Source organism: Peromyscus leucopus, chromosome 10 (genome assembly GCF_004664715.2).
Source record: "Peromyscus leucopus breed LL Stock chromosome 10, UCI_PerLeu_2.1, whole genome shotgun sequence".
Lineage (NCBI taxonomy): Eukaryota > Metazoa > Chordata > Mammalia > Rodentia > Cricetidae > Peromyscus > Peromyscus leucopus.
This window is the reverse complement of record NC_051071.1, coordinates 29,127,029-29,199,117: the sequence shown is the minus strand read 5'-3', so window position 1 is coordinate 29,199,117 and position 72,089 is coordinate 29,127,029.

Below are 72,089 nucleotides of genomic sequence, written 5' to 3'. Positions count from 1 at the left end.
GCTTATTAAATATTCTCAGGTTTAAGGTGGAAACTCGAGCTGTTGGGTGCCATTTGTAGCTAGAGTTTTCCTGCCTGGCCCACAGTCAGGACAAATCTCTGTCACCCGCCAGTCCCACAGCCACTCAGACCCAACCAAGTAAACACAGAGACTTATATTGCTTACAAGCTGTATGGCCATAGCAGGCATCTTGCTAATTGTTCTTATATCTTAAATTAATCCATTTCTATAAATCTATACCTTGCCACTTGGCTCATGGCTTACCGGCATCTTCACATGCTGCTTGTCATGGCAGTGGCTGGCAGTGTCTCTGCCCCTCCCCCACCTTCCTGTTCTCTCAATTCTCCTCTTTGTTAGTCTCGCCTATACTTCCTGCCTGGCTGCTGGCCAATCAGTGTTTTATTTATTGACTAATCAGAGCAACACATTTGACATATAGACCGTCCCACAGCAGGGTTCTTCCCCAGGGATGATTATTGTCTCTCACTCTCAGGATCCCTTACTCAAATATAGTTCTTTGTCTACCCCTGAGAATTTCTTCTTCCATGTTAGCATATCTATTGGTGTGATTCTTGATCAGGTCCTGTTTAGGCAGTCATGTTGTCGATACTTAAATTACAGTAGCTTTCCTGACATTTCTAGAAGAAATAGTCTTAAAGCTAGCATCATTTGCCTCTAGCTCTTACATTGTTTTGCTCCCTCACCCCTTCTATGATATTTTAAGTCTGAGCCCTTCACCCAGAGTAAATTCCATTCCTTTCTGGATCTGCAAAGAAGAGCCATGTCTTTGACTTTCTTAGGCAGTCACTGAGGTACACCTTACCTCATCTCCAGGACTGGGTCCAGAGAATGACATCTGTTTTAACTCAATTAATGGTTCACTATCTGTATAGAAATGAGTGGTGTCTGAGACTGGTTTGGGCTTACAATAAGATATTTTTAATTAGAAGTTACTTTTTAAAAAACTGGGTAATTTAACACACATTTAATTAAATATTTATAATATATTTGCTGTTTGTTTTTCATCACCTGTTTTAAAAAATAATGTATTGTTTTACCCATTATTCTTGTTTGCTCATTTGCTGCTGTGATTTGCCTTATAAGTTATAGTACATTATCAAGGGAAGACAAATTAGGAGCTCCTGGCAGGAACCTGGAGGCAAGAATCAAGGCAGAGATGAGGAAGGAATGCTGTTTACTGACTGTTTCCATATCTTGCTCAGCTCCACTCTTTGATACAACTCAAGACTACAGACCTAGGGGCCAACACTGCCACAGACATATCCACAGTCCAATCTAATGGAGACATTTCCTCAGTTGAGGTTCTGTCTTTCCAAGCGACTCTAGTTTCTCTCAAGTTTACAAAAATGAACCAGCATACCCATATTTTAAATGCCAGGATAACCCTACACAAAGATCTATACAAAACTAAGGAATGATGAAAGCAGAAGTAATAGTCTCCCCAGGAAGGAGAACACCACTTGATTATCCAGTCTCAAATGGTTAGTCCTAAAAAGCATGCTTGTAAGTAATATTATAGTGAGTGAGAAGGTTGTATGTATGTATTTAAGAACATACACACACACACACACACACACACACACACACACACACACACACACACACATATATATATATATATATATATATATATATATATATATATATATACACATATACATATGTAACAACCAACAATTAATTTTAAAAAAAGAGGGTATGAAATTGAAATAGAGCAAAGAGGAGTATGTAGGAGAGTTTAGAAAAAGAAAGTAAAGTAGGAAATTATGTAATTATTATCTCAAAAATTAAAAGGAAGAATTTAAAAATCAGTATATATTTTTCCTATATTATATAATCCTTATGAAGTTACACCTGTGCTATCTCTTGAAAATAATTGGAGCAGGCCAATAGTAATTGTACATTAGCAGTAGAATCTTTTTCTCTACACAATCTTCTTGTAATTCATATAGTATTAGTTCCTCCTTCTGGGAGAGATCTTCTTCTATGATTGTTGAAGTCATTATGAATTACTGGTTATCCCCTGAATGTTGAGAATAAATGCTTACTGAAACTGACCAATAAGAGTGTGCCTCCTCTTGATCAGTGCAATATATGTACAGGAATACACACACACACACACACACACACACACACACACACACACACACACGCATGCATGCACACACAAGCAGGCTCACATATACATGCACATGCACAGGCACACACAAGTATGTGTATGTTAAGTAGAAGATACATGTAAATATAACGACATGAAATAGGGTCTCACACAATCATTTTCCTGTCTAAGATTCAATCTGTACAAAGTGTGAGGGGGATTTACCCACCAACCCCACAGCTCCCCAGAGTTTTCTTGAGTGCAGTCAGCAGGATATATTAGATATAAGGATTTATTGCGGAGATAAACAGATAGAAAATAAAGGATAGCCTCGAGAGGGCCTGGAACCTATTCCAACAGGCCCCAACTGTCTCTGCCCCAGGGTTTTTATAGAGACACCAAGGGGTGGAGCAAAAGACACCCCCCCCCCAGCACAGCCAAGTGCAGACCATCTCAGACACCTGCACTCAGGCCCGTGGTCGTGATCATCCTCTATTCGGACCTGCTGGGTAAAGCCATGAGGAACCCAAGAACGGGCTCCCACAACAAAGGGAAATGGAAAGTGATCATAAATTCTTAAGAAAGACAGAGAACCCTGGTGATGTTAGCTGAGCTATCACACACCTCTCACTCACTCACTCCTCATTCAATACTAAAAAAAAATATTCCCAGGATCCTTTCAATTAATTTAATTAATTACCTATTTTTATACTGGTAGTTTTAATTGGGTTCAGTGTGCAATAAACAAAAGAAACCCCATGTTTCTTATAGCTAAGTACTGTAATATAGTACAAGAAGAAAGCTACTTTGAAGTAGCTCCCCCTTTTCAATATTTCTCTTAGTGATTGTCAGGTTTGGAAAAGAAGTTGAACTGAGGAAAGACAGGAGAAAGTGCAACAAATTGGAGCACAGACCTTCAGCTCTCCCCCACCCCCGATATTTACTGCTTATTGACTGTAGGAGTAGATGAGGATTTTCTCGTACCCACATAGGGCAAGGAAGCCCTCTCCACAACAGGGACTGATATGAGATATACAGCAAGCCTATCAAACACACAGTTGCCTCACCAAGATTTCTCGATGTAGATAACGGCTTTAAAATATGTGCCTTCTGTGTGAGCCCCTCAGCCCTCCCCCTTGGATATTTTCAGGAAAGAATAAGTCTCCACAGGACCTTTTAAGCCTCTGCCCTTTTTACAATCGGGTGTTTCCTAACAGCTCTTTTATTCATTTATATTTCCACTTCAATAGAACTTGGAACTCTAAAGAAGAAGGAAAAAATTATTTCCTGGTGCCGGTTTCTTCCTAGTTTAACATTCGATTCTTCATAGCAATAAGCAAGTGAGGACAAAAACTGAGTACAGAATCAACTGTGTTCACTTCTTTGCCTTGCCTGTGTGTCCCCTGGAACATTCTCAAGAAGACAAACATCTGGTAATTATTTTTCTGTTCTGTTTTCCTGCTTGAAATTGAAAAGCAAAAACAAAAATAAAAAGACCCAAACATCAATAGCAACAAAATGCTGGAACATTTCTATATTCTGAAAATCTTTTGGTTAGGATTTTGAAATTTAACAACTCATATTTATATGGTTTATTTCCTTAAAATAGTGCAACAAATTTCTGCTGTTATGAGCATTTATTGCTTTCACACCACCCCTTATTCTTCTTTATTGGACCCAAGTATTCAGTGGTGTATATAAGTCTTTAAATTATGCAAGAACTCAGTTCTTGAATTTATTTTTCCTTTATAATGTCATTTTGTAAGTTCCATTTTTCCATATTTATTTTCTTGGATTAACTTTCCTTTGATCATTTTTAATTTCCTGAGTTCTAATTAAGTTTGAATTGTTTCTTTTTCTTGCATGATTATGTCATTTGGACTAAGCTTTTTCCAGCTGGTGTCCCCATTTTACAATTTATTCTACTGATCAACAAATACTTGATCACCTGTGTTATACTAACCAAGATGAGATAAAAGGGTAGAGTGAGAATACAAGGGTTGCACTGCCAAATATGGTACTAATTTATACGAAATAGAAAAATTGAAACTATCAATGAATAAATTCATAGCTATTAAGTGATACAATTTAAAATAATTAAAGAAAAGTACTATGTCAGAAAAGAGGGGACTGGTGCCTATATTAGATGTGCATGAGGGGATGTAGGGATTTGGTACATCAGAGAACTAAGGCCTAGGTCTCAAAATGAGCAGGAAAGGATGAGTTTTCACAAAAGGACACTCATAACATATGCCAATCACCTAAGCCTTGAGTTCCCCATTACTGGCTTGGATGTAACTGCATTTTCCCAAACTTTCTCCTCCTAATTTTAAACCACAGTGTATCTCATATCACCCTTAAGTGAAAGGCATTGCCTTTTATATGCACAGAGATGAATAGAAATGCCCAACAGAAGCTTCTTCTCCTTAGGGGCCAGCACACCTGCAAATCAAGCGTACATCTACCTCACCTGGTTTCTTTCACTTAAGGGAAAGAAAGTCTCCTGTAGAACACCAGTTTCTGCACAGCCCACCTTGGGCACCATTGTCACTTTCAGGATCTTTTTACTATGATCTGATAATCTCCATGTGTTTTATCACTCTCTTATTAAATATATTGTCTTTCATGAAATTAAAAAAAAAACTTCTTCAACTTCTTATTTCTCTCTCATTACTACCTGGGCTGTCCACTCCATTACCAAAGCAGCCTGCAAGTATAAATAAATGAAATGTCTTCACCACTTGCTTGAAAGAATCTTTCACAGATTGCAGAGGTCCCACTCATTTCTGAAATTAATAAACGTGCCCAGGCCTTCACTTACTTCATCTGTGCTGTCTGATGACTCTTCTTCAAATTCTGGCTTCACTCAGCATCGAGTCCCAGGACTGGCTTGGCCCCACATGGGATTTCATAATCTTCATTTGAAGAGATGGTACTGTCCATGGTTCTGTTGCTTTTCTGTTCTCTGGACAATCCTCTCCCTGGTACCACAATACCTGCTGTATTTCCTTTTCCCTTTAGTGGCTTTAATTGTCTAAGTCCATTTCAAATGTCAGCATGTACTCCTAATCGGATATTTATTTCTCGTTAAAATGCACACAACCTGTTTCTATAGTTTGTTCTTGTGTGTCTTTTAGGCAGGTCTATCTGAACTTCCCATGGCTATGGCAACCATCTTCCTTATTGCCCAATAAATATCATGTTCAGCTAATCTTTCTTTGTTCCAGAAATCTGGGTATCACTAAGGAATCTCCATCGTTCATTGACCAACATAGTCATCAACCAAGTCCAAACCACATCATTATACTTCTACTTATGTCTATTTTCACTCCATTCCCTATATCAAGCATTATCATTTCTCACGTTTTCCATGTATTAATTTGGAAATGTCTCTTGAACCACAACTATATTAAAGGTACTCCAAGGTTCTGGGGAAAAACTAGATAGATTGGGGGTAAACAAGATAGATCAAATTTTCTGCCATTGTGGAGTTGGCAATTTCAGGGAGAAAGAATGGGCAGTAATTATAATTGAAAAAAAGTAGCATAACAAATACTAAATGATTTGGAAAAGCAGAGTGAGATGGTCAAAGTAGGCCCCTGGAAAAGGGGATTTAAAAAATTCCCATATGAACAAAAGAATCTATAGCTAGAGTTTTCCTGCCTTGCCCATAGTCAGGACAAATCTCTGTCACCCCCCAGTCCCACAGCCACTCAGATCCAACCAAGTAAACACAGAGACTTATATTGCTTACAAACTGTATGGCCATGGCAGGCTTCTTGCTAACTGTTCTTATAGCTTAAATTAACCTATTTCTATAAATCTTTACCTTGCCACGTGGCTCATGGCTTACGGGCATCTTCACATGCTGCCTGTCATGGTGGTGGATGGCAGTGTCTCTCTCTCCCCTCCCACCTTCCTGTTCTCTCAATTCTCCTCTCTGTTAGTCCCGCCTATACTTCCTGCCTGGCTACTGGCCAATCAGTGTTTTATTTATTGACCAATCAGAGCAACACATTTGCCATACAGAACATCCCACAGGAATCTGTTTAACTTAGGGAAGTGAATGACTTTCAGGCCAGGTGTTTGTTTTCAGAGAACCTGTGTTCAAATCAGAGAGAAAAATGGGTGAGAACATAAGATGGGCACAGAACCCATGGCTCTGGAGAGGATCATTAAAGCTGATGGCACTGGCAGAATGCTGACCTTTTATTATGTATCACAAAGCCATCATAGAGTAACAGCAGGAGAATCTCAATTGTATTTGTCATAAAAACATCTTGTCTCACCATTATAAATGAAGAAAATGGAACCTGTACTATGTTATTGGGAATGGAAATTAGTATAGCTTTTATAGAAAAAGGAATAAGTTTCTCAATCAGATAAAAATCAACTTCAATAGAAGCTAACAGTTTGAAAATATACCAGAAATAAATGTATTAGTGCTGTGGGATGATCTGTACGTCAAATTGCTCTGATTGGTCAATAAATAAAACACTGATTGGCCAGTGGCCAGGCAGGAAGTAGGTGGGACAAGGAGAGAGGAGAATTCTGGGAAGCAGAAGGCTGAGGCAGGGAGACACTGCCAGCCACCGCCATGACCAGCAGCATGTGAAGACGCCGGTAAGCCACCAGCCACGTGGCAAGGTATAGATTTAAGGAAATGGATTAATTTAAGCTATAAGAACAGTTAGCAAGAAGCCTGCCATGGCCATACAGTTTGTATGCAATATAAGTCTCTGTGTTTATTTGGTTGGGTCTGAGCGGCTATGGGACTGGCGGGTGACAAAGATTTGTCCTGACTGTGGGCAAGGCAGGAAAACTCTAGCTACATATTAGTATCTCAAAATAATAACACACTCAGTGTTCTTACACTCCTTGCATGACATCATGATCACCAGCTGTTAACCAAAAAACCCACTGGAAGCTCCAGAACTGTGAACCAAAATAAACATTCTCTCATTTTAAGTTGATTACCTTAGGTATTTTCTACAGTAACAGAAGGGTAGCTATTAAGCATGTCCTTATATACTTGAATTTTATTTGAGAATTTCACTTGCTTTTATTTAGAGTACTTACATGTTTTGGGGTCAATTTGTAGATACATTTTTCTTCTCTCTGTTCCTTTCTGGCTTGATGCTTTCCTGTAATGTGATCTTTTTAATTCATGCACTTGCTAAGGACATTGCTATTTGTGCTTTTGTTTGCAGAAAACATCTTATACTGTTTTAAAATGATGGATATATGGCACCATTCCTGAAGTGGCCTTCGCAATCCAGAAAAGGTACAGTGCCCTTTTCTTTGAAGGCAGCTGAACAGGCAGTGGGCCGATGGCTTCTGATGTGCAATGGAACAACAGCTGAAACAGTTATTCTTGAAGAGTAACTAAGCTCACGCCTCTCAATAGTAGACTGGCATTTAATAGAGGGATGTGAAGAAGAACAGGATGCTGAGATGAAGCCACGTATACACAGCCAAGAGGAATGGACAGCTGAATTAAAAAACCATCAACAATTTCCAGAACTTAAAATCCTGAATCATGACAGGACACTAATGGAATTCAGTTGTTTCTGGTACATGGACTGCTCTCACCCACTGTGAGGTCGAACTATTGACCTTGTGTACATCCTACTTCACAAATGAGTCTGTCAGATATGCTAAGTCTATAGGCTGAAGATGATGCCCCAACACTGCAGAGAAACCTCAGGTGACTGTCCAGGCACAATTTTTTGGAAGCTGCTTGCATGCACTACCTGTTTTTATTTTTTACTAGGTAATATTATTTTCCTTCTTGGATCTCTGAGGGAGTTGAAGATTAGTTAGTTACACTTGAAGATTAATTAGGATAGAAAGTGAATTAGATACATTTTGGAATTACCAAAATAGGATAGATAATGGAATTATTTTCTCTGAATTTGTCAAATAGAAATGGACTAGACATTGTTTAGGTATTTATTACTTATATATATTGTATATAGTTATTGTACTTTTGTATATAGTTTTTCTTATGTTAGTTATAACTTGCTATATATACTTTATATGTTATAGTTATAGCACTTGCCATATATACTTTCATCCCACATTCCTAAAATTTGTATTTTCGTATATTTTGTCATAAAGTCCATGGCCATTAAAAATTGTTACAAAAAATTATTACTTCAGTTATCATTTTAATAGTTTTGTTTTCAATATTTACCCCCTGAGAACTGATTTTTATACCTATGGTATAGTGTAAAAGTTGCCCAAGTTTAATGGTAAACTTACATTCTGAGTTCTCTTACATTTTTATTACTTTGTATTTCTGCTTAACAACATTTCCCTTCAACATAAAGAACTACCTTTGCATTTTTAAAGGCAGATCTTCTGGTGATAGACTCCCCCATCCTTTGTTGGTGTGAAAAAAAATCATTCTTCTGTATTTACAAAGAAGAGGATTTTAGAAAGTAACATTGTTTGACAATTTCAATTCTTCTGAATTTCCACATATGACATCTTTCCTTTATGGCAGAAGGACTCTCTGTTGAGGCAATTGCTTGTAATTTCGAGAAGACCCATGAGCAAATGACTTTCTTTTCAGCTCTCAAGATTCCTTCGTTTTTGGTTTTCACCAAACAACTTCATTTATAATGGTGAGACAAAATGTTTTTATGACAAATACAATTGAGATTCTCCTGGTGTAACTCTATGATGGCTTTGTGATACAGAATAAAATGTCAGCATTTTGCCAATGCCATCAGCTTTAATGATCCTCTCCAGAGCCATGGATTCTCACCCATTTTTCTCTCTGCTTTGAACACAGGTTCTCTGAAAACAAACACCTGGCCTGAAAGTCATTCACTTCCCTAAGTTAAACAGATTCTTTTGTTCACATGGGAATGTTTTTTGTTGTTGTTGTTGTTTGTTTGTTTGTTTTGGTTTTGTTTGTTTGTTTGTACTTGAATCCATTCATCTCTGGATACATTCTCTGAAGTGCCACTGAAGTTTCCTGCCTTGGACATTGATTAAAATCCCCAGGGTAAATGTTTCCTTCCATTTGTTCCTTTCAGTCTCTCTCTTCCTCTTCCTTTATATCTGTACTACAAAAAGTATCTATGTTTACAGTTTCCAATTTCCCACTAAGATTGTCATCACCTTCTTCTTTTTTTCCCCTTAGTTTCCAGTGTATTATAGCTTGGGCTTTAAGTTTTCTGACCTCCTTTTCCTGTTTGGAGTGCTATTGAATTTCTCTACTGCATTTTCAAGTTAGTTATATGCAATACCTCAATAATTTCTCTTGAGTCCTTTTTGAAACTTTCTATCTATTTGGAACTTCTTATTTGTTCATGTGCATCATACCCTTGATCCTTGTTTTGAACTGTTGGCTGCCTTGGTATATTTGTTTTCTTTTATTTGGCTTATACTTTTGAGAGAGTCTCATATGTCTCCAATGGTGACTTGAAATTTACCATCCTCTTAACTCAGACTTCTGAGTGCAAGAATTGTAGGCTTTACTACCTATTGAAATTCCCAGTCAGATGACTCATATATATTATCCATCTCTTTATAATTGTCTTTTGGACATTTATGTTATTATTTTAGTTGAAAATTATATTTCTTGAGAAGCTACAGTGGCAACCAGAATTCCAGATAAGCTCCTACCCATATGTGCCAGCACTCACTCGGTGGTAGTGGAGCCTACCCTCTACCAACCCTCCTCTCCTGGTCACAAAAACCCTGACCAAAACTCCAATGGAAGCTCTAAGCCCCATCAGAGATCACAATGACCACCAGAACCCCAGGTAGGCTGCTCAGCCTCAGACCACTTCTGCTCTCTCAATGCCTCCTCAATCCACTCCCAACCAGCCATTCCTTCAAGATCACAAAATACTGGCCCCCAACCCAAGTAGCAGCACCCTGCTGAAGCAGAAACCAACCATATCATCTGCCAGAATCAAGCTCCTAATTCGGGTGGAAACCCCTTTTCTCAACAAGAGGCCACCCAAGCCATCAGAAGCTCAGGCACCAACTCAAGTGGAGAGTCTATACTCAACCACAGGCCACTCCAGCCAGAAGACCAAAGAAGAAATAGAAACCAAAGAACAAATCACCAACCCAACAAAGATAAATCCAGAAATATAAACCTATCATCATCCCAAACCCAGATGCCTAGACACCAGAGTAAGAACATAACAATAGCTAGAGCAATATGTCACAGCTAGAACCTAGCTGTCTTACCACAGCAAGCCCTGGATACTACAACATAGCAAAAACCAAAATAAATGACCCTAAAACCAACTTTATGAAGATGACAGAGGCCCTAAAAAAGGAAATGAATGAATCTTATAAAGCTACTGAAGAAAGACAAACAAAAAATGGAGGAAATTAATAAAAAGAAAGCCAAGAGAAAACAAACAAGTAGCTGAAGGGAACAAATAAAATGTTCAAGACCTGAAAATGGAAATAGAAGCAATAAGGAATACTTAAACTGAATGAATTCTGAAAATGGAAAGTATAGGTAAGCAAGCAGGAACTACAGATACAAGCAACACCAACAGAATATACAAGATAAAGGAGAGAATCTAAGACACTCAAGAAACAATAGAAAAATAGATACATTGGTCAAATAAAATGTTAAGTCTAAAAACTCCTGACACAAAACATCCAGGAAATCAGTGACACTATGAAAATACCAAATCTAATTGCAATAGAAATAAAAGGAGACTTTCAGCTCAAAAGCCCAAAACATATTGTTAACAAATCATAGAAGAAAAATTTTCTAACCTGAAGGATATGCCTATCAAAGTACAAAAATCATACAGAAAACTAAATAGAATGTACCCCAAAAGAAAGTTCCCTCCCATATAATTATCAAAACACTAAACATACAGAACAAAAATGAATATTAATAACTGCAAGAGAAAAAGGTCAAATAACTTATAAAAGCAGACCTACTAGAATTATACCAGTTTCTCAATAAAAACTCTAAAAGCCAGAAGGGCTTGGACAGATGTCAGGCAGACTCTATGAGACTACAGATGGCAGCCCAGACTACCATATCCACCAAAACTTTCAATTACCGTAAATGGAGAAAACAAGAGATACCATGATAAAGCCACATTTAAACTGTATCTATCAACAAATGTAGCACTACAGAAGGTACTAGAAGGACAACTCCAACCCAAGGAGGTTAACTACACCCATGAAAACAGAATAAATAAATAATCTCACACCAGCAAAACCAAAGAACACACACACACACACACACACACACACACACACACACAACTAACAACAATAATAACAGAACAATAGGAATTAACAATGTCTCTCAATATCAATGGACTAAATTCCCCCTATAAAAAGACACAGACTAGCAGAATGGATATAAAAACAGGATCCATCCTTCTGCTGCATATAAGAAACACACCTCAACATCAATGATAGCTTTTAACCCAAAGTAAAGGGATGGAAAAAGATTATCCAAGCAAAATAGACCTAAGAAATAAGCTGATGTAGCAATTCTAATATTTAACAAAATTGATTCAAATCAAAATTAATCAAAAGCGATAGGGAAGGACACATCATGCTCATCAAAGGAAAAATCCAGCAAGATGATTTTTCAGTTCTTAACATCTATGCCCCAAACACAAGGACACTTATATTTGTAAAGAAAGCACAACTAAAGCTTTAACTACACTTTAACCCTCAAACATTGATAGTGAGAGACTTCAGTACCCCACTCAAATCAATAGACAGGTCATCCAGATAAAAATTGATGTACTTAGAAAAGCAGAAGCTTTGGATTTCAGCTACTACAGAACAAGAAAATGCTGACTGGATTTTCTACTCATCAAGGCTGTTAGAAGAATGAGCCCAGATAAAACATTACACAGTAAAGCTCAATATAAATAGAGGTGGATTTTTAGAGATTGATAATGATTTTTAAGAGTCAAATGATCACAAAATAGAAACAAAAAGAACATCATCAAATTATTTCTATGAGACCACAGTCACCCTGATACCCAAACTACACAAACACCCAACAAAGAAAGAAAATTACAGACCAATTTCACTCATGAACATTGATGTGAAAAAATAAATAAATAAACCTCAGTAAAATACTTGTAAACTGAAGCCAAGAACACATCAATAAGATCATCTACATGATGACATTGGCTTCATCCCAGAGATGCAGAGTTAGTTCAACATATGAAAATTGTTCATTGAAATCTACCATATAAACAAACTGAAAAAAAAACCCACATGATAAGCCCATTAAATGCTGAAAAAGCCTTTAACAAAATCCTTTACCCCTTCATGATAAAAATATTGGAGAGATTAGGGATACAAAGGACATAAGTAAACATAGTAAAGGCAATTAAACAGCAAGCAGATAGCCAACATCAAATTACATAGAGAGAAACTCAAAATATTTCCGTGAAAATCAGGAACAAGATAAGAGTGATCACTCACTCCATATCTATTCAATATATTACTTGAAGTTCTAGCAGGAGCTATAAGACCACTGAAGGAAATCAGAGAGAATACAGATTGGAGAGGGAGAAGTCAAAGTGTTGTTCTCTGCAGATAATGTGATAATATGTATAAGTGACCTTAAAAAATTCTAGCAGGGAACTGTTATACTTAATAAACATCTTAGTGAAGTGACTAAATACAAGATTAACTCAAAACAAAACAAAAAAGGTAGCTCTCCTATATAAAATGCCAAATGGGCTGAAAAAGAAATCAGGGAATTAGCATCCTTTACAACGACCACAAAGAAAAAAAAAAAACTACCTTGGAGTAACTAACCAAGCAAGTGAAAGACCTGTATGTCTGTAAAAAAAGAAATTGAAAAAGATATCAGAAAATGGAAACATATCCCATGCTCATGAATCAGTAGGATTAACAGTAAAAATGGCAATTTGCTAAAAAGCAATCTACAGAAACAATGCAATTCCCTGTTTGCAACACAATTCAAACATAACTCTTGATAGACCGTGAAGGACAATGCTCAACTTCATATGGAAAAACAAAATAACCAAGGACAGCTTAAACTATCCTGAACAATAAAAAGGACATCCAGATATAGAACCATCCCTGATTTCATCTTATACTATAGAGTGATAGTAATTTAAAAAATGGCATCAGCATTTAAAAAAAAAAAGTTTGATCAATGGGTCCAAATTGGAGTCCTGGATGTAAATCCACACATGTATGGATGCCTGAGTATCTTTATGAGTATTCATAAAGAAATGAGAAATACACAGTGGAAAAAAGAAAGCATCTCCAAAAAACAGTGCTAGTCTAACTGGATGTCTGCCTCAAAGAGAATGCAAATAAATCCTTATCCAACACCCTGCACAAAACTCAAGTCCAAGTGGGTCAAAGACCTCAACCTAAAACCAGCTACACTGAACATGACAAAAGAGGAAGTGGGAAATAGTCTTGAACACACTGGCACAGGACACAACTTTCTGAACAGAGCACCAATAGCACAGGCACTAAGAACATCAATATATGGATCCAAATGAAATTAAAAAGGTTCTATAAGGCAAAGAACACCATCAATAGGACAAAACAGTTATCTAAGTAATGGAAAAATATTTCCACCAACTTCACATTTGACAAAGGTCTAATTTCCAAAATATATAAAAGACTCAAGAAAATAAATGTTAACAAACCAAATAATCCAATTTAAAAATGGACTAGAGATCTAAACAAAATTTTCAAAAGAGGAATATAATGGCTGAGAACAAACAAACAACAACAACAACAACAACAAAACTGTTCAACATCCTTAGCCATCAGGTAAAGGCAAAACAAGACTACTTTGAGATTTCATATCATACTTGTCAGAATAACTAAGGTCAACAAAACAAGTGACAGCTCACACTGAAGAGGACGTAGAGCAAGGAAAACACTCCCCCATTGTTGATGGGAGTGCAAACTTGTATAGCCACTATGGAAATCAGTATGGTGATTCCTCAGAAAATTGGGGATCAGTTTACCTCAAGACCCAGCTATACTACTCTTTCGAATATACCCAAAGGTTGCTCCATCCTACCATGAGAACACTTGAACATCTATGTTCATAACATCTTCATTTACAATAACAGGATGACAAATAGAATACTGCAAATAGAACTATATCTATCACCATGCACGAAATTCAAGTACAAGTGGATCAAAGACTTCAACATAAATTCAACTGAACCTGACAGAAGAGAAAGTAAAAAATAGCCCAGGATGCATTGGTACAGGAGACCACTCCCTAAATATAACAGTAATAGCACAGACATTGAGAGCAACAATTAATAAATGGGAACTCCTGAAACTGAGAAGCTTCTGTAAGGCAAAGGACATGGTCAATAAGACAAAACAACATCCTACAGAATGGGAAAAGATCTTCACTAACCCCTCATCTGACAGAGGGCTGATCTCCAAAATATATAAAGAACTGAAGAAACTAGACAGCAAAAACCAAATAATCCAATTTAAAAATAGGCTACAGATCTAAAAAGAGAATTCTTAGCAGAATTTCAAAAGACCGAAAGACATTTAAGGAATTGTTCGACATTCTTAGTCAACAGGGAAATGCAAATCAAAACAAACCTGAGATATCATCTTACACCTGTCAGAATGGCTAAGATCAAAAACACTGAAGAAAGCTTATGTTGCAGAGGATGTGAACCAAGGGGAACACTCCTCCACTGTTAGTGGGAGTACAAACTTATACAGGCACTTTGGAAATCAGTATGGCAGTTTCTCAGAAAATTGTGAATCAATGTTCCTCAAGACTCAGCTATAACAAACGCTCTTGGGCATATACCCGTAGGATGCTTAATCATACCACAAGGATACTTGCTCAATTATGTTCATAGCAGTATTATTCATAATAGCCAGAACCTGGAAACAACCTAGAATCCCCTGAACTGAAGAATGAATAAATAATATGTGGTAAATATACACAATAGAGTATTACTCAGCTGTAGAAAACAATGACATCATGAAATTTGCAGGCAAATGGATGGAACTAGAAAATATCATCCTGAGTGAGGTAACACAGACTCAGAAAGACAAATATGTTATGTAATCACTCATAAGTAGATACTGGATGTAAAGCAAAGGATAATCAGACTACAACCCACAGCTCCAAAGAAGTTAAGAAATGAGGAGGATCCTAAGAGGGAAAAATGGATCACTTTGGGAAGGGGAAATGGATGAGATGTTCATGAGTTAACTGGGGACAAGGGGGCAATACAGGAGAGGAATGGGGATTAGAACATGTGGGAATGGGATGGTTGAGTTTGGGGAAGGATGGAGTGGGAGAGCAATGGAAGAGATACCTTGATAGAAGGAGGCATTATGGGGTAAGGGAGAAACTTGGCGCTAGGGAAATTTCCAGGAAACCACAAGGATGAACCCATCCTAGACTACTAGCAATAGTGGAGAGGGTTCCTGAACTAGCTTACCCAGGTAATTAGATTGGTGAATACCCTAACTGTCATCATAGAACCTTCATTCAGTAACTGATGGAAGCAGATGCAGAGATCCACAGTCAAGCACCAGGCCAAGCTCTGAGAGTCCAGTTGAAGAGAGGTAAGAAGGATTATATGAGCAAAAGCAGTCAAGATCATGATGGGGAAATCTACAGAGACTACTGTACCAAGCTTGTAGTAATTTACAAAGTTCGGACCAACAGCTATGGAACCTGCAAGGGACAGTCCTAGGCCCTCTACATGTGAGAGACAGTTGTAAAGCTTGGTCTTTTTGAGGGACCCCTGGCAGTAGAATCAGGATCTATCCTTGGTACTTGAGCTGGCTTTCTGAAGCCTGTTACCTATGGTGGGACGCCATGCTCAAACTTGATGCAGGAGGAGGGGCTTGGTCTTGCCTCACCTGAGTGTATCAGGCTTTGCTGACTCCCCAGGTGAGGCCTTACACTTTGAGAGAAGTGGATGGGCAGTGGGTCTGGGGGAGAAGAGTGGGAGGGCAGGAACAGAAGGAGGGATGAGAGGGGGATCTGTGGTCGGTATATAAATCAATTTAAAAATATTAAAATAAAAAAGCTAATGACAAAAGGAAGGAACGAAGGAAGGAAGGAAGGAAGGAAGGAAGGAAGGAAGGAAGGAAGGAAGGAAGGAAGGAAGGAAGGAAGGAAGGAAGGAAGAAGAAAGAAAAAGTGAAGACAAAACCCAGTGCTTCAGGATATACCTGGAGCATTTTAATTTCTAGATGAATATTTCAGCTCCTTCCTCACTTACAGGGAAGATTGCAGACAGAGCTAACCTTGCACACTCTGTCCCACATGACAAAGTTGGGGAAAAGACTCTATTGTTTAGATATGACTGCTTTCTGTGAGCTATGAGAATAGCTGTGACAATTTGCAGATTTAGCTCATGTTTTTCTTATTTGAGTTTGGAGACTCACGAAGCATAGCTCCCCCAACTCCCAGCAAAGGGTAACTTATGATGTGTAGCAATGCCTGATAATAGCACAAGCAGCTGTCCTAGTGGTAAGCCCTCTGGAGACCATGATTCACTGGGCAAGAACCTGTGGACAGTCCCTGCATAATTCTGGGCATGACCCTGGGAGCATTTGTGCTATGCTAGCCATACTGCTGGCCTGAATGAGTCACAGTAGGTCATGAAGTTTAATAGTACATATTTGCATAACTGTCCTGGGAATAATGATTTTAACCATAAGAACTTTAAAGAAATGTTATTAAATAAACGATATCAGGAATTAATGGGAACATTCAAGAAACAGGAAACAAAGCAAACTCACAGAAACCCACTCTTCCCTTGTTTCTAACAGCTGTGCCAATACCCCCAAGAAGTTAATTGAGATAAAAATAAGAACAAGGGACTAGCCAGGTGGTGGCAGCACATGCCTTTAATCCCAGCACACAGAGGACAGAGCCAGGCAGGTCTCTGTGAGTTTCAGGCCAGCCTGGTCTACAGAGAGAGTTCCAGGACAGGCTCCAAAGCTACACATAGAAACCCTCTCTTGAAAAAAAAAAAAGAAAGAAAGAAAGAAGGAAGGAAGGAAGGAGAGAGAGAGAGAGAGAGAGAGAGAGAGAGAGAGAGAGAGAGAGAGAAAGCGTGAAGGAAAATACCCTTCAGAGCTGGAAAAGGTTGTTCCTAAAACTTACAGATTATTAAACAAAAACTCCAATGCCAAAGATGGAGTATTGCAAGATTATTGAACTTTTGGGCAGAGAGGCCTAAAGAGCCCTCAAAAAAATGCAAGTTCTTGCCATTTATCTTGGTTGCCAATCAGAACTAGAGGGTTAAATTCTACTGTTAAAGTCCCAATGTACATTGGTTGCAGGCTACAGAGGAATAAAGCTGGAACTAATATGGAAACTTCCTTCCTGTTGTCTAGCTTTTGTAGTCCTAGAAGGTGCTATACAAGTTGCTGGGATAGAAAAGGCAGCAATATCTTACCCAGTTGTGAACTCTATGATTTAAAAGCCGAAACTGGTGAGAATATGTACCCACTTGTGCAATAGTGGTACTCATGTTATGGGTATAGCCAACTGCTCTCCGATTGAATTTGAATATCAGTGCACAGGAGAGACGGCAAATTTGTTACTGTATACCTAATGGGGAAAAAAAATGAGAAACATAATGAGGGATGACAAAAAGCACTAGGAAAAAGCCTATTACTATTATTTAACTCAACTGGAATTATGTCAAACTGAATGCTAAATATATATATTTATACTTACAGACAAATGCTACTATTTAATGAGGAAAGCTTATCTTTTTAGTGAATGCAGAGTCTCATGGTTGCACACAATATTGTTATGCTCAGCCCTAAACAAGACATTCATATGATCCTTTCAAAGTCTCAAGGAACATTGCCAGTAAAGGGTCATAAAAATTATGAAAACCAGAATACAGTAATATTGGCTACAAAAATGCCTCTACTTGGCAAGGAACAGTCATTACAATCAAGAGCTAACAAAAGCTCTAGAGGCTGGCACTGTCTTCATCATATTGTGTTGCCCCTAAACAGTCAGGCATGGATGAACAAGGGACTCAAGGGACTTTTCCCTTGTATCTGAACTACTTTCTACTGTGTATTAAAAGAGATCAGGAGTCATTATGTACAGTCATGTACTGGATTGAAACTATACCTGACTCTAGTGTATAGATGAAATTCTACACTAACCTTTATGGCTTCCTTAAACTAAATGGGTCACAAAATTAAACCAGAAATAAGAAATCTGGGGGTAAGGAGTAGTAGAGATGAGTAGAGTAATAAAGACAGTAGGATAATAAGAAAGAGGCATAAGGAGTAATTATAATGCAATATATATATATATATATATATATGAAATTGTCAAGTAAATAACTTACTTAATTAAAAAATAAAAATATTTGTGCATCTGAAAATATCATCAAAAAAGGTGAAAAACTAACATTTTGAATTGGTTAAAATATATTAATTCATGTATCTTAAAGTAAGTAATGGCCAAAATGTTAAAAGGATTCCTATATTTCCAAGAGTAAAAGGAAAATTACCTAACCAACAAATAAAAGGACTCTAGTAGAAATGTGTTTATAAATAAAAGGCCTACGGAAAAGTGCTCAATGTCACCAATTACTAGATATAAAATTATATTGGTATCTCTGTTAACTGCCAGTTGAATGGCCAGGATAAAATAAATAAATAAAAATAAATATATTGACAAGATTGTAGGAGACTTAGAAACACCACAGATTGTTGATGGTATGACCTAATAATTGATCCATCATCGGGCGGTGGTGGCTCACGCCTTTAATCCCAGCACACAGGAGGCAGAGGCAGGTGGATCTTTGTGAGTTCGAGGCTAGCCTGGTCTACAGAGCATGATCCAGGAAAGGCACAAAGCTACACAGGGAAACCCTGTCTCGAAAAACCAAAAAAAAAAAAGAAAAGAAAATTAACATCACTCAGTAATTGTACTCCTATATCATAATAATAGAACAAAACTAAGTACATCTTCAAATCTGAAGTATGCATAATAACCCAAAGTTGGAAACAATTTTATTCTCTTCAGTGCATGTATAAATAAACAAATTGGAATGTACTGTGGCTAACAAGATGGCTCACTAACACCTGAATTAAAATCCTCAAAACACATAAAACAAAACCCAGGAATAGCTACACAAGGCTCCCAAATCCAAGTGCTAGAGCAGACATGAGGGGCTTTCTAGTGGCCAGACTAACTCTACATTCAGTGAGAGTCTTATCTAAGACAGAAAATGACACAGAAAGGCATTTAACACTCACCTCAGGCCTCCACATGTAAGCATAGGTACACACATCTGCATAAATTCATACACATGTAATGTACAGAGAATACAAATATAGTAATATATACACAAATGTAAAGTATTGTTCAGAAATACAAAAAGCATCCAACACTAATATATAATACAACATGACTGAGTTGCAAAAGAAAATGCTTCAGTAGAAGAAATCAAAGCCTGACTGTGGTGGTATTCTAATTGTACTGAAATGTGATCTCAATTGTATGTTAATAAATAAAGTTGCCCGGGGGTCAGAGCTATTAAGCCATAGCAAGAGTGTGGCGGTGGTGGCACACACCTTTAATCCCAGCACTTGGTAGAAGATCTAGGTAGATCTCTGTGTGTTCAGGGATACAGCCAGCATTGGAGACATATGCCTTTAAGACCTGGGGGGGGCTGTACATACAGGCAGTGATGAGGCAGTCACATGTTTGGGTTTACAACCAATGAGAAGGCAGAACAAAAAGACTATGAAAAGACATACACACAGGAAGTAGCTCTCTTTCGGGAAGCTGGAACCACGGCAGGAGGAAGGGTGAGATTTTAGCTCTGAGCTCTGACCTCTCGGCTTTCTCTTTTACATTGGTTTTGTGTTTCTTATTTAATAGGACAGTTGGTTACATCTACATCTGGTGCCCAACGTGACAAGAATCCATTAAAAACTGCTTGACTTGGCGGTAGGTCCAGTTTCCCACAAGAGTGGTTGGCTCCCTAGCCTGGGCAGTTGGTTCCCTAGTCTGAGCCCAGGTCTGCTTGGCCTCAGGCCGGACTAACCATGAGCTGCTTGCTTAAAGCCGGTGCTACAAAGAACTCAGGCCTGCCCTGCCGAACAGGGCCCCGCCTGTAAAGCCAACAAACATGGTGGGAGCTTAAGGAAGCCAGAGCCAAGCCTTGACGTGGCTCAAGAGGGAACACGTGGCTGGATTTAAGCTTGTTCTCTCTCTCTCTCTCTCTCTCTCTCTCTCTCTCTCTCTCTCTCTCTCTCTCTCTCTCTCGATTCACACCTTGGACACAGGGTGGCTGTTTTGAAATTTCCTCGATTTCTACTATTCTACGCAGATTTGGAGAATGAAGGTTAAGGAATCTGAAAAACACTGGACAAATGAGACAACTGAAGAAAAGGGACAAATCATCTATCCCAGGAAACAGAGTGAAACGGCATATGGGTATATATTATCTAAAAAATTTTATGTCTTCCTAAATGTTTGTTTCTGATTTTCTTTAAAATTTAACACTATTGGTCTTCTAATAGTCCCAGTGCAATTAAAATTTAAAGCTGACTTTGGAGTTGGAGAATGGCTTTCTCCTTCTTTAAACTCAAGCATGTTGTTAAAAGGAAAATGCAAAGTCCCTGTATCATGCCAAAATAAAAGAGCCATCTTCTGCTATGGGCAGGACAAAAGCCAAATTAATTAAGGGACTATTCTATTACTAATCTCAACTCTTTTATTCTATTCTGATTCTTTAAACTTTTCTTAAAGTATGAATTTTATATCAAAATTTACAAGATTAACATATATAGATATATATACATTTTAAACTTTGTTAAGATATGAATGGTCATATAGAGTACTAACTAATTCTAGAAAAAAAAAGGCTTCAATTAGCTGCATATATATGTCTTTGAGTTCGAGTCTCTTATCAGTTTTCTGCAGGAAATCATGGCTAGGCCTAACATCAACTGAAGTCTCCAGAAAGAAGATGGGGCCCCACAACAACAACAATTCCACGTGGACAATAATAATATCACTAAGCTGACAAACATCATCTACAGGTCAACTTTGAACTACAAGGTGCTCAGAGCAATCTTGAGATGACTAGCTGAGATGATCCAGTCTCAAAGACTACTTGAATAAGGACTTGAGATAAACCCTGAACTTTGGCATTATACACAGACTGGATAATGAAGGTTATAGTTACCTTTCCTAGAATTTGACAATTAACCTAAAATTTTTCTTTCAGGATAAAGATAACTTTGCCCATACCCAGCAGGAAGCAATTTTAAGAATATGACACCCACATTCCCAAAGAGGTGGTGTGGGGCGGGTGGTTTTTTGGTATTTTTAATGGGTTTTGGGTCTGGGATAATTTTCATTGTTTAGGGTGGTTGGTTACAAGTTGTTGTCAAGGGTTAGGAAAAAGGCTAAGCAAAGGAGATTAGATTTAAGGTTCTTGTTTAAAATAAAGAAAAGAAAAAGACAATTACTAGTTTTAAATACATTACATTGGATTGGATTGTTTTATATTGTATACAAATTTGAAATTGATATTGTTAAAAAATGCTATATGTATATTTCTAATTGTATTTATACCATTCATTTAACAATGTAACGCAATTTTCTGATCCTTGAATGTTATTATTACCAACTATTAGGATATAAAGAGATGAAAGTTAGTAGTTAGACATTACAATAGAACTTGTAGTCATATTAGATATGGTTTAAAAATTGAGCAGAGATGTTTTAGACAGGTCATCTTCAAACCTTTCAGAGATCTACAGAATATGGCATTTAAAATGTTTTAAAAACTTAACTTTTTTTTTCTCTTTTGAGAAATGCCGGCTCCTGGCGGCAGTACCAATCTACTTCAGAGAAAATGTGGGCATTGAAGAAACTGCATATGGAGTCAACTTTCATTGTGGCAAAAGTTAGCCGCTGGACAACAAAGTATCCTCGAATCAACAGTACAAAATGGACAGACAGGACACGAAACAAAGGACTACTGATTGTTGCCAAAACAAGTGTGGTTATGGCTTTATCAAAAGGCATCTTCTGAGGCCAGGACAATATGGCACCACCCCTGAAGTGGCCTTTGCAATCCGGAAAAGATACAGTGCCCTTTTCTTTGAAGACAGCTGAACAGGCAGTGGGCTGATGGCTTCTGTTGTGCAATGGAACAGCAGCTGAAAGCTCACGCCTCCCAATAGTAGACTGGCATTTAATAGAGGGATGTGAAGAAGAACAGGATGCTGAGATGAAGCCATATATATACAGCCAAGAAGAATGGACAGCTGAATTAAAAAACCATCAACAATTTCCAGAATTTAAAATCCTGAATCATGAGAGGACACTAGTGTAATTCAGGTGTTTCTGGTACATGGACTGCTCTCACCCAATGTGAGGTTGAACTGTTGACCTTGTGTAAATCCTACTTCACAAATGAGTCTGTCAGATATGCTAAGCCTATAGGTTGAAGATGATGCCCCAACACGGCAGAGAAACCTCAGGTGACTGTCCAGGCAGTTGACTGTTTCTGTCAACTCACAATTTTTTTGGAAGTTGCTTGCATGCACTTCCTGTTTTTATTTCTGTTAGCTAATATTATTTCCTTCTTGGATCTCTGAGGGAGTTGAAGATTAGTTAGTTATAGTTGAAGATTAGTTAGTTATAGTTGAAGATTAATTAGGATAGAAAGTGAATTAGATACATTTTGGATTTACCAAAATAGGATAGATAATGGAATTATTTTCTCTGATTTGTCAAATACAAATGGACTAGACATTGTTTAGGTATTTATTACTTGTATATATTGTATATAGTTATTGTACTTTTGTATATTTTTTCTTATGTTAGTTATAACCTTTTGCTTCTTTTCTTTTTATTAAAATAGAAAAGGGGAAATGTGGTGGTATTCTAATTGTACTGAAATGTGACTTTGATTGTATGTTAATAAATAAAGTTGTCTGGGGGGTTAGAGCTATTAGAGCCATAGCAAGAGTGTGGTGGTGGTGGTGGTGGTGGTGGTGGTGGTGGCACACGCTTTTAATCCCAGCACTTGGTAGAAGAGCTAGGTAAATCTCTGTGTGTTCACGGATACCACCAGCATTGGAGACATATGCCTTTAAGACCTGGGGGGCTGTACATACAGGCAGTGATGAGGCAGTCACATGTTTGGGTTTACAACCAATGAGAAGGAAGAACAAAAAGACTATGAAAAGACATACACACAGGAAATAGCTCTCTTTTGGGAAGCCAGGAGCATGTAGGAAGAAGGGTAAGATTTTAGCTCTCAGCTCTGACCTCTCGGCTTTCTCTTTTACATTGATTCTGTGTTTCTTATTTAATAAGACGGTTGGTTACATCTACACCTGACAGTAAACATATCAAATTATATGTATGAGATATCCAGAACAAATGCACCATTGAGACAAAGAGTACATTGATGATACCAAAAGTCTATTTGTAGCCACAGAGGTGGCCCTCTCCAGAGATGAGCCCACCAATCCAATCAGTTTTTCAATGCCAAATAAAAATATATGTACAAATAACAGTATATGAACTCATCAGGTTATATTTATAAATATATGTGTATATATAAATACATGTATGCATGTAATAACAATTGATGAAAAAAGACCATGAATTTGAAGGACAGTATGGAGGAATATATGAGAGAGTTTGGAGGAAGGAAAGAGAAGGGAGAAATGTAATTAAATGAAAATAACAAAAATAAAAATTAAAAAATCATGTAAAAAAGTTTTTGTGTAACTGATTTATGGCCATGAGAATCATTTGAAGATGATTCTAAAAACATAAAACTTTGGAAATTAGGTGGAAGTGGTAGCAGTTTTGTGTGCACTCAAGTTTCTCCTATCTATCTATCTATCTATCTATCTATCTATCTATCTATCTATATCTATATCTAACTGTATAATATATCTATCTATCTGTCTTTCTATCTACCTATCATCTATCTATCTACCTATCATCTATCTATCTATCTATCTATCTATCTATCTATCTATCTATCTATCTATCTATCTCCCCTTCCATTTATTTTTGTTTATCTGAGACAGGATCTTATTATGCTGTCCTGGTATTTCTAAAGTAGCTCAGGCTGACCTTGAACACGCATTAAGTCTCTTGCCTAGGCTTCTCTAATACTTTTATTATAATATGATCCACCATAGCCTATGTAGAATTGCTCAATTTAAAGCAGTTCAATTTATGTCATGTAAATTCATTCCACTTGGAAAAACGTTTAGATGGGAAGATGACTTAAATGAACAGACATTTTTACAAATAGAATATACTAACAGAGAATAAGAATATGTAGTGTTTTTAGCCATTAGAAGAAAGTAAACCAAACTCATAATAAAGCACTTCAAACCCATTAGGATGTCTGCAATGAAAAACAAAGCTTTACTAATATCAACAAGAGTATGGGAAATAAAGTTTGTTCATTACCCATGGCAATAATGTTGAATTTTATAGTATCCTTAAAAGATAACCTAGAACTCCCTCAAATACATGACCATAGGGAGTAGTACCTGTGGCAGCCAAGCTCCTTAAGCTATATAATCAAAAGACATTAACACATACACACACACAAAAACAAAACAGAACAATAACAAAAACCACAACAGCAACAACAAAGGAAATGTATACACAAAGAAGTGTTCATATTGACATTATTGATGATAGTCTAGAAGTGGACAACTCAGATATCTGTTGATTCTTGAATGAATAAAAATTAGTCTAGTCATTCAAAATATTTTATTATTCAGTCATATGTAAACTTTGACTCCTGAATGAATAAAGATTAGTCTAGTCATACAAAATATTTTATTATTCAGTCATATATGAACCTTGAAAGTATAATTTTTAATGAAAGAATCAATATTAAAAACTCAACATACTGCTTGAATTCACCTACAAAAAATTTGGGCCAGTCATGACAGCATGTGCCTCCAATCCCGATCAGTATTCATCAGGCAGAGCAGAGAGAATATGCCAGTCTAAGATACACAGCAAAACCATACCTAACAAGAGCAAAACAACAGTAAAATGAAATAAAAATTAAAAATAAAAATTAATAACTCAGGAAAGTTGTTAGAATATTCCTGATAATAGAGTGTGGATGAATACTTTCCAGGAGTAGGGCAAGTGAAGGTCTCTATTAATGGATTTTTCACAGAATAGAGATTAAGAAAATATATGGATAATGATTTATGGTCAAGGCTCTATAATTTTCTGATTAATCTAAAATTTGTTGTCTTGCACATGTCAAGAGGGTAAATATTATGGCAGGTGGATAATACTGAAATATCTCAAAACATGAGAAATCTGGGATTTTTTTTTCTCTAATATTCTCCATCTCAGTGTCCTCACTTTTTAGCTGAAATACACTTTCTTTAAAAAAAAATCACAAACTACATAAATCCCAATCATAACCCCACAAGCTGTTGTGTGGTATCTATCTGGTGGGGTTTCATCTACATCACTTTCTGTTTAGATGGTGCTGAGGTCTGAAAGAAAATCCACCCCAAAAGAAGGGGCACTTGTAGTAGATATGGCTTTGTTGTAGTGGGTGTGGCCTTATTGGAGGAAGTGTGTCACTGTGGGGGTTGGCTTTGAGGTCTTCTATACTCAAGCTATGACCAATGACACAGTTCACTTCCCATTGCCTGCGGATCAAGATGTAGAACTCAGGTCCTTCTCCAGTACCATGTCTGTCTACATGCCATCATGTCCTGCCGCGATGATAATGGACTAAACCTCTGAAGCTCTTAAGTGACTCAATTGAATGTTTTCCTTTATAAGAGTTGCCATGGTAGCCAGGCGGTGGTGGCGCATACCTTTAATCCCAGCACTCGGGAGGCAGAGCCAGGCGGATCTCTGGGAGTTCGAGGCCAGCCTGGGCTACCAAGTGAGTTTCAGGAAAGGCACAAAGCTACACAGAGAAACCCTGTCTCAAAACAAAACAAAACAAAACAAACAAACAAACAAAAAAAGAGTTGCCATGGTCATGGTGTCTCTTCACAGCAATAGAAACCTAAACTAAGACAGATTGACCCCATGTACTGAGTTACCGTCATCATCACAGCAATGAAAACCATTAATATCCCTTATTATGTGTGTGGCACAGAGAAAAATACCTGCTTTCTCCAAGAGACATCCATATGCTTCCTATTCAAACCTCCCTCCTCCCCTTCTCTCCTCAGCTGATATCATTGCACTGTGAACTGTCCATGACTCTCCTCAGGCTCTGTATCTATTTTCTTTCTACTCAGTTACCACAGTAATCTAATGTACTCAACTCTGAATACAGAATAAGCACACATGTACCTAGACTACTAGGAAAATCACAGAAAACTCTTGTCAAGTCTTAGTTTAAACTCTTATCAGCTTCATGAGCTCAGGAGACACACCTCAACCTCTTATGCTCAGTAGCAAGTTCTACCTCACTGTGGCCAACTCAATAGACAGCTTGGTTCTTACCATACAGATAGAGGTGTCTTCAGTTTTGCTTGTTCATTCCATGTGCACAGAGTCTGACTTGGGCCTGTTTTGCTATGAACTATAATAAAATGAAGACTGCCACAACACACCACAAAGTAGCTTCACCAGGATGATAACTCAATAAAGCCTCCTCGTTCATCCTGAGGGCACCTGAGGGCACAGTGCCAGAGAGAAACTTATAGGATGCAGGCAGCTGGGTGACCTAGACAGCTGTGGAGAGACATTTAATTATCAAAGCTGCAGGGACTAACAAAGAGGATCAATTTAGCTAAGAAAATGCTGCCAGAGAGAAGGTGGAATGCTGAAGTGAGTCAATGTTTTAATCTGACAAAAGATTTCCATCAGATTAAATTTCCATCTTCTAAATTTAGAACAAGGAACAGCAGGCTGCCTCTCTGAGTGGGCCTTTACACAGTATGAGTAGAGAGAAATTGGCCCCATGCTCTCACCAGCACTCAGTAGGTGAGAAATAGTATGCTGTTTGGGTTTAAATTTACATGTCCTGATTGACTATTTTGAGTGCCTTTTATGTGCTTGTTTATCATTCTTATGTCCTTTTAGTGAAAATCATTTCAGGTATGTTTGATTATCTTTATTGGATGTTCTTGTTCTTTTAAATTTTATCAGATTTCTGTGTCATACAGTTGTGCCCATGAGAAACTTGATCTGAATTTTCACATTAATATATGAAAGTGTGCAGTTTCCTTTTTCTTCTCTAATTAATACTTCAAAAATATGTCTTTTAACTTTTATATATGGTTATGTATGTGTATCTGTGTGTAGAAGCCAACGAGGGTGCAGACATTTGGGAGCTAAAGTTACAGGCAGTTATGAGCCACCAGACCTGGGTCTGAAGAACAGAGCTGTCATCCTCTATTAGAACAGAGAACCATCTCATATTAGAACAGAGAACCATCTCACCAGCTCCTCTTTTCACTCTGCTTAACAGCATGATAGCCACAACACAATTTATTATCCTATTTATTTTAAATTTATAATTGAGTATTATTAAGTACATTTACATTTTTACACAGACAACACCAAGAACAGTTTCATCTTTCAAAAAAAATCTCTACATATTAAACTCTGTTTGTCACTGTCCATCCTTACTGGTATCTGCCCATATCAATTGCTATAGATTGTCTATATCTCATACCTTAGAAGTGGAGTCATAGAAAATTCTGTCTTTCAACATGAACATATTTCACTGAGCATAATATCCTTAAGATTTACTTCTATCATGACATTGATCAGAACTAGCTTCCTTTGTGGGATGATGACTACTCTATTGCGTTTATTAGTCTGTTTATCCATTCACCCATCAATAGATGTCTAATGTGTATGGTTTTAGCCCAGTTTGAGTAGACTTTTATATAAAAACATAGAAGAATCAAATTTTGTTCTTGTGCATGGGGCTAACCAGTTTCCAATCCTTATTAAAAAAAATTCCTTTGTATGGTCTGTGCAACTTTGACAAGAGATAATTGTACATCTTTGACAACAGCTAATGGCTAACCATACGTAAGTACTCTGCTTTATTCATAGTAACCTTGTTGTTCTTGTTTATACATGAATGTTTTATGGACATTTTATTTCAATTTTTTGTAATATATTTAGAATCTAGCAGTGAGATTTTATTCTTTGGGTCAAGATTACTTTGATTTGAATATCTTATGTTTCTTTAACAATAATCAGAATCACCTATCTCATCCTAGCCTGAAACCCTGGCAACAACAAATATCTACATTTCTTGGATGTAGTGAAACTATTAGATTGACCAACAGTCTATTTTTTTCTTCTTTACAATATATGATTATTTTCTCATAAATGTGATAGCTTTTATTTTGCCCATGACCTGTGATAGTATAATTTGGAGACTCGATTCTTGGCCCTGAAGTGTCAATTGATATGTTTGCTATGAAGAAACATTATCTAAATATGATCAGCCTCAACTGATGATCTGCAAAGGGAAGTCTGTGCAAAGTTCAAGGTTTTACTACTTATTTCCCTTTTCTTAGGATGGACTTATATTTTGTACCTGAGTGAGCAGCCACTGAAATTCTCAGGTTCATCTGCCTTTCAACCTTTTTACCTCATCCATGTGAACTTCCGTCACATGTACAGTACTTAAGACTGAGCCAAAAGCTGGGGAGATTTTCCTTCATGGAGTCTTGGGTTATGTCATGTGGCTCTTTTACCCTCTAATCTCATATTTTCTTACCTGAGTTTTCAGTCTACAATCTCTTCTTTTTGCTTTTAGCACTCAAGTTGATGTATGGTGCACCTTTGCTTGGCTTCTCCCATTGTTTTCCGTGGATCATGGACATATCCTTGAAGTATGAGTGTATGAATGTGAGTGCCAGTAAGAGGGCTTGTTGTCCTTCAGAAAACGACTTAACTTCTGTTTCTATCTTTATTACTTTCTACTGCTCTAAATGGTTTTAAAAATATTTCTATAGAATTCATGATTTCTGTGTGGGGGCAATTATTTTTATAAACTATACCCTACCATTTTCAGAATTGAAACTCTAAGAGATAAATGTATAATTTAAGGTATACAGCCAATGCATTATTATCATTTAAAGTTCAAGGACTGCATAAAGAACGAATATAGTTTATTATAGCTCCAAATCCTGAACACATTTTGAAATGTATATGCACATGTCATAAAATTTGGAATGCTGAGAAGACCTAATATAAACCTTTAGATGACTGAGTGTAATCCTAGAAGTATGAGCCAACTATCAAAGAACATATAGTAAAAGAAAAAGACTAATTTATAAATTTTAAAATACGAATTCAGGCTATATTTTATTAGTCTCATATGTCAATGTATGCACCATGTGCTGTTATTACTATGCACTGTATAAGAATTGTTCAGAAAGTGAATATGCTATTGGGTTTTCATGGTACCATGGAGGGCCTTTTGTTAGAGGTAATAGAAAATGTTTCAAATTTGGATGACAATGGTTCTTTTTTTCAATGCTCTTCACTGAAGAACTTATGGCAAGTAAGAGTACTTACTGAACAGCCTCCCTTATTGTTGTTATAATTTGCAGATAAAATCTCTGAAGCTACATACAATGATCCTAGGCAGAAGCATTAGGAAAACAGAGCCCACAGTTGTTTCGCAGAAATTCAGAAATCCAGGTGTTTGTGTATCTGCAGGACAGAACAGCTGCAGGTGTAGTAGGTTTGGCACAGCAACCTGGAGATGTGGGAAATACTACTGCCATTCAGGATAAAGCCACATGAAAGAAAACAATGCTACAAAGCTTTCAGAGCTATTGCTTTTCCCCAGTGGCAGCTAGGATCAAGATGAGCCTGCAAAGTGTATGCTAAGCACTAAGGATGGAAACATGAACAAAATAGCCCCTGGGGAAGAAAGAAAAAAGAATACTTTGACTTCTCTTTTCCCACCAATGTCCACATCCCTGCCTATAGCTCTACTGGGAGAAACATAAAGAGAGTCCAGACTTCCAGAGAGTTTCTGAAAGGGCACTTATTTAGGTCAGCTTGACCAAAATAACAAGGCACACAATACACTGTTAACTAGAACATAATACTTCAATCAAATACACTTACATGTGTTCCTCTTTTGTAGATTCTATAAATAGTATTTCAAAAACCTATTATATTCCATTGGAATTCATATTTATCACAAATGTCTCTAGTTTAAAATGTTTCTACCTACTAACTTGAAATTTTAAATTAGGAACAATAGTTGTTCTCTTCATTCAATGTACAGCCATTAAAAATATCATAGAACCTGAAGGCCACAGCAGTGGTATTTGGTTAGTGCATAATAGTAAATGGCTGCTAGGTAGAGAGAGGGGAGCTATGCAGACTGTGCATATTAGCTATAGAATGGAAGAAAGAGCTCAGTAGTGTAAGGACATGGAGAAGATTACTGGTTCTTTTAGCTAAAAACAGCAGAGGTTCTGAAGCAGGCAGAGCAAATAAGCCAACTCTCTGTGGAAAAGTTCACTAAAAATGCCATACTGTCCTACAGGGAATGACCGCCTATTAAATGTTTGAGTGATCGAGACTCGTAACTGCCCAGCAACACCTACTGAATGGACAGACCTGGAAAGCCAATAGAGAATGGGGGGATCTTTACAAAGAAGGTTATATTTGGGGGGCAAGTCCACCTCTCCTGAGATATTTCTGCAGAGCGCATTTCACTGAATAACAATGGCTTTTCCATTTCAGCTGCCAATCTGTTGAATATTTATTCCATCTTCCCCATCAAATATTATTTCTTAAAGCACTGAACTATGGCAGGAGACGAGAGCTATTAAAATAGATGATTAGCTCTCAGTCTTTCAGGAAGGTTGGGAAGTCATTTAAAGTTTCTTCAAAATTATTCATTGACCTCTTTAAAATATTGATCTGCTCTAGAGTTTCCTTTGCCAAGTACAGATCTGTTTCAACAGCAACTCAATTTCATGTACATTTTCTGTAATAACCCAGAAATTCTATGTCCCAAAGCACCTTCTTCCACCTGCAATTTCCATTCCTCCTTTTTTCTTTTCTTCTTTCCTGTCTTTTTTCTTTTCTTCCTTCCTTATTTCCTTCTTTCTTTGATGCATATAAATTTAGCAACTCCAATTTGTGTATGTTAGAAAAAGTGACCATTATGAAAATGTGCTAAATGATAATCTTTTTTGTTTGTTTGTTTGTTTGTTTGTTTTTAGAGACAGGGTTTCTCTGTGTAGCTTTGCGCCTTTCCTGGAACTCACTTTGGAGACCAGGCTGGCCTCGAACTCACAGAGATCCGCCTGCCTCTGCCTCCCGAGTACTGGGATTAAAGGCATGAGCCACCACCACCCGGCTAAATGATAATCTTTTATTTCATAGCATCCACAATGTAAAAACTATCTGAAGAGTATTGTTAATTAATAATGACATCATTGGGGAAGACATACAGATATCTTAGACAGTAATGTGCATGGTGCATAAGCAAGAAGATCCTCAGCACTTAAGTAAGCTGCATGTGCATCTATAATACCAAGGCTGGGGAGAAAAAGACTGGAGGATCCCTGGTATTGTCAGACAATCAATTTAGAGGGATAAACAAGCTCAAGGAAGGATGAGAAATCCTATCTCAGAAATAATATAGCAAATGATTGAAGAAGACACCTGTTATTGAACTCTGACCTCCACATGCATGGACACACAGGCAAACACACCCATGAACATGTACTTACTCATATATGATATACATGTAAAATCACCTATACCACACACTTCTCACAATAAATATTCATAACATTAGAAGAGATACATGCTTAGATTCACATATGGAACACATTATAAATCATCAAAACTTTGGGGGAAAGGAAAATATAAGTATTTCTACACCTTTTTCCAGCATAGCCCTTTCTAAAGGCCATATATTTTCTTATGCTTTTGTTATTTTGGACATAACCATTTTTTATATTCACAGCCCCATAAGATAGATAGTATTTTTCTATTACAAAATGGAATATCTGAGAGATTAATTTCCTCATGATAAAATGAAAATAAATGGCACAGCCAGAGCATCATTCTTTATCTCTTTTACATATCACCCAATGGGCAACCAAAAAAAGATTCAGATTAGAATTAAGGCAATGGCTCTTCTGGGAGAGACAGTATACAAGAATCCAGAAAAGGAAGAGCATTCTTGGTGAATGGAACGGTAGGAGTATAAGCATGATTAAAATAGGAAAGTATGCCTGGTCCAACAAATGAAGAAAATTATACAGTTTACAAATATCAAGTCTTGCTAAATTGTAATAGGTAGTGCAACTGATGATTTGATCATTATTGAGCTACTGACTTCATATGACCCTAGAAAATTTATAAACAGATGTTGCCTATAATATCAAAATGGTATGCAATTTTTTTAATTTATAAATTCCAGTCACTATATTGTCTACGAATTCCAGAGTGTTCTACAGAGAGTTTCTCTGTCTCTGAGCATTTCATACACTCTCCTCTAAGACATCATATCCTCTAAGACTCAGAGCAAAATTCAAAGAAAATCATTTACTTGCCAAGATCCAAATGCTCTCTGGGAGCAATATGCAAAACAGAATGGAAAGAAGACCAACAGAAAACATGAACACAAATTTTCAAAGTACTCTCTCATTGCATATGTCTATCACCCCAAAGTTAGAAGATCCATTCAGAATTATAGTACACAGTGAAACACCAAAGACAGCACCTGCAAGCATCCTTTCTGCAAATTGCCTGCATCATTTGAGGTGGCCAGCTGCAGCAATCATATTTCCATTTAGGATTGTTTAAAAACTAAAGCATAGAGATATAAAAACACAATAACATTTAAAGACAATAGCAATCCTGAACTTTAAAACAAGAATGAACTATGGAAATGGATTGCTCAAGCATGAATAGTTGTGTGGAAACATGTGATGTAGTATTAAAGTATTTGCATGCCCTAGTGTTTAGCCACCTGCATGCATTCAGGCAACACTATCTGGACTCAGTAACTTAAATAACAACAATAAAAATAATAATATAAGACAGGAATTTGAGAGAGGGATATGAGAGCAGTTGGGGAAGGGAGTCATGTACATGTTCAAAATGCATTTTACTCATACACGAAATTCTCAAAAATATTTCAGGAGGTATGAAATATCGGAGGCTTTCTACCCAGAGTAACTCTTTCTACTGTATGATTCTTCTACAATATCCCCATATTTCTATAGACAGTAGGTAGAGCTATGTTTGGGGAAAATGTTTTTCTTACCAAAGTAGATCATAATTTATTGTATTTAATCCTGACTATCTATTTAAGCTTTTTCTGAGGCAGAATTTCCACACAAAACTCTCTGGTGTATTGTTGCATTAATGGCTCCTAAGGAAGCACGCGTTTGGCCATCTGTTCCCTTGTGTTATTCCTTCATCTACCAGATCTACATTTAACCACCCAGTTTAGCTTTGTCACTAACTACAGCAAACGTGACATGAAAATACTTTAAATAAGCATGTGTATACCAAGAATTGTCTTAGAACCAAATTGTCATACATTAAGAACTCCACGCTAGACTATAGGATAATGAGAAACCATGTGGGTAGAGCTACCAACCCCAGGAGCATATCAAACCTAGAGAAGGTCATGAGGACATCTCAGCCTCTGGACCCAGACCCGTCCAGATCACCATTCCTTAATAAACCAACTCAAGTAGTATCCAGTTTTCTGTCCATCTGAGCCAACTCAGTCCCCAGAGTTGTGGGAAGTAAACCACTGTGTTTAGGCAAGACTTATATGAAACAAGCATTGTTAAAACTACTTTGACCAGCTATTGAATATCAAAGCAAGTAATGATCATCTTGAAATTGTCTGTTCAGGGAGTACGAGGCTTGGAATCTGTCTGCATATGAGGATTGAACATTTCAAAGAAAGCAACTCTGAATGAGGCTCCAGGCCTCTCACATTCTTCACCTACCAGTTTGCCATTGTAAGAGACCACAGAGTTGCTGTTGGCTCCCATGTTCTTACATATGTTTTTGTTTTCCAGTTCTTGTGTGTGTGTGTGTGTGTGTGTGTGTGGTGCTGGAGATCAAAACTAAGTTTTGTACATAAGCACTTGATAAGCACTCTTTCAACTGGCCTACATCTGTAGCCCATCTTTGATAAAGCACGTGTCCTGAAGTAGGATATGTGCTACTTCATACTTTGCATCTTTAATATGTTAAATTGCTATATGCATAGGAGAGTTCTATTACAGGACAATTTTATATAGTTGAAATAACTGTATCACAGCATAGATGTTTATGTCATATATATCCAAATGTTTTATTTCCCCCTTCTCTTTTCTTATACCAATTCATGTTACAATATAAGATTATCCAAAAATGCCCTCTTATGTATATAACATTTCTAAACACATGGAATGTTCATATTTAAAAACTAAATATTGAAGTTTGAATTAGCATGTATTTAATTAATTGATACTATTTAATGTATTTTGTGGTATTTTCAATTATTTTATATTCCAAAGTCATCAATCTAACATATCTAGAGCTACTTAATTAATTTTAGTAGATTTTAAAGATAAGGGTTGTGGTGGTATTGTGTTCCCCAAAATATTGTGCACCCTAATAAACTTATCTGGGGTCAGAGACAGAACAGCCACTAGATACAAAGGCTAGAAAATGGTGGCACTCATACCTTTAATCCTAGAATTCCAGGGGCAGAAATCCATCTGTTCAAGGATACAGCCAAGCATGGTGACTCATGCCTTTAATCCCAGAAAGCAAGCCTTTAATCCCAGGGAGTGAAGGTAGAAAGCAGAAAGGTATATAAGGCATGAGGACCAGAAACTAGAGGCATTTGGCTGGTTAAGCTTTCAGGCTTTGGAGCAGCACAGTTCAGCTGAGATTCCTTCTGGATGAGGACTCAGAGGCTTCCAGTCTGAGGAAACAGGACTAGCTGAGGAACTAGTGAGGCTTGTTCTGCTTCTCTGTGGCTTGTTCTGCTTCTCTGATCTTCCAGCATTCACCCCAATAACTGGCTTCAGGCTTGATTTTATTAATAAGAACTTTTAAGATTCCTGCTACAAAGAGTAAATTAGCATCTGTGCATTTATTTGCTAAATCATGCTTACACATCTCCCATTTGATGTCTCTTAGTATTACTATGTTGTCTTTGGTATCATGCAGTCATCTTTATAGTAACATACACTTTTATACATATTAACCCTATGTGGAGAGAAAATGTTTCCATTGATACTTTTCTTAATTGTCTAGTGCGTTCTCTTAATTAATTAATTAATTAATTAATTTTAATCAATTAATGTTTTGTTCTTTAGTGATATATGAGCATGGTATTAATATAATTTTTCATGCAAGAAAAATTAATTCTATTTTGATTTTTATTTGTTTGAAGATATTTTTGTCTTTCCTGCTTCTATTTTTCTTTCTAGTGCTGTGAAAAACATCCTTATTAGAAACAACTTGGGGAAGAGACTGCTTGTTTCACCTTATTCTTTCATAGAAAGGAGAGATCAGGGTAAGAACTTGAGGCAGAATCCTGGAACAGAATTGCAGAGGAAGGCTGCATACTAGCTCAATTACTAGTTTATTCTCAAATAAGTTCTTTTAACATAGCCCAGACACACCTGCTGAGTGAGAGTCCTGCTCATAACAGTCTTCATATCAATGATCAACCAGGATAATCTCTCTTAGGCATGACCATAGCTAATCTTAGCTCAGAATTTCCTCAACTGAGGTTCTTTCTCAGATGACTCTGGATATGTTCAGTTGGCAGTTAAAAAAATATATCACAATTTACCCTTTGTCCATTTGACACAAAAATATCACTGTTAAACCATAACTTTTCATATCTTGTCCCAAAGACTACATATTAATATTACAATGTAAAAGCTAGTCTAACTTTTACTTATTTATTATGTATACAGCATTTTGCCTCCATGTATGCCTGCACACCAGGAGAGGGCACCAGATCTCATTATAGATGGCTGTGAGCCATCACATAGTTGTTGGGAATTGAACTCAGGACCTCTGGGAGCCAACTCAGAACCTCTGGAAGAACAGTCAATTGTCTTAACCTCTGAGCCATCTTTCCAGCCCTTAGTCTAACTTTTAAAAGTCCCATGGTCCTTTAAATTTTGTTTTAAAGAGCAATTCATCTTTTTAAAAGCACAGTTTCTTAAAAATGTAATGCATACTTTCTCATTCCAAATGGATAGACACAGGGAATAAAAATAATCTTAGGAAACCCCAAGTCCAGCAGTGTAAATCTAAATTTTATAATACAATGTTCTCTTCTGTGTCTTGGGCTCATTCATGAAATTCTGTGGCCAAAGGGCCTAAATAAAATCACCTCTCCAGCTATTCAACCCATAGGACACAGCTTGTTGTGTAGGTTTAGCCTAGCTCTACTCCATACCTTGACAGATCTCCCATGGTCCTGACATCTCTAATAGTCCATGTTTCCGTTTCTGAGATGGCACCTTCACCCGTGACCTCTCCCGACATTCTTCAGAAATTTCAACTTTACCATATGGTACCGGGGCTCAGCCACTCTCTACGATTCACTTAATTTTGTAGATTTAATTCCTTCAAAAGATTTCTGATGTGGAAGGCTTTCACACACTGTTAAGTTTGGCAACCAGCTTCCGATGCAGTCTTGGCTTCCTGTGGACCTCCAGCTTCATTGCACTGACCCTCAGGAAATACTTCCCAGCAACTTTCACCTCACTGATGATGATCTTTTATTAATCACAGATGATTCATCTGACCCACTTGACCACAACTACAGATTCTTTACACAAAATGTCCCATGAATGGCTTTGAGAGAGTCTTTGCTCCCTGCTGAAACTTAACAACCCATATCGCCATCTCTCTACATTACTCTCAGCATTCTTATCTTCCAAACTCCCACCAGAACATGGCATTAAGCGCTGTACTCCCAATTGTTTTTTGGGCTTCCAGTTCCAAATGCTTCCACAATGTTTCCCCAAACAACATAATCATGTCCAATAGTGCGACACCCCACCTCTCAGGACAAATTTCTGTTCTGTGTTCATTTCCTGTTGCTATGATTACTACCAAGAGCAAACTGGACAGGGAAAGATATGTTTCAACTTTCACTTTCATGTAACAGCTCATCTCTGAGAGAAGTTAGAGCAAGAACTGGAGGTGAGAACCAGAAATAGAAATCATAAAGGAATGCCGTTACTGGTTTACTCAATGGCTTATGCTCAACTATCTTACTTATACAGCCCAGATCCACCTGCCTAGAGGTGGTGGTGTTCAGAGTCGACTGGGCCCACCTACACCAATCATCAATCAAGATAATCTGACACAAACTGCCACAGGCCAGTCCCCTCTGGCAATTCCTCAGTTCACTCACTCCCCTTTTAAAGCAATGGCTTGTTATTTTAAATTATCCATACTTTTTGTTTTATTCATACTTGTTTTAAAATTGATATTCTGTCCTAATATTCTGTATGTCCAGACTTACAATTGTCTATCCAATTTTCACTTGTTTCCTGTACTTTTTGATAACAAATGTTTTTCTTCTCTCACCATTTTCTTCTCCAAAAGGTGAAGTTCCAAAGCCACATGCAGATATCACAAAATTTCCCATATCAACTTTAGATTCAAACCTGCTGTTTTCAAAAAAGGAAATGTTTTGTTTTTCACTGGCCAGTTTTACAGAGAAACGTCTTTTTTTAACCATTGAAAGTCTTTGTAGCCCTTCACAAAATATGTCCTTTTTTGTGTGTGTATTCCTTCAAAGAATCCTGTATCACATTAGGATGCTTTTTGAATTTCTGAAAGTCTGCGGTTTTAATAGCTTTATCTTATTACTACCACTGTTACTTCGTGGCATATTACCTTTTCATTGTGTTTTGTAACTGGTTATCATATGTGTAAAGGGACACCATTGAGCTAGTATAGTCAAAAGATGCCAGCACATCACTCAGTATTGTAATCATGAGCAATATTCGTGTTTGCAGCCAGATAATTTACAAACAATGAAAACTTACCTTTCCTACTTCCTTTTACCTAGCAATGCAATGGTCTCCTACTTAACAGGTGAGTGTGGGAATTGGTAACTATATCAACCATGCTTATCATCCCAGCTTTTAACTTGAGCATCTTATCTGCCTCCTGGTTCTGTATACTAATCTGTAAAATGGAAGTAACACTGGAATGAGCTTAATGGACAGGTTGAAGGGTTTGTTGAGTTAGTATAAATGTGTTTAAAATACATCACAAATAATGAGAACTCAATTGCTTGAGTGTTCCTTTGTTTCATCTGCTGCACAGTTTATAAATGTCACAGCAATAACAGTGCTTACTCTAGCTTGTCTTGAAGGGCAATTAAAAGATGAAATGATGTGCTGGAAAGGAAGTGCTTTACAAATGATGCTATTATTAAAATACAAGGGAATTTAAGTTCTAAACTCAAAAGCACATTTTTTATTAAGTAGCATTTACTATCTTACACATGACTTAGAAAAAATAGAACTGAGATTCAAATTTTATCTTACTTATTTAAAAAGTGCTTCTTTTTTTTTTATTTTAGTGAAATCTTTGATGGGAATAAGCCCAAAGGAGGGATCCAGACTATAGAGGGGAAGTTCTTTTTGTTTTGTAGTTTGTGAATGACAGTTGTCATTGTGCATATAAGAGTCAGCCTTTCAGTTAAGTCTTTTTTTTTTAATACACAGAACTATAAGCAAACAATTTTGGAACAATATCAGTGAGCTGTGTACCAGGTACTCTAGACCATTTAAAACATAGTACATAGTTTGTTTCACAAAGTTTAATGGGAGGGCAATAATATGTTTATTTTATAGAAAAGGTAACACTAATAAAACTTTAAAATAACCCAGACTCACATTTATAAAGCAGGAACTGGTTTCTTAGCCCTCTGAGTCATGGGTCTGTATTCTTCAGCATCTCTCTAGACTGTGACAGGATCTATGTGCATTTCCTGCCTTTAGTTCCCACTCGCCCTGCTGTTCCATTTCTAACATGGTGTTTACTATTGGAGAAATTATTTTGGCCACTCCACGTAGTTAAAAGGATATTTATTTAATGGCGAAACTCACAAATTAAGTAATGGGTAGGTCGCAGGGTCTGGGGAAGGTGTAATGCAGTCCAATGGTGTTCTCCGGAGCTCTACACAGTCAATCTGCACTGGTCAGCGTCCCGGCACGAGAGAGCGCCCAGAGCGAGCGCTGGCCCATCCAGCTCTCGGGTCCCCAGGCGCCTCCCCTCGCCCCGCCTCGTAGGCGTGACAGTTGCCAGAGTCTCAATGGGGGTTGGAACTTCCAGAACCAAGTTGGAATGGCTACCCACTATATCTCCCCTTTTTGTCTAAATAAGAAGGTTCTAAACTAATACAAGACTATATACAAAGGAATGGTTATCAAATATTGTCCAGAAATAATGAGAGATAATGACCTAGATAAGATGTAACTACAACCAATGCAAACAATATCAAGCAAGAAACACATACTAAAATCCAGAGAAGTATAGAGCATAGGTAAACAGCATATTATAAAGATCATTCAAAGGTGTCCTATCCTAAAGAACCTGAACCTAATACTTAATAAGTTCTATCTAAGATATTATATATACTAAGTTGTAACTATAACTGCTAGTCTTCAATCCCATCAAAGACCTGAGAAGGAATATAACGGTACCTGAGAAATGGAAGACGGATGCAAGCAACTTTCGGGAATCTTGCAAGAGTAGACCAAGACAGCTGGCAGCCTGGACAGTCACCTAATGTTTCTCAGCATTGTTGGTGCATTCAAATTGGCTACAGGCCTAGAGTATCTGACAGACCATTTTCAGAAGCAGGATTTCTGAAAGACCATCTTACCCTGTCTTGGCAGAGTACAGTGGTCGCTTTCCTTGTGTCCCGCTTGTCCAGAAAGGAGAGCATTGCATTTGTACTGTCAGCCATCAAGGCAAGGGCAGTTCTTTGCCCAGTAGGCCATTTTGTGCCAAAAGACAAACTTCCAAATGGAAATGTCTTAGAAGCCCAACATTCTCTCGGGATCAATTGGTGCAGCCAGGAGCAATTGTGTCTCACATCAACAGAATTCTAAGTTATTTAAATGCCATATTCTCCAGGTCTATGAAGTGTTTGAAGATTACCTATCTATCTGAAATATATCTATGTATACCTAGAAGACTTAACTAACATGGCTACAGATATGATTATCATAGATGACTAATTATTAATCTATTTTTTAATTATCCATTACAATTTTAAATGAGTTATATAAACACAACACCTCAAACAAGAATAGAAATATATACATATATAGAGAGAGTATAACAAAATTAACTTCAAGTTTGTATCAATGAACCAAAATTTATACCAATGTAAAACATTTTAAACATAAACTAAAATCTATACCAATGTAAAACATTTTAAACAAGTTATTCTTTAAAAGTAGGTTCATTAATCTACCCTTTTATCTTATCATCTCCATATCCTCCTATATATCATATTATATCCCCTTTTCTTTTTTAGAAAGAGATCACATTTATAATCAACCTGTTTTAAATAAAAATATTGGTTTTTCTCTGTCCCACACCAGAGGGCTCTTCTGATTTGGGACACAAGAATCTTTTAACCATTTTTTTTTTAAAGCAATATGTCTGGGTTTAGAGGGGGAGTGAGCCAATTCCACCTCTAAAGCCAGCTTGGTATATTTGGGAATTTGGGTGTAGCATCTCTTACTACTTCCTGCTGGAGGGGGGCACTGTATCTTATGGGGATACAAAGAAAATTTTAGACCTATGGGGTAGTCCGTGAGGCTGTATTGTGTGAACCAGTTGCCTTGAAACCGGTCTGGATGTTGGATCATCTGGGCCATGGTGTCATCGGAGTCCTTTCAGGGGGTCTTGGCTGGTGAAACCTGATGTATCTTAATCTGGAACAAATCCACAGCCTCTGGCTTTCTGTGGAGACAAAAGCAGAACTTCTTTTCCAAAGTAACATATCCTTATATCCAAATTTTGAAGTCAAGGTACTTTTAAAATATACATTTTGGCATAACTCAACAGCTTTTGTAATCAAATGTTTTTCTTCAGTTACGAATATCAAAGACAACATAATCCAGATTCTCTGTGTGGTAGCCATCGTTACGTGGCTTATTTTTTATATTACCTTGAGCCTTGAGCCTATTGCTTTAAACTGTACCATTGTAAGCCTGAAACGGCGCTGTGGCTGCTGGCTCCGCCCACTTCAGCTTCCCAACATGGCAGTGGTATGTTTTTTCGCCAGCTCTGGGAGTCATCAAGTCTCAGAAATAGTGGGTCTAAGCTTTTATGAAAGCAGCGTGTAGCCCAGAAACCTCTTTTTTTTTTTTTTTTTTTTTTTTAAATACTAGTAAAGACTAAATCTACCACACAGCTTAATTTGCCGCTGGTAGATGCCTCATTTCCTCCATACTGCCGGTCAAACACACCCGCCAGGAACCCGCCAGTGTTCAAACTTGCGTTTTGCCGTATCTAGCCCTGAGAGGTGACCAAGGGATACATCAGTAATCTATATTGTTTTGAGAGCCACTAAGCTACCATGATTAACTCTTCAAAGTGAGGTTTCTCATGTCTAATGGTTTCTTAGTTGATGGTTCTAGTAGGGAGTATTGAAATGGAATTCTTGGACAGAACAAGTACATATTCATGAGAAATTCCCCAGTTAACTTTTATTTCTCAATGGTTTTCTTTTTAATGTTATTTTATTTATTATTTTCTTATATATTACATCCCTATCACAGTTTCCCCTGTTTTCTCCCCTCCTAGTCACAGCCCCCATTCACTCTTCCTCCTTTCCCTTCAGAAAAGGACAGGCATCCCAGGAATATCCACTAAACATGGCATATCAAGTTGCAGTAAGATTAAGTACTTCCTGTTGTATTAAGGCTGGCCATTGCAACCCAGTAAGAGGAAAAGTGTCCCCAAAGCAGGTAAAAGAGTCAGAGACAGCATACACTCTGACTGTTAGGAGTCACACAAGAAGACCAAGCTATACAATCATAACATATATAGAGAGGGTTGTGGCCAGACCCAAGCATGTTGTGTGATATTTTGTTTGTTTTCTGGCAAATAAGCTTGCCAGGAGATCAGAGGGTGGAGCTAGCCACTAGTTAACAATAGAGCTGTGCAGTGGTGGTGCATGCCTTTAATCTCAGCACTTGGGAGGCTCGTATCTCTGATCCCAGCACTTAGGAGGCTCATGCCTTTAATCCCAGCACAATTGGGAAGTGGAGACAGGAATACAAGTTGGGTAGAGACAGGATCTCAGCACCCTTTCAGTCTGAGGATCCAGAAAGGTAAGAAGTCACGAGTGGCTGTTCCATTGCTTCTCTGATCTTTCAGGTCACTATCCCAATATTTGACCCCTGGTTTTTATTGATAAGATGAAATAGACTCGAATTTTACATGCAGGCTCCCTAATTGTCAGTTTAGTCCTTGTGAGCCCTTTTGAGCCCAGGTTAGTTGATTCTGTATATTTTTTTGTGGTGTCCTTGACCCCTCTAGCTCCTTCTTTTCCCTCTTCCACAGGATTTCTAGAACTCCTCCTAATGTTTGGCTGTGGGTCTCTGAATCTTTTCATCAGTTGTACAATGAAGCCACTCTGAAGATGATTATGCTCCTGTCTACAAACATAATAGAATATCATTAGTAAACATTTCATTGAATTTTTTTGCTGGCCATTTTTGATTCTCTCCTAGGAGTCTGGGCTTTCCAACCTCTGGTTCCTGGCTCCCCAGGCAGTGTCAGTGGTAGCTCCACCTCATGGTATAGTTCTCAAGCTGCAATACTCATTACTTGGCCAGTCTCACAATTTCTTTACCATTGTCTAGCAAATCTTGCAGACAGGACAAATTGTAGGTAGAAGGTTTGGGGGCTGGGTTGGTGTCCCAGTCTCTCCACTGGAAGTCTTGTGTGATTTCCAGAAATGGTCCATTCAGGATCCTTATCCTCCATTACTAGGAGTCTTAGCTATGGTTACCCTCTTAGATTTCTGAGAATTTCTACTGCACTAAGTTTCTAGCTTGTCCCTAAGATGCCCTCCAATTCTAGTCATCTCTCCCTGTACTTTCTCCCTCCATACTCTCCCAACTTGGTCTCTCCTGTTCCTGACCCCACCCACCTCCAGTCTACCTGGGATATCTACTCTATTTCCCATTCCCAGGGAGATTCACATGTGCTTCCTTGAGCCCTCCTTGTTAGTTAGCCTCTCTGGGTCTATGAATTACAGCATGATTATCCTTATTATATGTGAGTACATACTATGTTTGTCCTTCTGAGTCTGGGTTACCTTACTCAGGACAATTTGTTTTATATATAGTTCCATCAGTTTGCCTGCAAATTTCATTATGCCATTGTTTTTAAGAGCCAAGTAATAATATGTTTTATAAATACACCACAATTTCTTCATCCATTCTTCAGCTGAGCAACATCTAGGCTGTTTCCAGATTCTGGGTTTAAGAATAAAGCTGCTATGAACATAGTTGAGCAAATGTGTTTGTGGTAGAATAAAATGTCTTTGAGTGTCTGTCCAGGAGGGGAAGAGCTGGATCCTGAGGTAGTTCAATTCTCAATTTTCTAAGAAACCTTTATATCAATTTCCAAAGTGGCTTATAAGTTTGCACTCCCATCAGCAATGGAAGAGTGTCCCCCTTGCTCCACTTCTTCAACATGAGCTGTCACTTGTGTTAATTGATCATCGCCATTCTGACACATGAAAGATGGAATGTCAGAGTTGTTTTGTTTTGCATGTCCCTGGTGGCTAAGGATATTTAACATCTCTTTAAGTGCTTCTCTGCCATTTTAGATTCTTCTGTTGAGAAGTCTCTGTTCAGATATGTATATACCCCATTTTAAAATTGGATTATTTGGTTTGTTGGCATCTAGTTTCTTGATTTCTTTATGTAATTTGTGAATAAGTCCTCTGTCAGATATGAAGTGGGTGAAAATCTTTTCCCATTGATAGGCAGCTATTTTGTCCTATTGATGGTGTACTTTGCTTTACAATAGCTTTTTTTTGTCTCAAAGTCCCATTTATTAATTGTTGATGTTTGTGCCTGTGTTATTGGTGTTCTATTCAGGAAGTTTTCTCCTCTGCTAATGCATTCAAGCCTATTCTCCACTTTCTCATCTGTCAAGTTCAGTGTATCTGGTTTTGTGTTGATATCTTTGATCCATTTGGACTTGAATTTTTTGCAGGTTGATAGATATGGATCTATTTGCATTTTTCTATATACAATAATCCAGTTAGACCATTTGTTGATGCTGGTTTCTTTATGTCAGTGTGTATTTCTGCTTCTTTACCAAAAAAATCAGGTGTCCAAATGTGTGTCAGATAATATTTGTGTCTGCAATTTGATTCCAGTGATCAACTTGTCTGCTTTTATGCCAATATCCTGTGCTTTTATTACTATAACTCTGTAGTTGAGCATGAAATCAGGGATAGTGATACCTCTAGAAGTTTGATTTTTGTTCAACATTGTTTTGTTTACCCTGGGCCTTTTCTTTTCAATATGAAGATGAGAATTGTTCTTCCAAGATCTGTGAAGAATTATGCTGGAATTTTTGTGGACATTGTGTTGAATGTTGTTTGCTTTTGGTATTATGACCATTTTTACTATATTAATCCTAATGACTCATGAGCATGGGAAATCTTTTTATCTTCTGATATATTCTTCAATTTCTTTCTTCAAAGACTTGAAATTTTTTTAATGAAGTCTTTCATTTTCTTGGTTAGAGTCACCTCAAGATATTTTATACTATTTGTGGCTATTCTGAAAGGTGTTGTTTCCCTAATTTGTTTCTCAGTCTGTTCATTATTTGTTTACAGGTGGATTACTCATTTTTTCTTTTCTTTTCTTTTTTTTTTCTTTTTTTTTTTTTTTTTTTTTTTTTTTGGTTTTTCGAGACAGGGTTTCTCTGTGTAGCGTTGCGCCTTTCCTGGGACTCACTTGGTAGCCCAGGCTGGCCTCAAACTCACAGAGATCCGCCTGGCTCTGCCTCCCAAGTGCTGGGATCAAAGGCGTGTGCCCCCACCGCCAGGCTCATTTTTTTCTTTTTATTTAATCTTGTATCCAGTAACTGCACTAAATATGGTTATGAGCTGAAAGAGTTCCCTGCTAGAATTTCTGGGGTCACTTATATATATTATCATATCATCTGAAAATAGTGAGACTTTGATTTCTTGCTTTCTGATTTGTATCCTCTTGATCTATTTTATCTGTCTTATTGTTCTGTCTAGATCTTCAAGTATTATACTTAATATATATGAAGGGAATGGACAGCTTTGTCTTGTTCCTGATTTTAATAAGATTGAGTTTCTCTCCTTTTAATTCTATGTTGGCTATAGGCTTGATTAAGTTGCCTTTATTTTGTTTAGATGTGTTACTTATATCCCTAATTTCTCAAAGACTTGTATCATGAGTAGGTGTTGGATTTTGTCAAAGGCCTTTTCAGTATCTAATTAAGATGATTGTGGTAGTATTGTGTTCCCCAAAATATTGTGTACTCTAATAAATTTATCTGGGGTCAGAGAACAGACAGTCACTAAATACAAAGGCTAGAAAATGGTGGCACTCACACCTTTAATCCTAGCATTCCAGAGATAGAAATCCCTCTGGATCTCTGTGAGTTCAAGGCCACATTGGAAATAGCCAAGCAAGGTGACACACACCTTTAATCCCAGAAAGCCAGCCTTTAATCCCAGGGAGTGGTGGTAGAAAGCAGAAAGATATATAAGGTGTGAGGACCAGAAACTAGAAGCATTTGACTGGTTAAGCATGTGGCTGGTTAAGCATTCAGGCTTTTGAGCAGTACAGCTGAGATTCATTCCGGATGAGGACTCAGAGGCCTCCAGCCTGAGGAAACAGAACCAGCTGAGGAACTGGTGAGGTGAGATAGCTGTGGCTTGTTCTGTCTCTCTGATCTACCAGCATTGACCCCAATAACTGGCCTCGGGTTTGATTTTATTAATAAGAACTTTTAAGAATCCTGCTACAGATGATCAAGTTTTTTTTTTTTAATTTTATTTTGCTTATATGGTAGATTACAATGACTGATTTTTCAAATGTTGAAACAACCCTGCATCTCTTGGATGAAGCCTACTTTATCATGGTGGATGATCTTTTTGATGTTTTCTTGGATTTGGTTTGTGAGTATTGTGAGTATTGAGTTTTTTCCCATTAGTGTTCTTTTTTTTTTTTTTTTTTTTTTTTTTTTTTTTTTTTTTTTTTTTTTTGGTTTTTCGAGACAGGGTTTTTCTGCGTAGTTTTGTGCCTTTCCTGGAGCTCACTTGGTAGCCCAGGCTGGCCTCGAACTCACAGCGATCCGCCTGGCTCTGCCTCCCGAGTGCTGGGATTAAAGGCGTGCGCCACCACCGCCCGGCTACCATTAGTGTTCTTAAGGGAAATTGATCTTTAATTCTTTCTTTGTTGAATCTTTGTGTGATTTGGGTATCAGGGTGGCTATGACCTCATAAAATGAATTTGGCAATATTCCATCTGTTTCTACTTTGTGGAATAATATGAACAGTATTGATATTAGGTCTTCTTTGAAATTCTGGTAGAATTCTGTACTAAAACCATATGGCCCTGGGCTTTTTTGGGGTGGGAGACTTTTAATGACTGCTTCTATTTCTTTAAGGGTTATGAGTATAGCCAGAATGTTTCTTCAGTGTCGTGCCTGGCATGCAGTCAGGACAAATCTCTCAACCACAGTCCTATAGACCTTTACAAAATAATCACACAGAGACTTAATATTAATTATAACTGCTTAGCGATTAGCTTAGGCTTATTTCTGACCAGCTTCTACACTTAAATTAACCCATAATTCTTATTTATGTTTAGCCATGTGACTTGGTACCTTTTCTCAGTTCTGCTTTGTCATCTTGCTTCCTCTGTGTCTGGCTGATGGCTCCTGACTCAGCCTCCCTCTTCCCAGAATTCTCCTTGTCTCTTTATCCTGCCTATACTTCTGGCCTGACTACTGAGCAATCAGCATTTTAATTATCCACCAATCAGAGCAACACACATTCACAGAATTACAGAATGACATTCCACAGTATATGAGTCTATTTAAATTGTTATGATTTTGATTTAACTTTTGTTAGTAGTATCTATCTAAAAAATTGTGCATTTTCTTTAGATTTTCCAATTTTGTTGAGTATAGGTTTTTGAAGTATTAACCAATTATTCTTTGGATTTTCTCAGAGTTTGTTATTATGTTTCCTTTTTCATTTCTAATTTGGATATTCTCTCTGTTTGTCTCTTAGTTAGTTTAGATAAGGGTTTGTCAATCTTGTTTGTTTTCTCAAAGAACCAACTCTTGTTTCATTGATTCTTTATACTGTTCTCTTTGTTTCTATTTTATTGATTTCAGCCCTCAGTTTTATTATTCCCTGCAGTTGATTCCTCTTGTTTGTGTTTGCTTCTTTTTGTTCTAGAACTTTCAGGAGTGCTGTTAAGTTGCCAGCAAGAGATCTCTCTGAATTCTTTGTGAAGGCACTTAGTGCTATGAACTTTCCTCCCTGTATTGCTTTCATAGTGTCCTATAAATTTGGACATGTCGTGTATTTATCATTATTTTATAGGAAATCTTTAATTAATTTATTTATTTCTGACTTGATCTTGCAGCAATCCAGTGAAGAGTTGTTTGGTTTCCATGAGTTTCTATGGTTTTTTATTTTGTTATTACTGTTGTTTAATCCATGGTGTTCTGACAGGATACAAGGGAGTATTTCCATTTTCTTGTTTCTGTTAAGACTTGCTTTGTGACCAATTATGTGGTCAAATTTGGAGAAAGTTCCTTGAGGTGCTGAGAAGAAAGTATATTCTATTGTGTTTGGGAGAAATTGTCTGTAGATATCTGTTAGGTCCATTTAAGTCATAATCTCTTATCTCCATGTATTTGTCTGTTTATTTTTTGTCTGTATGACCTGTTTATTGGTGCTAGTGGGGTATTGGAGCCTCCCACTGCTAATGGGTGTGCTTCAGTGTGTGATTTAAGCTTTAGTAATGCTTCTTTTTCAAATGTGGTTGTCTTTGCATTCAGGACATAGATATTCAGATTTGGGTGAGATGCCATCTTGGTGGATTTTACTTTGATGAATATGTTGTGTCCTTTCCCAATTCTTTTTATTAATTTTTGTTAGAAGTCTATTTTGTTAAATAGTAGAATGGATATACCAACTTGCTTCTTCAGTCCATTTGCTTGAAATGCTTTTTCCACCACTTTACTCTGAGGTAATGTCTATTTTTGATATTGAGATGTGTTTCCAGTATGCAGCAGAAGGGTATATCCTGTTTTTTAATCCCTTCTGTTAGCTTGTGTCTATTTATTGAGGAATTGCATCCATTGATTTTATTGATAGATATTAATGACCAATGATTTTTATTTCCTATTATTTTGGTGGTAGTGGTGGTGGTGGTGGCTGTGGTGGTGGTAGTGTGTGTGTGTGTGTGTGTGTGTGTGTGTGTGTTTCCCTTGTTTTGGTTTTACTGGTGTGAAATTATTTATTTTCTCTATTTGTGTGGGTAAAATTAGCTTTGATGAGATGAAGTTCTCCTTCTAGTAACTTCTACAGAGCTGGATTTCTGGATAGATATTGTTTAAATTTTGCTTTGCCATAGAATATCTTGTTTCCTCCATCCTCAGTGACTGGAAGTGTTGCTGGGTATAGTAGTCTGGACTAACATCTGTGGTTTCTTAGAGTCTGCAAGGCATCTGTATAGGAGCTTCTGGCTTTTAGAGTCTCTATTGAGAAGTAAGGTATAATTTGAATATATGTGCCTTTATATGTCTCGGCCATTTTATACTGCAGTTGTTAATATTCTTTCTTTGTTCTGTATGTTTAGTGTTTTGATTATTATGTGGAAAGGGACTTTCTTTTCTGGTCCAAATATTTTTGGTGTTCTGTAGACTTCTTTTAGCTTTATGTCATTCTTAAGGTTAGGAAAATTATCTTCTATGAGTTTGTTAAAAAATATTTTCTGCACTTTTGAGCTGGAATTCTTCTCTTTCCTCTATTTCTATTATTCTTTGGTTTGGTCTTTACATAATGTCCCAAATTTCCTGCATGTTTTGTGTCAGGAATTTTTTATATTTAACATTTTTGTTGAACAATGCATCTATTTCTTTACTCAGATCGTCTATGCCTGATATTCTCTCTCTTATCTCTAACATTCTATTGGTGATTCCTGCATCTGTAATTCCTGTTTGCTTACCTAGATTTCTATCTGCAGGATTCTCCCAGTTTGTCTTTTCTTTATTGCTTCTATTTTTATTTTCAGTTCTTGAGCAATTTTATTCATTTCCTTCACCTGTTTGTTATTTCTTGGCTCCCCTGGAATTTTTAAGGGATTTATTCATTTACTCCCATTGTTTGTATTTTCCTTGGTTTCTTTAAAGATTTATTCATTTCCTCTTTAAGGACATCTATCATTTGTATAACATTGGTTTTAAGGTTGTGTTGGAATATTCAGGGCTTGCTGGAGTAGGATACCTAGTCTCTGATTGTGCCATATTGCCCTGGCCATTGTTAATTGTTTTCTTAAGCTGGCCTCTAGGCATCTGGATTTGGGGTAATTATAGGTTTAGGTGCCAATTTCAGAGTTTATCTTTGTGGATGGATTTTTTTTCATTGGTTTCCATTTCTTTTCTTGCTTTCTGGCCTGCTTGTATTTCTGGTGACTGGTGAGTCCTCACTTCCAGTAGATTGTTTCAGCTGGAGTTTCATTGGTCTGTATGAACTCTGCCATTATGGGTGCTGGTAATCTCTCTGGGGTTCTGGATACTAGGGTGGCTTCTGCAGTTCTAAATATCAACATGGCCTCTAGTAAAGGAGGAGCCAGGGCATGGAGACAAAGTGGGGAGGTACTTATTCAGAAACTAGTGGACTCTAAGGGGTTTTGGCTAGCTGTAGTGGTCTTACCTAGGATTGTGAATACCTGCTTGGTCTCCTAGAGCACTCACTATTTTTTAATTGATGTTCATTATATTTTATCCTGGTTTTCAAATAATTTTGGAATGAATACTAAATTAATGATAAAAATCTGCTGATTTTTTATATTCTTTTTACAACTATTTGAGAATCTCTATTAAAGATTAAGTATAACATGCATTTTTATCAAATGCACCTCATTTCCCTCTATGTCCCTATTCCCCCATCACTGTTTCTTTCCAGTTCCTCATGCTTTTTTCTTAACCTCAACAAGCCAACTTTCTGTTGAGTGTGGGACCATCTATTGGTGCCCTCTTAGGGGCTGCATCCTTACAGAAAACTGATTTTTCTTCAGCTCCTTTTTGTTTATGTGGTTTTTGTTTTGTTTATTTGTTTGTTTGTTTCCCAAGAAAGGGTTTCTCTGTGGAGCCCTGGCAATTCTGTAACTCACTCTGGAAACCAGGCTGGCCTCAAACTCACAGAGATCCACCTGTCTCTGCCTCCTGTGTGTTGGGATTAAACATGTGTGCCACCACTGCCCAGATTTTCTTTTTCAACATCAAGTACTCCAAAGATTCAATTTAAATTTTTCTGGTAAATGAATATGTTGAACATATTTTCAGAGATTTATTGATCATTAATATACTTTTAAGTTGAAGGCCCATTTAACCATTCAAGTTTAAACACAGTGAAGAAACTTAAACACCGTATATGCTTCAGAGTTCCACTCAAGATTGACTGAAGTTCACCTGTCCTAAATCACTGTGTAATTTTTCTATTGCCCAAATTTATTATATATCTTTCCATGCAAATGCTATGACCTCTTAATCTGTATGTACAAATATACTGTTTACCTCAGTGTAAACATTTCCATATGACCACCAGGATCATTTGTGTCAGGAGTTGCTGGAGAGACTGCACATAGTGATAGGGACTGAAATCTAATTATTTCACCAAGTTGGCTATCTAGTCTCATTGCGGGAGATTATTATGGTACCAACAGGTTCAGGAATAAGGCAGTGTTGAATTAAAAACAGACACTGGAGATTTAATAGCCATATTAGCCAGAGCATGGATGAGGTTTTACATTGGCATGACACATCAAGGTCAGGAGTTTGTGTAGGAAAAACTGAGACATAGATGCTGAGATGAGGACACTAAGTGGATATTTCACATCAAAGGTTTTTGAGAGCTTTAGTAGCCTGTTTTTGCATATGATGATCTAATAAATTGTCATTGTTCATAGATCAAGAAGCAGCTTTTATTTTTAACACAACTATTAGGATGTATTTTACCAGATATCCTGGCCACTAGATAAGCCACACTGTAAGAAGGATAATTTAGAAAAATTGATAGATATAGATTTATTGAGATTACAAAGTAACAGAAATTAAAATTCTACAGCTATTTGGATAATTTTATAAATAAAAATATGTATGAGGATCAACCTGTACTTATGATTAGTCCATGTGAATAAACTCTGTTTGAGCTATTCTAAACCTTGTTCAGAGAAGCTTATTTGTGAAATGGGTAGCAATAATTGCAGAGGCATAGAATTTGTTAAAGTACTAAGAAAGGGTGATTGTTGCATGCTCAGTCCTATGTGGAACATATTTATTCACCTCTGACTCTCAAGTCTCAGAAAACATAATGGAAGATAAGAGAGAATGCAAGAACCAGAAGATGGATAGAGGTACTATAAAATCTGTCCCCTGGGTATTATATGGCCATTTCACTCATAAACTTACAGCAGCTGTGATTACCAGCAAAATGTCAAAAGAGCCAAAATTCCAGCATGGATGAGGAGAGACTCACAAGAACTCACCCTTACATGTAAATATATTAGCAATTGATAGATATGAGAGAATCGTTATTTTTAAAATGTGTTCCCACTTGTAAGTCTCCCATGTCATGGTGGATGATCCTACACTAATGCTCATATTGGGCACTATTTGTGTTTAGTGGGTAATGACAAAGATGAAACCATGAAGTTTGTAAGGAGGATAAGCTATGGAGGGGGGTGTACAGGAGCAGTTATAGGAGAAAAATATGGAATAGATATGATCATATTCGATTGAATATATGTAAATTATCAAAAATAAGCAAAAATATAATGACACACAAAAATAAATTAAAATAAATAATCAAATTGTATCATTTTATTCAAAACAGTAAGTAAGGGTGTGATTCTGTTTTTGCAGATATTTGAGAGGCTGAGGGAGGAAATCTCTAGAACTCAGGAATTCAAGGCTGTTTAGGGTAAACAGTGTGAGAGCATGTCATGTCAAATCAGCATAGTTGTCTAGGAAAACAAAGAAAGTTTCTCAATTTCAGACACTTTATGCATCTTTCTGCCATTCCTTCCTCAGTCTCTTTCATAATATGCAGCATATTGACCAAAGAGGAGATTGGGTTCCCTTCAGGAAGTATCTATTACACAACTTCAAGCCATAAGAATGGGATTATTCTTTCCATGAAGAAAATTGTGGCCATCTATTCATAAACTGCATACTAAGGTAAAAGACAAAGGGAATATTTCACTTTATCAGACAGGATGTGATCATGGCCTGAAATGATACAGAAAATTGGAAACCTAATACTCTTCATGACACCACTACTTAGGTAAGCAGGAGCTATAAGGAATCCTATCCAAAGTCAGTGTTAATAATAGGTCCCTGGGTCCATGGACCTTCTTACTATCCCCTTCTCAGTCCCAGAGTATATACATAAACTTGCCTCATTTACAATGGTTTCATTTATTATTTTTCAACTTACGCTGGCAAAAATGTAAAGTGTGTTCAGCAGATGATGTGTTCTTACTTTAGATATTTGCTCTTCTCTAAAGTTAAGCAATTCCCTGTTTTGGTATTGTTATGTGTTCTAACTCCTAGATGGCCACATAAAGGAATAATACTGGTGGTCCAGAGTCTACTAAATGGACAAATGATTGCTTGTTCCATGGGTGACATAATTGGGGAAGGCTTATTTCTCATAAGATGACACTGGGACATGCTGAAATCATCACGAGGTAAGACTTAGTGAAATCAGAAGTGTTGCCATATAAAATATAATGAAGGTCTTCCAGGAACTTGTGCTAGTTCCATGAGCAAGATGCTTAGATCAGCGGAAGTGACTAAAGTCAGAGCTGCTGCTTGTATATTTAGCTTCTTGAACTGTGACCCACATAAATCTTTTATTTTTATAATGTATGCAGGCTCAGTGATTTTGCTAAAACAAAAGAACATGTGATAATAAATAAGGCAAAGAATATTAAATGAATTTGTGCCTTGTGATGTTTCAATTTTTAATACATTTGTTGGAGTGTAAACCCATCAGAAGTTAGAAAGCATCTGTTATTGGAATAGTTTTGAGAATTGAGCCATTTACATTTGCCCTGTGGCTGGTAGAATAAGATATATAGAAATTAATGCCAAGTATAATATTAAATATAGACTTCTCCTACAGTGTACTCTGAATGTTTACAACTATCTGAAATTTGTAAGTTAAAACAAGGACAGGGTTCAGTGAAGCGACTGGATACAAGATTAACTAAAAAAAAATGTAGCCCTGCCATTTTATATCAGGGAAACAACATCCTTCACAATAACCACAAATAATATAAAATATCTTGGGGTGGCTCTAACCAAGTAAGTGAAAGAATTATATGATTAAAAACTTCATCTTTAAAGAAAGAATCTGAAGAAGTTATCAGAAGATGAAAAGATCTCCCATGCTCATGGATCAGTAGGATTAATATAGTAAAAATGGCTGTCCTACCAAAAGAAGTCTTGAGATTCATGAAATCCCCATCAAAATTCCAGCACAATTATTCAAAGATTTTGAAAGGACAACTTTCAGCTCCATATGAAACCACACACACACACACAAAAAAAATACAAAGACAAACAAAAAAACAGGATAGTTAAAAAATACTGAAAAAGGTGTAATCATCCCTGACCTCAAGTTGTACTATAGATCTATAGTAATAAAGACAACATGATATTGACCCCAAAACAGAGATGTCACTCAAGAGAATCTAATTGAAGTTTCCTGATATAAATCCACACACCTATGGATAGCTGATTTTATGGTAAAGAAGAAATTCACATTGGAAAAAAGACAGCAGCATCTTCAACAAATGGTACTGGTCAAACTGGATGGCTGCTCATAGAAAAGTCCAAATAGTTCGATACTTATCACCCTGCACAACACTCAACTCTAGATGGGTCAAAGGCCTCAACATAAAACCAGATACACTGAAACTGATAGAAGAAAAAGTGGGGAATAGCCTTGAAAGCATTGGTACAAGAGACAACTTCCTGAAAAGAACATTGATAGCACAGGCACTAAGATAAAAAATTAATGAATGGGACCTCATGACACCAAAAAGCTGTTGTGAGGCAAAGTACACTATCAATAGGACAAAACATCAGCATACAGAATTGGAAAAGATTTTCACCAACTTCATATCAAGCTAATATCCAATATATATATATATATATATATATATATATATATATATATATATATATATATATATATATATATATAAACTCAAGAAACCAGTGTGGTATTGTGTTCCCCAAAATATTGTGTATGCTAATAAACTTATCTGGAGTCAGAGACAGAGCTGCTACAATATTAAACATAAAGGATAGGCAATGGTAGCACACGCCTTTAATCCTGGCATTCCAGAGGCAGAAATCCATCTGTTCAAGGATATAGCCAAGCATGGTGACTCATGCCTTTAATCCCAGAATGTGAGCCTTTAATCCCAGGGAGTGATGGTAGAAAGCAGAAAGGTATATAAGGCGTGAGGACCAGGAACTAGAAGCATTTGTCCTGGTTAAGCATTTGGGTGGTTAAGCATTTGGCTAGTTAAGCTTTCAGGCTTTCTAACAGCACAGTTCAGCTGAGAGCAATTGGGATGAGGATACAGAAGCTTCCAGTCTGAGGAAACAAGACCAGCTGAGAAGTTGGCCAGGTGAGGTTAGCTGTGGCCTGTTCTGTATTTCTGGTCTTCCAGCTTCACCCCAATACCTGGCTCACAGGTTTGATTTTATTAATAAGAACTTTTAAGATTCCTGCTACAAATCAGGTATCAACAGACCAAATAATCCAGTTAAAAAATGGGGTACAGATATAAATAGAGAATTCTGAATAGAGGAATTTGAAATGGCTGGGAAAGACTTAAAGAAATTTTCAAAATCTTTAGCCATCAAAGAAATGCAAATCAAACTACTTTGAGATTCTACTTCACATCTGTCAGAATGACTAAATCTGTAACACAAGTCACAGCTCATGCTGGACAGGATGTGGAGCAAGAGGAACACGCCTACATTGCTGGTGGAAGTGTAAACTTGTATTAAAACTTGTACCGCCAATACTGAAATCAGTATGGTGCTTTCTCAGAAAATTATGAATCAATCTACCTCAAGACCCATCCTACTACAAGGACACTTGCTCAACTACATTCATAGCAGCTTTATTCATAATATCCAGAAACTGGAAACAACCTACATGTCACTCAACCAAAGAATAGATAAAGAAAATGTTGTATATTTACACAATGAAATATGACTCAGCTGTTTAAAAAAATTACATCATGAGATTTGTAGACAAATTGACAGAAATAGATAAAAAATTATTCTGAGTGAGTAACATGGACACAGAAAGACAAACATGGTATTTACTCACTAATAATAATAAGTGGATATTAGCTGTCATATAAATGGTAATCATGCTACAATCAACGGGCCTAGAAAGGCTAAGTAACAATGAAGGCTCTAAGGAGGATGAATGGATCACCCTGGGAAGAGGTTATAGAATATATTTTGTGGGTGGACTGTGGGCAGGTAGGAATCAGAATAGGAGGAATTTGGCGAGATGCAAAAAAAGAATGCTGTTGAGAGATGACTAGAATTGGACGGCATTTGGAGAGGCAGAATGCGGTGGGACTGGGACTCCAACTCAGCCACAAAACCTTCCACTTACAATTTTCTCATGCCTGTAAGTTTTACTGGGACAATGGTGGCACAGAACTCATGGGAGTGGCCAACCAATGAGTGGTCCAATTGTGGCCCACACCATGAATGCCTCAAGAGGAAGCCTATGCCTGACACTTACTGGCTGGTCTAGAACCAGAGGCTGTATAGACCTAGGATGGAACCAAACACGCTGGCAAAAAGACAAGCAAATAAACAAAAACAATGATTGATTCTTAATGATGTTCTGCTATACTCATAGATCAGTGCCTAATCCAGTCATCATTAGAGAAGTTGCCTCTGGCAACTCATGAGAGCATATGGGGAAATCTACACTGAAACATTAGGCAGAGAGAGAGCTCACGTTGGAGGTCTCAGGGAATCAGTTGGAAAAGGGGGAGGAAGAATTGTGAAAACCAGAAGGATTGAGAGCACTGGGAGAGCATGGCCCTCAGAATCAACTAAGCAGAGCTCATAAGCACTCACAGAGACTAAAGCAGCAATCACTCAGCCTACATGTATTTGTGCTAGGTCTTTTGCATATGCATTATGGTTATTGGCTTGGTGCTTTGGGAGGCCTCCTGACAGTGAGAGTTTGGATGTTTCTAACTCTTTTCCTTGATTTTGAGACCCTTTTACTTCTATTGAATTGCCTCACCCAGCCTTGACAAGTTTGTGCTTGGTCTTATTGTTTCTTGTGCTGTGTCTGGTTGGTGTCCCTGGGAGGCAGCTCTTTTCTGGGGGAAGTCAGAGATGGGAGGAGTGAATCTGGGGGTGAGGAGAAGGTGGGAAAGACTGGGAGGACCGGAGGGAGGGGGGCCTGTTATTAGGATGTATTATATGGCAGAAGAATAAAAAAATTAAAATAAAAGCCAAGAGATGGTATTAAGCAGCAAGACCTTGGAGAGGTAACTATGGTATGTTGTCAGAACACTTTTCAATGAGATTTCTGTCCTTCTAAAAACCCAAGGGGTCATCTTTGTCACTTATGCCACTTGAAGACACAACCAAAAGGCACTATTCATGGAGAAGTCTCTCACAAGAGAATAAATCTTCTAACATCTTCCTTTTAGTCTTTCTGTGAGAAATAATGTTTTTATTGTTTATAAGAGACCCAGTCTATGATAAGCTTCATCTCAATTTAAACAGACTATTAAGACACCATTCCATCCAAAAGCAATTCAAAGACATACAGAGTTTCAGGATAGAAAGACAACATGTGTACTATTTTTTAGGAACCAATGAATATCGAGGTCATAACCTTGCCATATACCCATGTCCACCAAAGAAGCAGATAGATCCTTGAGGGTAGAATCCTATGGATGCTTTCTTGTAAAAGAAAATGAAACTGAGTATGTGTGATTAATTAATCATACTGAAACGGTAGCTTATCCTTAATTGTGCTTGAAGTATTGATCTATTTGTAACAATCATTGTAAAAGATTATAAGAAGTTGAACCTTGACATATATACCTGGAATACAGCCACTCATTAGGCTGAGGCAGGAGAATGACCAGTTAGATCACATCCTGGATTATATCGTGAGTTTCAGGACAACCTATAAATTGCAAATATCTTTATGCTCAAAATAAAACTACCACAAGGCTGATGGTGTAGCTCAATGGTACGGAGCCTGCCTATTTTATGAGGGACCCTGAGAATGGCCCCCAGTATTGAAGAAGAATGAGGGAAGGAAAAGAGGGAGAAAAGGGGCAGCAGAAATAATAGAGCAGAAGAGTAAGTATGGTGTCATAAATATAGGCAGACTTGTAACTTGGAAGATAGGAGAGGGAACAAACTAAAAAACAAAGGCAGAAGGTGAGAAATGCAAAAACATATCCACCTCTCAGTGATCAACCCCACCAACAGTCTATCTGTAGTACAGTGAAAATGAATTCAACTCAGACTTCAGATATTGTAAGAAAATAAAATTGTGCTGTTCTTATCTAATCAGTACATGGCTATTTGCTCCATCAGCCACAGGGAATGAATGGGATGGCATTAATTGGTTAACTGTATCACTTTTAGTATGCTGTTCTATTGTTTTTTGGTTCTACTTAATTAAAAGTTATCTATATTTCATATTTTGCTCAGCTTGTAAGACATTTCCATTGTTGATACTACCCTCTCTTTCAGTTATCCATGGCATAGTTGTTGGAATTTCACTCGTTCATTCTGTATTTCTTTATCATTCTGAAATCCTATATATCTTTCTGCAAATTATGGACCATTTTCTCTTGTGATCTTTTTAATCTTTTCCTCCTTTTATTAAAAATGGATTCTTTCTCTTTCTTTTTTTTTTCAATGTATCCTGATTACAGTTTCTGCTCCATTTCCTCCTCCTAGTTCCTCTCCACTGGCCTTCCCAGACAGAGCCATTCCTTTTCTGTCTCTCATTAGAAAATAACAGATAACAATAAAACATAACAAAATAAAACCATCACATCAATGTTGGACAAGACAAAGAAACAGAAGGAAAGAGCTTCAAACGATGTTGCAAGAATCAGAGACCCACTCATTCACACACTCAGGAGTCCCATAAAAATACTAAACTGAAAGCTATAATATATGGACAGAAGACCTGCTGCAGACCTGGGCAGGTCACATGCTTGCCACTTCGGTCTCTCTGTGTTCATATGAGCTTTGCTTAATTGATTTAGAGGGACTTGTTCTCCTGGTGGCTTCCATCCCCTCTGGCATTTACACACTTTTAACAATTTATTCCACGGGGTTCTCTAATCTCAGAGGGGAGGAGGGATTTGATAGAACTTCCCACTTAGAGCTGTGTGTTCCATGGCTTTTGTGGAATGTATGGCAGTGGGTCTCTGTATTTGTTCCCATCTGCTGCAGGAGGAAGCTTCTCTGATGATGGCTAAATAAGGCACTGATCTATGAGTATAACACAATATCATTAGAAGTCAAGTCATTTATTTTTACTTTTTTTTTTTTTAAGACCAGTAGGATTTGATTTTTCACTTGGTCTCTGGGCAAGCTAGTCTTTGGTTCTTGGTCACTCAAGCACTGGCAGGTATAGGTTTCATCTTATGGAATGGGCCTTAAGTCAAACCAGATATTGACTAGTTAGTCCTTCAAGCTTTGTGCCACTATTGCACTAATTATTTCACAGGCAAGACAGATAATAGATCAGAGGTCTTGCAGCTGAATTAGTGTTTACTTTTCTTTTTGGGTACCCTGCAGAGTACCTTCTCATAACAAAAACACTAGAACACAGAGGTGAAGGTTCTATGTAGGCAGCAACAACTCAATTGAATATATGGCACTTCCAGTTCTGGAAGATTCATTTAGTGACAAGTGGTGGTCTTGTTAAGTCTTAAGCAATTTTATTACACTAGGTTTTGAGACCCTGTCTTTTAATTTTAACCTCTAGTATATACAAATATTTAATCTTATTAATTTTCATTCATAAAACAATTTAGTATTTTGTTCTGTTTTGCTGTATAAAACACACAGTCAATACTTCAGTTTCTTTCCCCCTTCTCCTATAGAATTTCGCATGTGGCTAACCACCAGTTAAAGTTACTGAAGGATTATTTTGCTTCCATAGATAATCTGCTATTGTATACTTCACAACTTTATCTTTAATTTATTTTTTAATGCTGAAAACAGTGGTGCCTTTACTGGTAGGTCACAACCTGCTGGGATTTCAAGAAAAGCCTTCAGGGTTGAAAAAGCCCTAATCTCAAGCTTAGGAAACTATTGATTATCCTACGCTTATCTTATACCACATTTTTTAATTTCTTTTATCTGGACTCTTGGCATGCATTGTCTGTATGTGCCTAGTTCTAGAGGCAGGTAAAAATTAAAAGAAAGAGAGGTTGTAGTCCCAGTTATTGAAAAGCTGAGGCAGGAAGATTGCAAATTCAAGTATGACTAGGACTATAACACGGTTTTGATGCTACCCTGGCTAGTTTACTGAGATCTTGCCTAAGATCAAAAAACAAAAACAGTAAATTCAGTTTAGTGGGAGAGTGCTTGCCTCACTGACTGATAACCCTGGTTCAAGCCCCAGCATCACATTAACAGAGTATCTTATAGTGCGGACTTTCAGTCTCCTCTTTCCAAGGAATCCCTCTTTCTGCTCAAAACAAAACAACCTAAGTTCAGACCATCTTTATGAAACTTACCTAGCTAAGAACTTATCTGTCTTTTCTCTTATACAAGCTAACACTAGCTTAGCTTTAGACATGAAAGGGATTTTCTAGAGCATGCTCCATCAATGAATCCCAGTGCCTTCTCTTTCAATTGGCTCAGCTTTCTCCATTTTGTACACTGCTGAAGATAGGCATAAATAATCTTCAGCTTTTTGATCACCTCTTGACGGGAGCAATACAAAACTCACACATCACCCTGAACTCTGCATAGCCTTTCCTGTCTATTTCCATGGCATATTTATGGTCCTGTCACACAGATGTGACTTATAATGTACGTATATTAAAATTCAAGATTCTTAAAAGAAGAGAAAAAAAAGAGTTTTGTGTAGTGATTCCAATTTGTTCATAGGGTGGCAACAAACATTTAGAAACATGTTTATTTCTTTTACTAATTTCTGGACATGGTAGACAGAAACTATATTTTAACAGAATAATAAATCATAATTAGAATAAGTAATTGCTATAAACAAAAATAGAAATAACAGATTTCGTTTTAGCCTTGTAAACTTAAATTCAATAACACTCACTGACAATAGTAATATAAAATCTGATATGTGCTGTATGACCACAATCTTCTAACACCCTCTTCAGCTTGATCATCTTATTAACTCTATGAGCTGGCATGATGGATAGACAAAGCTTTGGAGTATTATTTATGGCACATATGATGATATAAAACAAAAGCATGACTTAACAGCTGTATACATCTTGTAGACCATCCACATGATAAATCTCTATTGAACCCACTAATGCCTGTAGATATAAATTATTCTTCATAGCTTCTAGAATGATAGGTTGATATGTAAATAAATTCATTAACTATAGAATGCAATATGTGTGCATTTTATACACTCTTGACAATTACATAGGAAAAATGTTGAAATTTCAAATAGAAACCTTAGAGAATAATCAGGGTTTCCAGTAGAAGATTGTGTCAGAGATCGCATGTGTTTCAAGATGGATTCACCTTCCTCCTACCTCAGACTATGTGCTTAATGCAATACTTTTTCTGGCCACTGACTAGGCCATGTCTAGTCAAATTGCTTTGACCAATGGCTTTTTTTTTTCATTTTTTTTTTTATTTTTTTGGTTTTTCAAGGCAGGGTTTCTCTGTGTAGCTTTGTGCCTTTCCTGGAACTCACTTGGTAGCCCAGGCTGGCCTCGAACTCACAAAGATCCACCTGCCTCTGCCTCCCGAGTGCTGGGATTAAAGGTGTGTGCCACCACCGCCTGGCAACCAATGGCTTTTAAAAGAGGTGTCCTGAAGGGAAAAATATATTCTTACGTGGTTTATGTTGTTTCCCTAAGTTCTTAATTTCCCCCATGGAAAGCGTAAAACTTAATTAACTTCTACCTGAAGAGAAGAGACATGTGGTATAGAATTGTAATTTGGTAGAAAACCAGCTAGTCCAGTTTGAAGCAGCCTAACTTGTGGACAAGCAAATATGTAAGAGATAAGTTGACATTGTAAACAGCTTGGCTTTCTATGGTTATTTCCAGAAAATATGAGATGATGGGATAAACTGTAGGTTAATAATCTTTAGTACAATATCTAGAAATGTAATATATCCACCTTATTCCCAGTGTGTCAGAAGAATTCTCACAATATTATTAATTCAACTCCATTATTGCTGTGGATTGAAGCTACCTTCCTAGTATGTATGGTACTTAACCTCTGATTATACAATGATTTTATTTCTAACTGGAGTGAAGAGATACTTTTAGCCAGATGTGTGTTTTTCATGCTTTTCTGTATAATTAACAGGAGAAGAAAATGTATAAATAAAAGCATGCAAAGCCATGTAATCCACAAAGCATTTCTTGAGTCAAGTTGGACTCACGTGGCCTCTGCATCAGTCTTCCACCAGTTCAGATCACTCTGTGTGCTTCCAAGTTGTCACGTCTGCCTAACACAGAAAACACTTGAGAAAAAGCAAAAAGAAGTAACATTTTGCTAATGCAACTTACGTTTTTGGTGTGAACACATGTTATTTTAAAATTCTTCATCCTGGCAGATTTTCATTTTTCAAAAGGCAATGAAAAGTGCCATGGGAGATAATAAATGAATTTTCCTCCCTACAACTATCTATTTCTGACCTTTATCAAAGTCCACTTTCTTTTCCTTTGGGGAGGAAAAGTGATTCATATCATCTCCTTCAACCAAGAAAAAATATCCAAGGAAAGAACAAATAAAGGAGCCTTTCATCTGGTCATAAAACAATTATTAATTGCACTATTAAGTAACCTACACAAACCTGGGAGGGGAGTGAGAAAACAGTAAATCTCCTTGAGAAATATTCCCAAAGGTCTCATATAAATCAAAGTGTGTGTGATTCAGACAGAGAAGAAAGTAAGGCCCCTGAAAGTCAGCCCACGAGGAGATCTTGAGGGCAGGACCCTAAAGGATTGAAGAAAGCAGATTTCAAGGATTGATTCATCATTATAGTGCATCCAATTAATCAGATCACATTTTGTGAATTAACACCAAAATGCTGTTAGCTTTGAGTCATGATTTATTTATTTCTGCTTTCCTAAGAGATTTGCTGCAATAGTTAAGAGAAAGTACTGTGAGAGAAATGTTTGATACACTTGCTAGAAGACCTTCAAGCTGCTTCTCCATTGTGTCAATTCCTAGGACAGAATCTTGAATGGAGTTTGATCCAGTGAAGACTTCTTGTTTTAGCTTGGCTTTCAGGTGCATCCTTGGCATTTGATTATGGACTAATTGTCAGTAGTCATCAAGCACTGGTTATAGCAAAGATTGTGTGGTTGTTACTAAAATTTCTGGTCTGGTCTTTTGTTATGAGTGGGTCTTCTATTAAAATGCTGAATAGAGATTTAAGAAAACAGTGAGTAAAGACCCCTTAGAGGAAATCTTTAGACTAAAGCCAGTGGTGAACATATGAATGAAAACATTGTGGATATTGGCTTGTTATTTTTAGGAACACTCTTCCTGTTATGCATCTAGCCACACTCTTCCCAAACATGAAAGTATTTACTGTGCTGGCTAGTTTTATGTCAACTTGACACAAGCTAGAATCATTTAGGAAGAGGGAAATTGAATTGAAAAAAAAATGCCCCCATGACATTGGTCTGTGGGCAACCCTGTGGTGCATTTTGTTGATGACTGATGTAGACAGACCTAGCTCACTGTGAGTGGCACCACCATAGGGCAAGAAGGCAGGCTGAGAAAGCTATGAGGTGTAGCTGGAAGTTTTCCTGTGGTCCACTTGGCCCGTAATCAGGACAAATCTCTCTCACCCACCAGTCCCATAGCCACTGTGATCCAAATAAACACACACAGGCTAATATTATTTTTAAACTATGGCCATGGCAAGCTTCTTGTTAGCTAGCTCTTATATCTTAAATTAGTCCATAACTATTAATCTATATATCACCACATGTTCTGTGGCATTATTTGCATCCCATTACATGTTGCTCCTTGGGCGGCTTACTGGCGTCTCCCTCTGCCTCCTGTCTCTCTGTTTGGATTTCACACATGCCTCTAAGCTGCCTTGCCATAGGCCAAATGGCTTTATTTATCATCCAATCAGAGCAATACATATTCATAGCATACAGAAAGACATCCACAGCAATGAGGAGCAAGCCAGTAAACAGTACTCCTCCATGGCCTTTGTGTTAGTTCCTATGTCCATGTTCCTGCCTCCAGTTTCTGTCCTCGTTTCCCTGGGTGATGGAGTGTGATCTGAGAGCTGAAGACCAAAATAAACACTCTCCTTGCCAATTTGCTTTTGGAAATGGTGTGTTATCACAGAAATAGAAACCCTAACAATGGATATTAATTGGGCATCAGAGAGGCGTTATCCAACAACTGATGGGGGCAAATGCAGAGACCCAGAGCCAAACATTAGGCAGAGTTAGGGAATCCTGAAGAGGATGAGGAGAAAGGAGTGTAGGGGCTAAAGGGTTCAAGCACACCACAAGAAAATCCATGGAATCAACCAACCTGGGCTCATAGGGGCTTTCAGAGACTGAACTGAGCACTCTGCATATATGTTACAGTTGTGTTGTGTGGTCCTCTTATGGGACTCCTAACAGTGGGAACAGAGGCTATCTCTGACTCATTTACTGACTTTGGGGACACTATTTGTCATTCTGGGTCACCTTGCTCCGTCTTAATACATGGGGAGGTGCTTAGTCTTACTGTAACTTGATATGCCATGTTTCATTGATACTAATAGGAGACCTGTCCTTTCCTAGATGGAGAGAGAAAAGGAGGAGTTTGGGTAGATGGGAAGGGAGGGACAGGAGACAGGAACTGACAGGACAGGATTGGAGTGGGCTGTGGCCTGGCTGTATAATAAATAGATGAACAAAACAAAAAAAGGAAAAAATGTATCATCAGGGCTACCTCAAAGCCAACAACACAGGTGCTAAGAGCCCATGTATTTCCCTGGAACCATTTGCCAGAGTAGGTTAGGTGACCAGTCTGGAGTAGTCTCCACCAGCATCTACAGCTGCAAACACTAGAGATCAACTCTGACCTCCTCAGCACAGTGAGGGTCTTACCAAGCTGGTACCATGTCTTAACAAGGGCACCAGGTCCTGGGCAGATGCACAGCAGACACTGACTCCCTACAATCCAGAGTCCAAGATTAGTCCATGATCCCATCTTCTCCTTTACACACGGTGCCTTCCATATGTCCCTGAGATAATGGAACAGAGGGGGTGCCCTTAAGCTTTTCTATAAGAGACCTAATATTACCCTAAAGCCCTACCTGAAGATCTAAGCACCTCTCAACTGAGCATCATCCTAGCACCATCACCTTGGAGGCATGAATTTGGGTAACACACTCAGATGATTCTAAACAAAAGCATGATCAGAACTTTCATACAGTTTTTAATGTAGGCTAGGGACATATCAAAGGGAAAGATGACAATGTGAGGACAGCAGGAGTTAGGAAAAAGGTTTTGTATGAAACAAAAACATATCTTTTGAATAAATCAGCCTATGTTTGGTTATACATACATGTATATGCACAACCACTATGTAATTCTTGGACACAAATCAAATTCCTTAGCCAAAAAAAAAAAAAAAAGAGTAATTTAGATCTTACTTTTAAAGTTAAATTAGATAGCAGTACATGTGAAATTATAACACCAAATCACTAATAAAATTTAAAAATAAGTATGACTAGAACATAATTATATTTCAGGATCCTAGTGTATGATAGGTGGTGTTCATAAACTCTTTTTGAGTGAATCAGTAATATTTGTCAGAAGGAAAATAGCAGGCTTTTTTTTGGCTTTTACATTTACACAGATGTCAATCAATCTCAGAATTTAAAACCTTCAAACTGACATGTTTCCTTTAACTCTATTCAGATATATTCCAGTAAAACCCAGTTTTAAATAGGATGTGCTTACAATTTATGAGAAAATAACGTACAGCTATTAATGGGTTTTTTTGTTTGTTTTTGAGAACAAGTATTGGAAAAAAATACAAATGTATAAAGTGTTCATCTGTTTTTGCAAATAAAGTTTTATTCAAACACAGTCACATCAATTCTTTTGCATATTGCTTATTTCTGCTTTCTTTCTGAGATACAATAATAGAGTTGAGTATTCTACACAGATATACTGTTTTATGCTGATTTTGAACTCTTTATCACCCAGCCTTTCAGAGAAAGCATGCTGACTTCCTGTTGTAGCATCAAAACATTCCTAGCTTTAGACTTTTCCAATTTTGGGGGGCCCAGACCACTGGATCAGAAGCCCATATTTGGTACATTTATTTTTTTCATCAAGATTATTCAAGCCTATCATTTTTCATTTTATTTTGTACTTTTTTTTCTAAAACAGTGTTTCTTGATTTTTTATTACATCTGCGAAATGACACAAATCTATAATTTTTGATGAGTGGTCTCACACCAGGGAACAGTGGTCAATAACTCTTACTTGGAATGACATGAGCCCATAAAACTCCTTTTCTCAGAAGTATTCTTCCTACGGAAGCATTTTCTGTAGGCTCTGGTATTGAGTGTACTATGGGCATAAAGGAGGCTGGTGTACTCAAATCTATTTTCTAAATGTTCTCAAAGACACTGTATGCTCTCTGTTTTTGGATACAGGAAGTAAAATGACCAGTTGCCTAACTAGATCATTTTTTTTTTCACCAGGTTGAGTTAGTTAGATAATGTGACTCAGCAGATCTCCCATTTTAAAATTTTCTAACACAGCTCTAGATACTTTATTATGCATAAAGACACTTTCTATTAATAGTCTTCATCTTTGCTTTCAGTTCCAATTTCATAAATTTTCTGGGCCTCAGTGTATATACTCTGTCTAAATGCCTATCAATATAGTATCATCTTGAGGTTCACCTCATAATTTTGTGCAGATTTATTAATTCAATCCAAGAATCATCCAAATTCATGCTCGCCCCCACCCACCTCTAAATGAGGAATCCAATCAAGAACAGCCAGCCTGGTTCTGTGTTCCAAAGTCAGATATTAATAATTTAAGATGACATTCTCATGCATGTTCTTGGGAGAAAGCAGATGTCTACCTCCTCTGCCTTCTAAAGTCTCAGTGCAACCTCTGCATTTTGACAAGTCCCTAGACAGACAGTTCAAGATCTCCTGCCAAAAGCACAGGGAATTTTGTGTTATCCCTAACCACACTGTGGATGAATTTTTATGATTCATCCTATGTAAATAATATTATGTGAGTATTCTTCAACATAAATCTTATATAAATAAGATGGATCATATAAATGCATCTAAATAACTAGGATATCTTATCACTGTCTTTATTGATATTTTCCTAAAGGCTGCTTGTTGCTGGGCCTAAATCCTCATTGTGACTCTGAATAGTAGCACTGTTTCTATCAGAGAGCCTTGTATCTTGTTTAAAATATAGCCAACAGCTGTGTGACCACCAGAAAAACAATACAATATATAAGTGTGTTTGTCCACAAAATATTTGAAGACCTCAAGTAACTATTTCATCTGAGACATGATAGATGAAAAAGATTGCATAGTTTACTGAGTGTCCTTCCTCAATCCCCTAATACTCCTCACAAATTGTTTTAACATATGCAAATGCCTCATTTTAGTCAGAGTGAGTATAACCTACAAATAATACCAACTAGCTTTAAGCCTTCCAACTACAACTCCCAATGGAAAGTACACTAAACTTTTTATACCTAAGAAATCTACTGCCTTGGGACTGAACTAGGCACTTTGCATGGCAAGACAGTTGTATAGCTTGATCTGCTTGGGAGGCCCCCTGGCGGTAGGATCAGAATCCATCTCTGGTGCATGAGCAGGCTTTGTGGAGCCCACTACTTATGATGGAACACCTTGTGCAGCCTTGAGGCAGGGTGAAGGCCTTGCATTTGCCTCTACTGAATGTGCCTCCCATCCATGGGAGGCCTTGCCTTCTTGTGGTTGGGAGTGGTAGGTGAATTGGGAGGAGGAGTGGGGGTGGGGGGATCTTTGACTGGTGTGTAAAATGAATGAAATTTTTTCTTAAAAAAAAAAAAGAAATCTACTGCCTCACTGGTCATTTTCTCTTTCTCAAAGCCTGTTCGGTGGCCGATGTGTGCCATCAAGCCTAACTATGCTATGAATCTCTATCTACAATTTTGAAAAACTCAACACTTTGTTCCTATCAATAGGGTCCATGATAATGAGATCACAAGAAGGGTGCCTGGCAGGTGCTCTTTTTTTCAGGCTTGTGGGTATTTAGCAAAGTATAGTAGTTGCCAAGTAAGTGAATATAGTAACACAAGAAATTGTATTCAATATACCTCTCAAAGTTTCAGAGGAGCAAAATTTAAATTATAATTTCAGAAAGGGAAAGTCACAAACATTTGTTAATGAAATCACCTAATCTTCACTCACCTAAGTTTAAACTTGATTAATAATACCTCCTCCCAAGGCATAATTCAAAACATACTACTATATACTATATATTTAACATTTTTCCTTATATAAGATAAGAATTAACCAAATACTATTTTTAGTTGAATGTTGATGTGAAGCTTTATTTTGAAATGAGAAACCAGAGCATTGAAAGTCAGAAATAATAGTATCTGAGCATTTATTGATTCAATTAAAAGTTTAAAATGGTATAGGCAAACTTAAAGGGCACACATATTTAGCAATTTGGAAAAAGATGGTATTCGACTTAAACCTGTACTGTAATTAGCCAGAAGATTTTTGAAAAATACAACACAAAATTGTTTTAGGCAATATAAATCAAGCTCTGAGAGAAAAGAAATGAATAAAATTAATTACCCTATGTTGCAGTCTGGAAGCACTATTTGGAATATAGTACTGAAAATGGAGGTCTCTGCTGAGAAGACAGCAATGGGAATTTGAGGAGGCCAAAGTATTTTCAATTATGAAGACAGGAAATGAGCACCATTTCACATATAAAGGACTTCTAAAAGCACTGCTTAGTTATAGAGTAAGAAGATGAACTCAAAAGATCAAACAAGAATTATCACCAAATTGCCAGTGAAAAATTTTAAGAGTGGGAGCTGGGGAGATCGCTCAACTCATATCTTGTACACATACTCAAAGGATGCTCCATCTTACCACAAGGACATTTGGTCCACCACATTAATTGTGGCTTTATATATAATAACCAGAAACTGAAAACAACTTAGATGTCCCTCAACAGAAGAATGGATACAGAAAATGTGTTATATTTACACAATGCAGTTTTACTCTGCTAATTATATATATATATATATATATATATATATATATATATATCTCACATAAGGAAATTTGCAGACCAGTGGGTAAAACTAGAAAAAAAATCATCCTGAGAGAGGTAACAATACCAAGAAAGATATATATGGTATGTCTAGGGAGGGTTCAGGGATCGTCCTGGGTGTGAGGAATAGAATAGATTTTATGAGCAGGCTGGGAAAAAGTCAGGAAGAGAGACCAAGTAGGAAGTAGCAGGTGGTTTGGAGAGAGCAATTGAGGGGAGATATAGCTGCAACTGTGGTAGGGGGGGAGATGTGGAGTGATGTGGAAACCTAGTGCCTTGAAAACTTTTTGTTGTCTATAAATGTTATCCTAATGAGGATTCTCCTAATGGGGGATATGGAGTCTCTTCTGGTCATTTCTCATAGCCAGCCTAGGCTTCCAGTAGTGGGAGTAGATGGTATTTAATTGATTGTTGGCCAAGTGGGTCCCACAGAAATCCTCAAACAACTCAGACAAACCGTTTATTTCCACAAAATGATAGCGGGGCACTCAGCTCAGCTCAGCTCAGCTCCAGCTCAGAAAACAACCAGAAATTGTAACGTTTAACGCAATGTAACATATTCACCACATACTTGTTGCCTCAACCTTCACCCTTGGTTAAGGGAACACCTATAATTCCCCTCTCTCATCTTCATTCCCTCTTTCTTTTAATGACAACCCACTGATTTAATTTAATACTTCCCATATACACATGGATATGAAATTATCTACTGGAGTACAAGGAACCTACCAGTTACCACCCCTCAAAAATAGTGGTTCTCACTTGCTCAGGAGCCATCAACTGCCAATCTAAGGTTGGAGCCTGGTAGCCCCTCCCACCTCTATGGCGGGCTTTTAACTAACCACAAGTGTAGAGGACAGCATTCCACAGCACTGCTCCCCATTCTTTAGCTTTGACAGTCTTCCTGAGTAGTTTTCCAAGATGCTCACTAAGCTTGGTGAGGAGTTGGCAATAAGTCAAGGAACTGTAAGTGACTCAAGTAAATGCAGATATATTTAGTGGGTCTGGAGTCTGGAAGAACCACTACTTTTAAAATAATGTCAAATCAGATTATGGGTAGCAAAATCTCACGGATTCTTATCATAATTTCTCAGAACATGAGAACTTATCTTCTTGAAGTCACTGAAGAAAGCTGGTGGTCTAATATGAACTTTGGGAAATTGCCTTCAGTATTCTTCACTAGTTCAGAAAACTGAATGATGCAAACCTACCACAGAAATAGGAGATAAAGGTAAATAAAGCTAAGAAAGAGTTCACCACCTGCTGCTATTTATAAATGGATAGATGGGTGCTAGATGTTCACATGCTGCAGCCCTGGGTCCCATTGTGTGTTGTTGAAGTGGTACAATGTACACAGTGGTTACTAATGGAAAGTAATTAGGCCCCAGGGAATGCCATCTTCAAGAAAATCTGATATTGATCTTGTAGTTGAAGCCACTCCATGGCTTGGTCTTTCTAAATAGAGATACTTTTTCTGTATCATCATATTGTGATGTAGCCAAGAGATCTTTACCATGTTTCTTGCACTGTCCCATTATTCATTTGTAGGTATGCACCAAATAAACTCTTTCCTTTATAAAATGCCTGCAATCAAATATTTTGTCCCAGAAAAAAAAATCACATAATCCACAGACCACATGTACAACATTCTCCCAACCAAAAAAGAATGTAAATTACACATTCCTGAGAAATACTTGGACTGTGTTTTTGAAAGTGAAATATTTACTTTATTAGGTAGCAATTTTCTTTTTTCTTTTTTTTTTTCCAGAGCTGAGGCCTGAACCCAGGGCCTTGTGCTTGCCAGGTAAGCACTGTACCACTGAGCTAAATCCCCAGCCCACAACTTTCATATAATTGTTAGAACTATCATTCTGCTAGACTTGCTTGGAATATATTATTAGAACAGAAAAAAATTTCATTCAAAGAAATTATAACACAAATATATGTCATGATTATTTTAGGAATATATATGAACTTTAAAAGAAAAGCTTTATGTGATGAGAAAAAAATGAACTATGGAGCAAATTCAGGAAACAGAATTATTAAGAGTAGGATGAAAGCATGTGTTTCAGTATCCAGAAAACTGCTTAAAGAAAGAAACACGGTAATGGTTCTAAGTCATGATTCCATCACTAGCTTAATTACCTTAAGTGAAAAAAAAAATCATATGAAAATGTGTTTAATGAAATAGGACTCTCTCTAACTTGAAGAATTCTTTTTTCTGTACCTTTAAGAATCTCCCCTCGCCGGGCGTTGGTGGCACACGCCATTAATCCCAGCACTCAGGAGGCAGAGCCAGGCGGATCTCTGTGAGTTCGAGGCCAGCCTGGGCTACCAAGTGAGCTCCAGAAAGGCTCAAAGCTACACAGAGAAACCCTGTCTCGGGAAAAAAAAAAAAAAAAAAAAAAAAAAAAAAAAAAAGAATCTCCCCTCACTCCCTAATAGTACTCATCTTTGAGACATGATTATTTGCAAAACCACCCTAGTGGCTTACTGTGGTATATTTCCAACATGAATGATCATTGCTTGCTGCTGTCCTTGTAGGGAACAGAGGCTTCTGCTACATCTTCTTAGGAAGCAGGCTCAGTAGGCTATGCCATTTTGTTTTGTAACTGACAACTGGAATGCAAGAAGGAGAAACAGGTACGGGATCATGCAGGAAGTTATAAAAAGCTTCTAACAAGATTTATGTTATCATTAGTGCCCACATCCACCATAAAATGATTCCAAATAACTATATATAATTTGGACAATGTGGGCAAGCACTGGAATTGCTCTTCCAACCATGAATCCTGTTATTCTCTTCTTCCCACACACAGAGTACACACCATGCTTCTTAAGCAAAGCATTGCATGGTCAAAGCTTGGCCCTCAGCCCTAAACCAACATCACAGGAAATCCTCATACTTTGAGTTCCTGATAATAACCACTTCAAGCTCTGTCACTGTGGTTTCAACATTTATGATGTCATATAAAATGAGGAATGAACTGATACAAAGACTTTGAAGGCTCTTGACTTTAGTACATCGCAGTGACTAGGATTTGTTTGGCATATT